At 40.4% G+C, this 72,089-nt stretch overlaps 4 protein-coding genes across 4 annotated transcripts in view; 2 read left to right on the top strand and 2 right to left on the bottom strand.

Moving 5' to 3' along the window:
• Nucleotides 1-24,104: 24,104 nt before the first annotated feature.
• LOC141760099 (myelin-associated glycoprotein-like) lies at nucleotides 24,105-27,054 on the top strand. The gene is made up of 7 exons (XM_074622750.1): nucleotides 24,105-24,177; nucleotides 24,380-24,763; nucleotides 25,737-26,042; nucleotides 26,137-26,397; nucleotides 26,663-26,750; nucleotides 26,856-26,892; nucleotides 27,001-27,054. The coding sequence occupies exons 1-7, from the start codon at nucleotides 24,105-24,107 to the stop codon at nucleotides 27,052-27,054; spliced, it is 1,203 nt and encodes a 400-aa protein (XP_074478851.1).
• Nucleotides 27,055-30,763: 3,709 nt separating this feature from the next.
• On the bottom strand, nucleotides 30,764-52,446 carry slc22a17 (solute carrier family 22 member 17). The gene is made up of 10 exons (XM_074622502.1): nucleotides 51,977-52,446; nucleotides 47,775-48,321; nucleotides 40,488-40,591; nucleotides 38,950-39,104; nucleotides 38,310-38,475; nucleotides 37,582-37,706; nucleotides 35,722-35,827; nucleotides 35,267-35,490; nucleotides 34,463-34,574; nucleotides 30,764-33,066 (listed from the first exon to the last, which is right to left on the bottom strand). Exons 2-10 carry the CDS (start codon nucleotides 48,249-48,251, stop codon nucleotides 32,790-32,792), a joined length of 1,746 nt encoding a protein of 581 aa, XP_074478603.1. The 5' UTR covers nucleotides 48,252-48,321; nucleotides 51,977-52,446; the 3' UTR covers nucleotides 30,764-32,789.
• A 6,075-nt stretch (nucleotides 52,447-58,521) lies between these two features.
• On the bottom strand, nucleotides 58,522-62,996 carry cebp1 (CCAAT/enhancer binding protein (C/EBP) 1). Its single transcript, XM_074621870.1, has 3 exons — nucleotides 62,871-62,996; nucleotides 61,749-62,027; nucleotides 58,522-61,236 (listed from the first exon to the last, which is right to left on the bottom strand). Exons 1-3 carry the CDS (start codon nucleotides 62,871-62,873, stop codon nucleotides 60,931-60,933), a joined length of 588 nt encoding a protein of 195 aa, XP_074477971.1. The 5' UTR covers nucleotides 62,874-62,996; the 3' UTR covers nucleotides 58,522-60,930.
• A 7,313-nt stretch (nucleotides 62,997-70,309) lies between these two features.
• Nucleotides 70,310-72,089, top strand: part of ngdn (neuroguidin, EIF4E binding protein) — a 5,508-nt gene continuing 3,728 nt past the window's right edge. Inside the window, exons 1-3 of the mRNA XM_074622545.1 lie at nucleotides 70,310-70,407; nucleotides 70,686-70,745; nucleotides 71,953-72,024. Coding sequence (XP_074478646.1) covers nucleotides 70,387-70,407; nucleotides 70,686-70,745; nucleotides 71,953-72,024 — 153 coding nt within the window. The 5' untranslated portion in view covers nucleotides 70,310-70,386. The remainder of the gene's footprint in view (nucleotides 70,408-70,685; nucleotides 70,746-71,952; nucleotides 72,025-72,089) is intronic.

The raw sequence follows: 72,089 nt of genomic DNA, 5'->3' as shown, positions 1-72,089 counted from the left end.
ACAAGTCAGCATAAGCTCTGTGCTACCTACATGTGTGAAATACACTTTAGAATAAGTTGAGGCATGATGTTGGTATTAATAAATATTCTGCTGATGCCAATGGCATCACGTGATGGACATGGAAGTTGTAGTAACGCCGTTTGGCCGCTACGAAAATGGATTTCAAAGACCAGAGCATTTTGGCAAATTTTTCATGGGCGCCACCCACATAATCAGCTGTGCTGCTCATCCCACAAATGCATGATCCTTACAAGTTAGACATCATTGTGAAGGTAAATAAACAGGCTTTCAAACGATGTAAAATACAATGACCATTAGCATTGTAACAACAGAGAAATAATCCACCAAACACAAGTTTCCGAACTTTGTTTTTCCAGTTTATATATATACTTTGTTTTTCCAGTTTATATATATACTTTGTTTTTCCAGTTTATATATATACTGGAAAAACAAAGTTCGGAAACTTGTGTTTGGTGGATTATTGCTCTGTTGTTACAATGCTAATGGTCATTGTATTTTACATCGTTGGAAAGCCTGTTTATTTACCTTCGCAATGATGTCCCACTTGTAAGGATCATGCATTTGTGGGATGAGCAGCACAGCTGATTATGTGGGTAGCGCCCAAGAAAAATTTGCCAAAATGCTCCGTCAATGGTAAACAGTGTATTCTCCTGTTGGTATTGACTCTTGTTTTGAGTTGTTTGGTGGATTGGATGATTGAACTCTCTATCAGTAACAAGGAACAAACAAGACATATTGGCAATTTTACACTTTATTCATTTAATACACCGTCAGGAGCCTCAGTAGCGGTGGAAGATCCATACGCAGCCACAACAGCCTGGCACCTCCTCCTCATGCTGGTCACCAACCTGGTCACACGTTGCTGTGGGATGGCGTTCCATTCCTCAACCACGATTCGTTGCAGGTCAGCCAGCATGGTTGTGTTGGTCACTCTAACACGTACAGCACGCCCAACTTGATCCCACATGTTGAATTGGGTTGAGGTGTGGATTCTTGGCAGGCCGTTCCATTCTCTCTACTCCCGCATTGTAGAGGTAGTCTGTGATAACCCTGGCTCTGTGGGGGCGAGCGTTGTCATCTTGGAGGATGAAGTTAGGTGCCAGATTGTGCAGATATGGGATCGCCACTGGCTGCAGAATCTCATCCCGATATCTCACTGCATTGAGATGGCCTTCAATGAGGACACGCCTTGTTTTGCCAGTGAGGGAGATGCCGCCCCACACCATGACACTGCCCTCACCAAAAGCTGTTACTCCATCGGTGCAACAATCAGCATGGCGTTCTCCGCGTCGTCTCCATACTTTGACCCTGCCGTCCAACTTTCGCAGACAGAACCTGGACTCATCACTGAACATGACATTCCCCCACATGTTCAGGTTCCATTGTCTGTGTTGTCGACACCAGCGCAAACGGGCCTGACGGTGAAGGGCAGTCATTGCAGGCTTCCTTGTAGCCTTATGAGAATACACTGTTTAGAGCATTTTGGCAAATTTTTCTTGGGCGCTACCCACATAATCAGCTGTGCTGCTCATCCCACAAATGCATGATCCTTACAAGTTGGACATCATTGCGAAGGTAAATAAACAGGCTTTCCAACGATGTAAAATACAATGACCATTAGCATTGTAACAACAGAGAAATAATCCACCAAACACAAGTTTCCGAACTTTGTTTTTCCAGTTTATATATATACTGTGTGATTTTTACATTGGGTTTTGGATTATTGCAGAAAATAAGCTCCTTGGCAAACAAATGTTTATGATACTTACATGTTTCGTTCAGCAAGATAATCTGCACAAATAAACACCACTTTTATGAAATAAAAAGCTGACATTAGGCTATAAATAAACTACACCACGGTCGCATGAGCGCGAGTATAAACAACGAGGCTGTAATAACGGATGTGTCGGCATGATGACGTTTAGTAGTCTTAGTAGTCTCCAAGAACTACAGGAGAAGATAATATTGACAAAAACAAGAGGGACCAGCATCATAACTGTTTGGCCCCTAATAAGGCATACAGGCTTGCTGTGAGTCATGTGATAAAAATAATCTTTGAGAATAAATATGTAATTTGCATCCTGATGAGATCAAGTTGTCTAAAAAGATGACTTCCTCATTCACAGGGTGCGAGCAGGAGGAGTGAAGACTTCTTCTTTTTCTGCAGTATTTCAGTCATTTCATATTTGCTTTTATATCACAACGGCTTAGCAGGGAAGTCGGGTAGCTACTGGGTCTGTTGCAGTTCTGCTGACATTCACAAATTGTCTGATTTTAAAACTAATTGTTTCTTCATTTTAGCTGCCGGCTCCTTTGGTAAGGTAACATGTTACTGCTTTTATGTTTAACTCAGAGAGTTTTATTTTGTTTGGCTACTTTTCATGAACTCTACTTTTACTTGTTGGGTTTTGTTTTAGCAGAAACATCATAAACTCACACTGGATCATTTTATATTTAAATTGTTTTTAACTCTGCAGAGATTATTAATCACTATTATAACACAGTAACATCTGCTTGTACACGGAGAGTTCCTGGTTTGAATGTATTAATTTGAGGTGGCTTTAAAAGAACATGAATGCTTCGTTTAAAAGATGTTTTATGAAAAGTAACTTTTTGCCAAATCCAGGTGATGAGTGTCATTTCAGTCCAGTCTGTGGAAATGGTGACAGCCATCGTGTTACTGAGCGTCTTCTTAGTTTCAGGTGAGCTGTTTGTTCAGTCACTTTTATTTGGAGACGTTACTTTTTTCAACTGTTCATGCTTTGTCTGCAAAGTCAAATGTTTCATACTGACATTGTTAAAAGGGCCAAATGTGTTGCTGCTGAATTACAGTTTGTGCATCATGAACTTTCTCTTCATGCAGATTTTGCTCCACAATTTGTTCATCACGAGTCTGTTTCACAGGTGCTTTGGCTGATTGTCAGAATTTAGCCCTGTTCATTACTGCACCAAAGAAGATGGAAGCACTGAGTGGATCTTGTCTGCAAATCCCATGTCACTTTACCGTTAAACCAGAAGAGGCATTCAACAGCGCAAAACCAACCTTCGGAGTGTGGATTAAAAGTGACAAAGCTTTTGCCCAAAATCCACATAATGTGATTTTCAACAGTAGCAGGATGGATAATATCTATCCAATGAGTCTTACTGGAGACCTGAGTCAGAATAACTGCACCACTTTTTTTTCCATTGTAATCACAAGTTACACAGACTGGTACTACTTCAGAATTGAGAACAGACCATTCATGTCAACAGCTCTTTGTGATCCTCTTCAAATAACAGTCAAAGGTGAGAGAGTTTTGTTTTTTTATCAGTCAGTCTATAATGTTATTGTTTAGAATAAAAAGTGAAAGTTGCAACTTTTTAATTTTGGAGGTTTTTCACTTTGCCATGAATTTAAATTCTGATTAAACACTGATTCTGTTGTTACAGTTTGACATTAAAATGATAAAATGTTGGGATATTAAAGGGACTGTTTGTAACTTTTTAAGTGTATAAATGTACCGGGTCGGGACACATGTGCGCTCTCATATGCGCGCTCGCGTGTGGCCGTTGTACTCTGGTCCTCTGCCTGCTTGCCTTCACTGACACAGCGCGCGCGTTCTCGTGTGCTCACTCCACCTCTAGACGTGAACGCGTGCTCACTCCACACTGCAGAAGAGTTAGTTTAGCTCTGAGAATATCTAGTGATACTAGACCTACTGACCGTAGCTTTGGTCTCCAGGGCCGGAGTCTCTGCTGTACTCTGATCCTCTGCCTGCTTGCTTTCACTCACACACTGCGCGCGTTCTCGTTCTTTCGCTCCACCTCACGTGCATGCGTGCACACTACAAACTGCAAAAGAGTTAGTAGCTCTGAGAATATCTAGTGAATGTACAGTGGACGTTTGTGCAGCAATAAATGCTGCAGCTCCTCCAGACCAACCGAGGTTTCCCGTGTCTTGTGAAGTGACGGGGCTCCGCAGAGAGAAACGTTGTCGTCTCCAACCTGGTGCTGGTATCTCCCTGTTCTCTCCGGCTGCGGGCAGAGGCGATAACGTTGCTCGCTGCGGAGCCCTGCTGCCTAAGCCTGCGCTGAGGCAGGAAAAGCCAACACTAGGATCAGCATTGATTCATGGAGAGACCTTCGTCTGGTCAGCTAACATTACTGCCAAGCAGCTGAAATATAGAGTGATATTGTGGTTTTAGCTGACGTGTGTCGCCTCACTGTTTTGAGCGATGCTCGTTCATGTCTATTTAGAGCAAGCAAACACGAGCTCGACGCTGACTTTCGTTGATTTCACGGCCACAGGTGTCGCTGTTAACAAGCATTTCTGAAAGTTACAAATAGACACTTTATGCATTTTCAAAACAAGATTGTCACCTTCTTTGTCAGCTTTCGCAAAAATGTTCTAATATTTAAATATATTTTTCAGTGTACAATCTGTGTTTGATTTTAACCTCCAGATTCTCCTCCGAGGCCCCGCATTGAGGTCTCAGGTGATCTGAAGGAGAAGGAGTCTGTCACTATAACCTGCTCAGCTTTCACCCCCTGTCCACACTCCCCTCCTGAACTCACCTGGACTCTCCAACAAGACCCTCACAACAAAATAGAGGAAAACACAGATCGAACCTTCACAACTAAAATCCAGACGACCTTCACTCTGTCAGACGAACATGATGGATTCAACATCACCTGTTCAGCCAGATATCCTGTAAATGAAGGAAAAGACATCAAAACAGCAGAGAAGAGAACGACGCTCAGTGTTTCATGTAAGATAATAAGTGTTTGTTATTAGATCCTGTCAGCACATGATGATTCATGGGATGATTTTAATGAATAAAGTGAATCTCACATTTTCCTCAGATGCTCCCAAAGACACCTCAGTGTCCATCAGTCCATCAGGTTTGGTGTCAGCAGGTAGCCTGGTGAACCTGACCTGCTCCAGCAGAGCCAATCCTCCTGTCAGCCGCTTCACCTGGATCAAGACCAGCAAAGACAGACCCGTCGGTGTATTCGAAGGGAAGTTTCACAGCTTCAAGGTGACCTCTGTGGCAGATAGAGAAGATTATTACTGTTTGGCCACAAATGATCTCGGTAGTCAGACGTCATCAGGGATGAATAATGCAGGTAAATATAGAATTGAACAGAATCTGCTTAATTTAATCTAATCTGCTCTCCTCTGTTTTCTGTTTTTCTCATTTTCTGTATTGCTTTGTTTGTTTGTTTGTTTGTTTGTTTGTTTGTTTGTTTGAGTACCCTGTAAAACACCTTTTATTGCATTTGTATGAAATGATGCTATAAACCAGTTTATGTTTGAGTTTAACAGAAGGAATTCAGGTTGACGATGTTTTAGAGCCGTAACATTTCCCATTAAGGAGAAGGTGACCATGCTGTCTTGTAACAGATAATCCAGAGTTTGGCGCTGTCGTCTACGTTACACTGAAGATCCTGGGAATCGTAGCGCTCTACAGTACAATCATCATCTTTGAGTGGTGAGACAAACTTTTCTATGTCATTTTCAGCTAAAGACTTGTTGGTCTCTTTGAAAAGTTCATTTATTACTTTTATTCCTTCGTTTCCTTTTCTTTCAGGTGGTTTAGATCAAGATGCTGCAACAAACCAGTGAAGGTGAGCAACAGGTACATTATTCTTTCAACAATAAAATGTGCTGCAGAGCCCTTAACCCCTCTCTCTCTCTCTCTCTCTCTCTCTCTCTCTCTCTCTCTCTCTCTCTCTCTCTCTCTCTCTCTCTCTGTCTCCCTCCCTCTCTCTCTCTCTCTCTCTCTCTCTCTCTCTCTCTCTCTCTCTCTCTCTCTCTCTCTCTCTCCCTCCCTCTCTCTCTCTCTCTCTCTCTCTCTCTCTCTGTTGTTTCATGTCCACAGGACGCAGTAGAAGCAGACTATGTCAACAGAGTGATTGAGATCCAAGCATCATGAAGGAGAAGAAGATGATGTCATGTTCACCATAAATGGAATATTTCTCTATTTCTAATTCAGCTAGTTCATAAATATTAAATGGCTTTACTTTGCAGACGATTGGTAAGATGAACAGAGTGCAAACAGGGCATAAGATAACATGAATATAATATATAGCAGCTTCATCATTAGTTTGTGTAAGATTGTGCTGATTTATGGCATTATTATGGTAGTTATTTTTCATTGCCTCAACAGGGTTTCTTTGCATGTGAATATATATATGTTTGACAGAAGGACAGTTAAATTCAGGTGATGAGGAAGCAGAAAGTGTTAATTTTTATCAGGTATCTTCTCATTTGTGTTTGTATATACATGTGTATGAGACTGCTGAATTAAAAGCATTTGAAGTGAACAAAGCGTTTTAATCACTGAGGTTCTCTCATCAGCACGGCAATGCAGAGCAGCAGTGATACAGACTGTGCACAAGTCAGCATAAACTCTGTGCTACCTACATGTGTGAAATACACTTTACAATAAGTTGAGGCATGATGTTGGTATTAATAAATCCTCTTTTCAGTTCTACAAGGAAACATAGACACCTCACAGCCAAAGTGAAGTGGTGGAATGTAAACTGGTGAAGTCATGAACAGAGCGCTGAGAAAAAGCTGAGAACTGAGTAAAAAGGGGAAGTTGGTTGGCTGGGTTTTATCGACAAGTCCTTCTGCAGGATCGTCATAGCGACAAAACGTCTTCACAATTTATATTAATTATTTATGTAATTAATTAATTCATGTTTATTTTTGATTTATGACCAGAACAACTTGACACACAATGATATATACCACTTCTATGTGACATCTACTGTTGGCCTGCTATCTCCCCCTAAAGACCCCCTGTACGCCCCTAAAAAAGACAAAAACGGGTCTATTGTGGGTCTCAGAGGGTTAATACTATTATGTTTAATAATAGTGTCTTTGGTGATGGTACGGTAAATACTTACTTTTATGTCATATGCTTGAAATGTATTAAATCCCTAACTGCTTCACTGTAAATGAGTTGAATTACACAACACAACTTTTTGGTAGGAAAGCCACAGGCTGATATTCTCATAGTTTCAGTGAATATATCGTAGGTCAATACCACCATCTGCTGGAGAAAAGGACAACTCTCCTATGAGTACCACTGGTGCCTAACACTGTGGTGTCTGAACATCAGATTAAAAATATATAGACCCTGGTCTTACTTTGAAAAGAAAATGTGTCTATCTGTGGAATTATGTATTAAATAATATAAACCAGAGGCTGGATTATCAGCCAAACCTCTGATAACCCGGAAGGTCTAACAAACCCGGTCTAGTCCTGTGTGAGAGTTGTTTGGTAAGTAGTGCTCATTCAGCTCTGTGAACTGTGTGTAGGATTAGGCAACAAAACCACTTACTTTAGGAAAAAACAACATGATTGGTCTCAAAATTACCACGTTTTTACAGTGCATCCACCTCCCCTCCTGCCCGTCCTGTGTGTCTCTTTCGTTTTTTAAACTACGTCACCACAGCAATTTCCCTGTGTGTTAACTGTTGCCACGGATGGGTTTACATTGTAGTTAATGGTTGTATAAAGAGAACTAGATACAGCGTTGGAAGCGGACTCCCGTTATTCCTATGAGAGTTGCTCAGTGGCTCATCCAGCGATCTTCCACATCCATTGGGCTCATAGAGCAGGCGCAATAGTGTTTCCTTTAACTCCGCCGCTGAGCCCGCGGTCCGGACCTCGGTCTGGGTCTCATTCACATGAATGGAGGAAGGGAAATAACTGTGGATTCAGCTATTAGGGCATTTTACAACTTTTGGACCTAATGAATTAATTAAGGGGTGGCACCGCAAGTTTTCATGTTCTCCCCGTGTTAGCGTGGGTTTTCTCCGGGCTCTGCGGCCTCCTCCCACAGTAGAAAGACTAGCAGGTTAGGTTAATTGTTGACTCTAAATTGCTCGTATGTGTTGAATGTGAGCATGAATGGTTGTCTGTCTCTATGTGTTAGTCTGACGACCTGTCCAGGTTGTACCCCGCCTTCGCCCAATGTCAGCTGGAATCGGCTCCAGCCCCCCCGCGACCCTGAATAGGATAAGCGGTTATCGACAATGGATGGATGGATGATTAGAAGTGTTTGTACTGTGAAGTTGATTTAACTAAAAAATACAATTTAAGAATGTCTGATTTACAAATGTCTCTTTCCCAATGTAAGTCTATGGGAAAAAGTATTTTTGGGCCCAATGGCATCACGTGACGGACATGGAAGTTGTAGTACTGCCGTTTGGCCGCTACGAAAATGTATTTCAAAGACCAGAGCATTTTGGCAAATTTTTCTTGGGCGCCACCCACATAATCAGCTGTGCTGCTCATCCCACAAATGCATGATCATTACAAGTTGGACATCATTGTGAAGGTAAATAAACAGGCTTTCAAACGATGTAAAATACAATGACCATTAGCATTGTAACAACAGAGAAATAATCCACCAAACACAAGTTTCCAAACTTTTTTTTCCCAGTTTATATATATATATATATACAGACGTAGGCAAAGTTGTTGGTAACGTTCTGTCAAAGAGAGAAAAACCCACAATGGTCACTGAAATAACTTGAAACTGACAAAAGTAATAATAAATAAAAATTCACTGAAAATTTACTAATGAAAATCAGATATTGTTTTTGAATTATGGTTCAGCAGAATCATTTAAAAAAAAAAAAAAATGAAACTGGCCTAGACAAAAATGATGGTAACATTAACTTAATATTTTGTTGCACAACCTTTTGAGGCAATCACTGCAATCAAGTGATTTCTGTAACTCTCAATGAGACTTCTGCACCTGTCGATAGGTATGTTGGCCCACTCCTCGTGAGCAAACTGCTCCAGCTGTCTCAGGTTTGAAGGGTGCCTTCTCCAGACAGCATGTTTCAGCTCCTTCCACAGATGTTCAATAGGATTTAGATCAGGGCTCATAGAAGGCCACTTCAGAATAGTCCAATGTTTTGTTCTTAGCCATTCTTGGGTGTTTTTAGATGTGTTTTGGGTCATTATCCTGTTTGAGGACCCATGACCTGCAACTGAGACCAATCTTTCTGACACTGGGCAGCACATTTCGCTCCAGAATGCCTTGATAGTCTTGAGATTTCATTGCACCCTGCACAGATTCAAGACACCCTGTGCCAGATGCAACAAAGCAGCCCCATAACATAACCGAGCCTCCTCCATGTTTCACATTAGGTACAGTGTTCTTTTCTTTGGATGCTTCATCTCTTCGTCTGTGAACATAGAGCTGATGTGACTTGCCAAAAAGCTCCAGTTTTGTCTCATCTGTCCAAAGGACATTCTCCCAGAAGCTTTGTGGCTTGTCAATATGCATTTTGGAAAATTCCAGTCTCGCTTTTTTAGGATTTGGTGTCCTCCTGGGTCGTCTTCCATTAAGTCCATTTTGGCTCAAACAGTGACGGATGGTGCGATCTGACACTGATGTACCTTGACCGTGGAGTTCACCTCTAATCTCTTTGGAAGTTGTTCTGGGCTCTTTGGTTACCATTCGTATTATCCATCTCTTCAATATGTCATCAATTTTCCTCTTGCGGCCACGTCCAGGGAGGTTGGCTACAGTCCCATGGACCTTAAACTTCTGAATAATATGTGCAGCTGTAGTCACAGGAACGTCAAGCTGCTTGGAGATGGTCTTATAGCCTTTACCTTTAACATGAAGGTCTATAATGTTCTTTCTGATCTCCTGAGACAACTCTCTCCTTAGCTTTCTGTGGTCCATGTTCAGTGTGGTACACACCATGATGCCAAACAGCACAGTGACTACTTTTCACCCTTTAAATAGGCAGACTGACTGATTACAAGTTTGAAGACACCTGTGATGCTAATTACAGGACACACCTTAGTTTAATATGTCCCTATGGTCACATTATTTTCAATCTTTTCTAGGGCTACCATCATTTTTGTCTAGGCCAGTTTCATCAGTTTGTTTTTTAAAATGATTCTGTTGAACCACAATTCAAAAGCAACAGCTGATTTTGACCATTGTGGGTTTTTCTCTCTTTAACGGAACGTTACCAACAACTTTGCCTACGTCTGTATATATATATATATATATATATATATATAGTGTGATTTTTACATTGGGTTTTGGATTATTGCAGAAAATAAGCTCCTTGGCAAACAAACGTTTATGATACTTACATGTTTTGTTCAGCAAGATAATCTGCACAAATGAACACCACTTTTATGAAGTAAAAAGTTAACATTAGGCTATAAATAAACTACACCACGGTCGCATGAGCGCGAGTATAAACAACGAGGCTATAATAACGGATGTGTCGGCATGATGACGTTTAGTAGTCTTAGTAGTCTCCAAGAACTACAGGAGAAGATAATATTGATAAAAACAAGAGGGACCAGCAGCATAACTGTTCGGCCCCTAATAAGGCATACAGGCTTGCTGTGAGTCATGTGATAAAAAATTCATCTTTGAGAATAAAAAAGTAATTCGCACCCTGATGAGATCAAGTTGTCTGAAAAGATGACTTCCTCATTCACAGGATGTGAGCAGGAGGAGTGAAGACTTCTTCTTTTTCTGCAGTATTTCAGTCATTTCATATTTGCTTTTATATCACAACGGCTTAGCAGGGAAGTCGGGTAGCTACTGGGTCTGTTGCAGTTCTGCTGACATTCACAAATTGTCTGATTTTAAAACTAATTATTTCTTCGTTTTAGCTGCCGGCTCCTTTGGTAAGGTAACATGTTACTGCTTTTATGTTTAACTCAGAGAGTTTTATTTTGTTTGGCTACTTTTCATGAACTCTACTTTTATTTGTTGGGTTTTGTTTTAGCAGAAACATCATATACTCACACTGGATCATTTTATATTTAAACTGTTTTTAACTCTGCAGAGATTATTAATCACTATTATAACACAGTAATATCTGATTGTACACGGAGAGTTCCTGGTTTGAATGTATTAATTACGGGTGGCTTTAAAAGAACATGAATGCTTTCATTTAAAAGATGTTTTATGAAAAGTAACTTTTTGCCAAATCCAGGTGATGAGTGTCATTTCAGTCCAGTCTGTGAAAATGGTGACAGCCATCGTGTTACTGAGCGTCTTCTTAGTTTCAGGTGAGCTGTTTGTTCAGTCACTTTTATTTGGAGAGATTACTTTTTCCAACTGTTCATGCTCTGTCTGCAGCGAAATGTTTCATACTGACATTGTTAAAAAAGACCAAACATGCTGCTGCTGAATTACAGTTTGTGCATCATGAACTTTCTCTTCATGCAGATTTTGCTTCACAATTTGTTCATCCTGAGTCTGTTTCACAGGTGCTTTGGCTGATTGTCGTGAAAGAACAGCCCTGTTCATTACTGCACCAAAGCAGATGGAAGCACTGAGTGGATCTTGTCTGCAAATCCCATGTCACTTTAGTGCTGAAGTAAGCGAGGAGTTCGACGGCGCAAGAACAACCTTCGGAGTGTGGATTAAAAGTGATTCCAAATTCGGCACCAGTCCAAACAATGTGATTTTCAACAGTAGCAGGATGAATAATATCTATCCAGTGAGTCTTACTGGAGACCTGAGTCAGAATAACTGCACCACTTTATTTTCCAGTTTAATCACAAGTTACACAGACAAGTACTTCTTCAGAATTGAGAACAGACCATTCGTGTCAACAGCTTCTTGTGATCCTCTTCAAATAACAGTCAAAGGTAAGAGAGTATTGTTTTTTATCAGTCAGTCTATAATGTTATTGTTTAGAATAAAAAGTGAAAGTTGCAACTTTTTAATTTTGGAGGTTTTTCACTTTGCCATGAATTTAAATTCTGATTAAACACTGAGTCTGTTGTTACAGTTTGACATTAAAATGATAAAATGTTGGGATATTAAAGGGACTGTTTGTAACTTTTTAAGTGTATAAATGTACCGGGTCGGGACACATGTGCGCTCTCATATGCGCGCTCGCGTGTGGCCGTTGTACTCTGGTCCTCTGCCTGCTTGCCTTCACTGACACAGCGCGCGCGTTCTCGCGCGCTCACTCCACCTCTAGACATGAACGTGTGCTCACTCCACACTGCAGAAGAGTTAGTTTAGCTCTGAGAATATCTAGTGATACTAGACCTACTGACCGTAGCTTTGGTCTCCAGGGCCGGAGTCTCTGCTGTACTCTGATCCTCTGCCTGCTTGCTTTCACTCACACACTGTGCGCTTTCTCGCTCTTTCGCTCCACCTCACGTGCATGCGTGCACACTACAAACTGCAAAAGAGTTAGTAGCTCTGAGAATATCTAGTGAATGTACAGTGGACGTTTGTGCAGCAATAAATGCTGCAGCTCCTCCAGACCAACAGAGGTTTTCCGTGTCTTGTGAAGTGACGGGGCTCCGCAGAGAGAAACGTTGTCGTCTCCAACCGGGTGCTGGTATCTCCCTGTTCTCTCCGGCTGCGGGCAGAGGCGATAACGTTGCTCGCTGCGGAGCCCTGCTGCCTAAGCCTGCGCTGAGGCAGGAAAAGCCAACACTAGTATCAGCAGTGATTCATGGAGAGACCTTCGTCTGGTCAGCTAACATTACTGCCAAGCAGGTGAAATATAGAGTGACATTGTGGTTTTAGCTGACGTGTGTCACCTCACTGTTTTGAGCGATGCTCGTTCATGTCTATTTAGAGCGAGCAAACACGAGCTCGACGCTGACTTTCGTTGATTTCACGGCCACAGGTGTCGCTGTTAACAAGCATTTCTGAAAGTTACAAATAGACACTTTATGCATTTTCAAAACAAGATTGTCACCTTCTTTGTCAGCTTTCGCAAAAGTGTTCTAATATTTAAATATATTTTTCAGTGTACAATCTGTGTTTGATTTTAACCTCCAGATTCTCCTCTGAGGCCCAGCATTGAGATCTCAGGTGATCTGAAGGAGAATCAGTCTGTCACTATAACCTGCTCAGCTTTCACTCCCTGTCCACACTCCCCTCCTGAACTCACCTGGACTCTCCAACAAGACCCTCACAACAAAATAGAGGAAAACACAGATCGAACCTTCACAACTAAAATCCAGACGACCTTCACTCTGTCAGACGAACATGATGGATTCATCATCACCTGTTCAGCCAGATATCCTGTAAATGAAGGAAAAGACATCAAAACAGCAGAAGAGAGAACGACGCTCAGTGTTTCATGTAAGATAATAAGTGTTTGTTATTAGATCCTGTCAGCACATGATGATTCATGGGATGATTTTAATGAATAAAGTAAATCTCACATTTTCCTCAGATGCTCCCAAAGACACCTCAGTGTCCATCAGTCCATCAGGTTTGGTGTCAGCAGGTAGCCTGGTGAACCTGACCTGCTCCAGCAGAGCTAATCCTCCTGTCAGCCGCTTCACCTGGATCAAGACCAGCAAAGACAGACCCGTCGGTGTATTCGAAGGGAAGTTTCACAGCTTCAAGGTGACCTCTGTGGCAGATAGAGAAGATTATTACTGTTTGGCCACAAATGATCTCGGTAGTCAGACGTCATCAGGGATGAATAATGCAGGTAAATATAGAACTGAACAGAATCTGCTTAATTTAATCTAATCTGCTCTCCTCTGTTTTCTGTTTTTCTCGTTTTCTGTATTGCTTTGTTTGTTTGTTTGTTTGTTTGTTTGTTTGTTTGTTTGAGTACCCTGTAAAACACCTTTTATTGCATTTGTATGAAATGATGCTATAAACCAGTTTATGTTTGAGGTTAACAGAAGGAATTCAGGTTGATGATGTTTTAGAGCCGTAACATTTCCCATTAAGGAGAAGGTGACCATGCTGTCTTGTTACAGATAATCCAGAGTTTGGGGCTGTCGTCTACGTTACACTGAAGATCCTGGGAATCGTAGCGCTCTACAGTACAATCATCATCTTTGAGTGGTGAGACAAACTTTTCTATGTCATTTGCAGCTAAAGACTTATTGGTCTCTTTGAAAAGTTCATTTATTACTTTTATTCCTTCGTTTCCTTTTCTTTCAGGTGGTTTAGATCAAGATGCTGCAACAAACCAGTGAAGGTGAGCAACAGGTACATTATTCTTTCAACAATAAAATGTACTGCAGAGCCCTTAACACCTCTCTCTCTCTCTCTCTCTCTCTCTCTCTCTCTCTCTCTCTCTCTCTCTCTGTGTTGTTTCATGTCCACAGGACGCAGTAGAAGCAGACTATGTCAACAGAGTGATTGAGATCCAAGCATCATGAAGGAGAAGAAGATGATGTCATGTTCACCATAGATGGAATATTTCTCTATTTCTTATTCAGCTAATTCTTAAATATTAAATGGCTTTACTTTGCAGACGATTGGTAAGATGAACAGAGTGCAAACAGGGCATTAGATAACATGAGTATAATATATAGCAGCTTCATCATTAGTTTGTGTAAGATTGTGCTGATTTATGGCATTATTATGGTAGTTATTTTTCATTGCCTCAATTGTTTTTCTTTGCATGTGAATATATAAATGTTTGACTAAAGGACAGTTAAATTCAGGTGATGAGGAAGCAGAAAGTGTTAATTTTGATCAGATATTTTCTCATTTGTGTTTGTATATACATGTGTATGAGACTGCTGAATAAAAAGCCTTTGAAGTGAACAAAGCGTTTTAATCATTGAGGTTCTCTCATCAGCACGGCAATGCAGAGCAGCAGTGATACAGACTGTGCACAAGTCAGCATAAGCTCTGTGCTACATACATGTGTGAAATACACTTTAGAATAAGTTGAGGCATGATGTTGGTATTAATAAATATTCTGCTGATGCCAATGGCATCACGTGATGGACATGGAAGTTGTAGTAACGCCGTTTGGCCGCTACGAAAATGGATTTCAAAGACCAGAGCATTTTGGCAAATTTTTCATGGGCGCCACCCACATAATCAGCTGTGCTGCTCATCCCACAAAGGCATGATCCTTACAAGTTAGACATCATTGTGAAGGTAAATAAACAGGCTTTCAAACGATGTAAAATACAATGACCATTAGCATTGTAACAACAGAGAAATAATCCACCAAACACAAGTTTCCGAACTTTGTTTTTCCAGTTTATATATATACTTTGTTTTTCCAGTTTATATATATACTTTGTTTTTCCAGTTTATATATATACTGGAAAAACAAAGTTCGGAAACTTGTGTTTGGTGGATTATTTCTCTGTTGTTACAATGCTAATGGTCATTGTATTTTACATCGTTGGAAAGCCTGTTTATTTACCTTCGCAATGATGTCCCACTTGTAAGGATCATGCATTTGTGGGATGAGCAGCACAGCTGATTATGTGGGTAGCGCCCAAGAAAAATTTGCCAAAATGCTCCGTCAATGGTAAACAGTGTATTCTCCTGTTGGTGTTGACTCTTGTTTTGAGTTGTTTGGTGGATTGGATGATTGAACTCTCTATCAGTAACAAGGAACAAACAAGACATATTGGCAATTTTACACTTTATTCATTTAATACACCGTCAGGAGCCTCAGTAGCGGTGGAAGATCCATACGCAGCCACAACAGCCTGGCACCTCCTCCTCATGCTGGTCACCAACCTGGTCACACGTTGCTGTGGGATGGCGTTCCATTCCTCAACCACGATTCGTTGCAGGTCAGCCAGCATGGTTGTGTTGGTCACTCTAACACGTACAGCACGCCCAACTTGATCCCACATGTTGAATTGGGTTGAGGTGTGGATTCTTGGCAGGCCGTTCCATTCTCTCTACTCCCGCATTGTAGAGGTAGTCTGTGATGACCCTCGCTCTGTGGGGGCGAGCGTTGTCATCTTGGAGGATGAAGTTAGGTGCCAGATTGTGCAGATATGGGATCGCCACTGGCTGCAGAATCTCATCCCGATATCTCACTGCATTGAGATGGCCTTCAATGATGACAAGCCTTGTTTTGCCAGTGAGGGAGATGCCGCCCCACACCATGACACTGCCCTCACCAAAAGCTGTTACTCCATCGGTGCAACAATCAGCATGGCGTTCTCCGCGTCGTCTCCATACTTTGACCCTGCCGTCCAACTTTCGCAGACAGAACCTGGACTCATCACTGAACATGACATTCCCCCACATGTTCAGGTTCCATTGTCTGTGTTGTCGACACCAGCGCAAACGGGCCTGACGGTGAAGGGCAGTCATTGCAGGCTTCCTTGTAGCCTTATGAGAATACACTGTTTAGAGCATTTTGGCGAATTTTTCTTGGGCGCTACCCACATAATCAGCTGTGCTGCTCATCCCACAAATGCATGATCCTTACAAGTTGGACATCATTGCGAAGGTAAATAAACAGGCTTTCCAACGATGTAAAATACAATGACCATTAGCATTGTAACAACAGAGAAATAATCCACCAAACACAAGTTTCCGAACTTTGTTTTTCCAGTTTATATATATACTGTGTGATTTTTACATTCGGTTTTGGATTATTGCAGAAAATAAGCTCCTTGGCAAACAAATGTTTATGATACTTACATGTTTCGTTCAGCAAGATAATCTGCACAAATAAACACCACTTTTATGAAATAAAAAGCTAACATTAGGCTATAAATAAACTACACCACGGTCGCATGAGCGCGAGTATAAACAACGAGGCTGTAATAACGGATGTGTCGGCATGATGACGTTTAGTAGTCTTGGTAGTCTCCAAGAACTACAGGAGAAGATAATATTGACAAAAACAAGAGGGACCAGCATCATAACTGTTTGGCCCCTAATAAGGCATACAGGCTTGCTGTGAGTCATGTGATAAAAATAATCTTTGAGAATAAATATGTAATTTGCATCCTGATGAGATCAAGTTTTCTAAAAAGATGACTTCCTCACTCACAGGATGCGAGCAGGAGGAGTGAAGACTTCTTCTTTTTCTGCAGTATTTCAGTCATTTCATATTTGCTTTTATATCACAACGGCTTAGCAGGGAAGTCGGGTAGCTACTGGGTCTGTTGCAGTTCTGCTGACATTCACAAATTGTCTGATTTTAAAACTAATTGTTTCTTCGTTTTAGCTGCCGGCTCCTTTGGTAAGGTAACATGTTGCTGCTTTTATGTTTAACTCAGAGAGTTTTATTTTGTTTGGCTACTTTTCATGAACTCTACTTTTACTTGTTGGGTTTTGTTTTAGCAGAAACATCATAAACTCACACTGGATCATTTTATATTTAAACTGTTTTTAACTCTGCAGAGATTATTGATCACTATTATAACACAGTAACATCTGGTTGTACACGGAGAGTTCCTGGTTTGAATGTATTAATTTGAGGTGGCTTTAAAAGAACATGAATGCTTCGTTTAAAAGATGTTTTATGAAAAGTAACTTTTTGCCAAATCCAGGTGATGAGTGTCATTTCAGTCCAGTCTGTGAAAATGGTGACAGCCATCGTGTTACTGAGCGTCTTCTTAGTTTCAGGTGAGCTGTTTGTTCAGTCACTTTTATTTGGAGACGTTACTTTTTTCAACTGTTCATGCTTTGTCTGCAAAGTCAAATGTTTCATACTGACATTGTTAAAAGGGCCAAATGTGTTGCTGCTGAATTACAGTTTGTGCATCATGAACTTTCTCTTCATGCAGATTTTGCTCCACAATTTGTTCATCACGAGTCTGTTTCACAGGTGCTTTGGCTGATTGTCAGAATTTAGCCCTGTTCATTACTGCACCAAAGAAGATGGAAGCACTGAGTGGATCTTGTCTGCAAATCTCATGTCACTTTACCGTTAAACCAGAAGAGGCATTCAACAGCGCAAAACCAACCTTCGGAGTGTGGATTAAAAGTGACAAAGCTTTTGCCCAAAATCCACATAATGTGATTTTCAACAGTAGCAGGATGGATAATATCTATCCAATGAGTCTTACTGGAGACCTGAGTCAGAATAACTGCACCACTTTTTTTTCCATTGTAATCACAAGTTACACAGACTGGTACTACTTCAGAATTGAGAACAGACCATTCGTGTCAACAGCTTCTTGTGATCCTCTTCAAATAACAGTCAAAGGTAAGAGAGTATTGTTTTTTATCAGTCAGTCTATAATGTTATTGTTTAGAATAAAAAGTGAAAGTTGCAACTTTTTAATTTTGGAGGTTTTTCACTTTGCCATGAATTTAAATTCTGATTAAATACTGATTCTGTTGTTACAGTTTGACATTAAAATGATAAAATGTTGGGATATTAAAGGGACTGTTTGTAACTTTTTAAGTGTATAAATGTACCGGGTCGGGACACATGTGCGCTCTCATATGCGCGCTCGCGTGTGGCCGTTGTACTCTGGTCCTCTGCCTGCTTGCCTTCACTGACACAGCGCGCGCGTTCTCGTGTGCTCACTCCACCTCTAGACGTGAACGCGTGCTCACTCCACACTGCAGAAGAGTTAGTTTAGCTCTGAGAATATCTAGTGATACTAGACCTACTGACCGTAGCTTTGGTCTCCAGGGCCGGAGTCTCTGCTGTACTCTGATCCTCTGCCTGCTTGCTTTCACTCACACACTGCGCGCGTTCTCGTTCTTTCGCTCCACCTCACGTGCATGCGTGCACACTACAAACTGCAAAAGAGTTAGTAGCTCTGAGAATATCTAGTGAATGTACAGTGGACGTTTGTGCAGCAATAAATGCTGCAGCTCCTCCAGACCAACCGAGGTTTCCCGTGTCTTGTGAAGTGACGGGGCTCCGCAGAGAGAAACGTTGTCGTCTCCAACCTGGTGCTGGTATCTCCCTGTTCTCTCCGGCTGCGGGCAGAGGCGATAACGTTGCTCGCTGCGGAGCCCTGCTGCCTAAGCCTGCGCTGAGGCAGGAAAAGCCAACACTAGGATCAGCATTGATTCATGGAGAGACCTTCGTCTGGTCAGCTAACATTACTGCCAAGCAGCTGAAATATAGAGTGATATTGTGGTTTTAGCTGACGTGTGTCGCCTCACTGTTTTGAGCGATGCTCGTTCATGTCTATTTAGAGCAAGCAAACACGAGCTCGACGCTGACTTTCGTTGATTTCACGGCCACAGGTGTCGCTGTTAACAAGCATTTCTGAAAGTTACAAATAGACACTTTATGCATTTTCAAAACAAGATTGTCACCTTCTTTGTCAGCTTTCGCAAAAGTGTTCTAATATTTAAATATATTTTTCAGTGTACAATCTGTGTTTGATTTTAACCTCCAGATTCTCCTCCGAGGCCCAGCATTGAGATCTCAGGTGATCTGAAGGAGAAGGAGTCGGTCACTATAACCTGCTCAGCTTTCACTTCCTGTCCACACTCCCCTCCTGAACTCACCTGGACTCTCCAACAAGACCCTCACAACAAAATAGAGGAAAACACAGATCGAACCTTCACAACTAAAATCCAGACGACCTTCACTCTGTCAGACGAACATGATGGATTCAACATCACCTGTTCAGCCAGATATCCTGTAAATGAAGGAAAAGACATCAAAACAGCAGAGAAGAGAACGACGCTCAGTGTTTCATGTAAGATAATAAGTGTTTGTTATTAGATCCTGTCAGCACATGATGATTCATGGGATGATTTTAATGAATAAAGTGAATCTCACATTTTCCTCAGATGCTCCCAAAGACACCTCAGTGTCCATCAGTCCATCAGGTTTGGTGTCAGCAGGTAGCCTGGTGAACCTGACCTGCTCCAGCAGAGCCAATCCTCCTGTCAGCCGCTTCACCTGGATCAAGACCAGCAAAGACAGACCCGTCGGTGTATTCGAAGGGAAGTTTCACAGCTTCAAGGTGACCTCTGTGGCAGATAGAGAAGATTATTACTGTTTGGCCACAAATGATCTCGGTAGTCAGACGTCATCAGGGATGAATAATGCAGGTAAATATAGAATTGAACAGAATCTGCTTAATTTAATCTAATCTGCTCTCCTCTGTTTTCTGTTTTTCTCATTTTCTGTATTGCTTTGTTTGTTTGTTTGTTTGTTTGTTTGTTTGTTTGTTTGTTTGAGTACCCTGTAAAACACCTTTTATTGCATTTGCAAATGATGCTATAAACCAGTTTATGTTTGAGTTTAACAGAAGGAATTCAGGTTGATGATGTTTTAGAGCCGTAACATTTCCCATTAAGGAGAAGGTGACCATGCTGTCTTGTAACAGATAATCCAGAGTTTGGGGCTGTCGTCTACGTTACACTGAAGATCCTGGGAATCGTAGCGCTCTACAGTACAATCATCATCTTTGAGTGGTGAGACAAACTTTTCTATGTCATTTGCAGCTAAAGACTTATTGGTCTCTTTGAAAAGTTCATTTATTACTTTTATTCCTTCGTTTCCTTTTCTTTCAGGTGGTTTAGATCAAGATGCTGCAACAAACCAGTGAAGGTGAGCAACAGGTACATTATTCTTTCATCAATAAAATGTGCTGGAGAGCACTTAACCCTCTCTCTCTCTCTCTCTCTCTCTCTCTCTCTCTCTCTCTCTCTCTCTCTCTCTCTCTCCTCCCTCTCTCTCTCTCTCTCTCTCTCTCTCTCTCTCTCTCTCTCTCTCTCTCTCTCTCTCTCTCTCTCTCTCTCTCTCTCTCTCTCTCTCTCTCTCTGTTGTTTCATGTCCACAGGACACAGTAGAAGCAGACTATGTCAACAGAGTGATTGAGATCCAAGCATCATGAAGGAGAAGAAGATGATGTCATGTTCACCATAAATGGAATATTTCTCTATTTCTCATTCAGCTAATTCTTAAATATTAAATGGCTTTACTTTGCAGACGATTGGTAAGATGAACAAAGTGCAAACAGGGCATTAGATAACATGAATATAATACATAGCAGCTTCATCATTAGTTTGTGTAAGATTGTGCTGATTTATGGCATTCTTATGGTAATTATTTTTCATTGCCTCAACAGGGTTTCTTTGCATGTGAATATATATATGTTTGACAGAAGGACAGTTAAATTCAGGTGATGAGGAAGCAGAAAGTGTTAATTTTTATCAGGTATTTTCTCATTTGTTTTTGTATATACATGTGTATGAGACTGCTGAATTAAAAGCATTTGAAGTGAACAAAGCGTTTTCATCATTGAGGTTCTCTCATCAGCACGGCAATGCAGAGCAGCAGTGATACAGACTGTGCACAAGTCAGCATAAACTCTGTGCTACCTACATGTGTGAAATACACTTTACAATCAGTTGAGGCATGATGTTGGTATTAATAAATCCTCTTTTCAGTTCTACAAGGAAACATAGACACCTCACAGCCAAAGAGAAGTGGTGGAATGTAAACTGGTGAAGTCATGAACAGAGCGCTGAGAAAAAGCTGAGAACTGAGTAAAATGGGGAAGTTGGTTGGCTGGGTTTTATCGACAAGTCCTTCTGCAGGATCGTCATAGCGACATCAGTCTTCACAATTTATATTAATTATTTATGTAATTAATTAATTCATGTTTATTTTTGATTTATGACCAGAACAACTTGACACACAATGATATATACCACTTCTATGTGACATCTACTGTTGGCCTGCTATCTCCCCCTAAAGACCCCCTGTACGCCCCTAAAAAAGACAAAAACGGGTCTATTGTGGGTCTCAGAGGGTTAATACTATTATGTTTAATAATAGTGTCTTTGGTGATGGTACGGTAAATACTTACTTTTATGTCATATGCTTGAAATGTATTAAATCCCTTACTGCTTCACTGTAAATGAGTTGAATTACACAACACAACTTTTTGGTAGGAAAGCCACAGGCTGATATTCTCATAGTTTCAGTGAATATATCGTAGGTCAATACCACCATCTGCTGGAGAAAAGGACAACTCTCCTATGAGTACCACTGGTGCCTAACACTGTGGTGTCTGAACATCAGATTAAGACCCTGGTCTTCCTTTGAAAAGAAAATGTGTCTATCTGTGGAATTATGTATTAAATAATATAAACCAGAGGCTGGATTATCAACCAAACCTCTGATAACCCAGAAGGTCTAACAAACCCGGTCTAGTCCTGTGTGAGAGTTGTTTGGTAAGTAGTGCTCATTCAGCTCTGTGAACTGTGTTTAGGATTAGGCAACAAAACCACTTACTTTAGAAAAAAACAACATGATTGGTCTCAAAATTACCACGTTTTTACAGTGCAAAGTGAAGCGTAAAGCACGGGACACAAACAGCGGTGTACTGGATGAAAGCCCTGTGTTTGTTGGACCCATCCACCTCCCCTCCTGCCCGTCCTGTGTGTCTCTTTTGCTTTTTAAATTACGTCAACACAGCAATTTCCCTGTGCGTTAACTGTTGCCACGGATGGGTTTACATTGTAGTTAATGGAAAACCCATGGTTGTATAAAGAGAACTAGATACAGCGTTGGAAGCGGACTCCCGTTATTCCTATGAGAGATGCTCAGTGGCTCATCCAGCGATCTTCCACATCCATTGGGCTCATAGAGCAGGCGCAATAGTGTTTCCTTTAACTCCGCCGCTGAGCCCGCGGTCCGGACCTCGGTCTAGGTCTCATTCACATGAATGGAGGAAGGGAAATAACTCTGGATTCAGCTATTAGGGCATTTTACAACTTTGGGACCTAATGAATTAAATAAGGGGTGGCGCGGCAAGTTTTTATGTTCTCCCCGTGTTAGCGTGGGTTTTCTCCGGGCTCTGCGGCCTCCTCCCACAGTAGAAAGACTAGCAGGTTGGGTTCATTGTTGACTCTAAATTGCCCGTATGTGTTGAATGTGAGCATGAATGGTTGTCTGTCTCTATGTGTTAGTCTGACGACCTGTCCAGGTTGTACCCCGCCTTCGCCCAATGTCAGCTGGGATCGGCTCCAGCCCCCCCGCGACCCTGAATAGGATAAGAGGTTACCGACAATGGCTGGATGGATGATTATAAGTGTTTGTACTGGGGGAAGTTGATTTAACTAAAAAAAAAAATGTATGAATGTCTGATTTACAAACGTCTCTTTCCCAATGTAAGTCTATGGGAAAAAGTATTTTTGGGCTCAATGGCATCACGTGACAGACATGGAAGTTGTAGTACCGCCGTTTGGCCGCTACGAAAATGGATTTCAAAGACCAGAGCATTTTGGCAAATTTTTCATGGGCGCCACCCACATAATCAGCTGTGCTGCTCATCCCACAAATGCATGATCCTTACAAGTTGGACATCATTGTGAAGGTAAATAAACAGGCTTTCAAACGATGTAAAATACAATGACCATTAGCATTGTAACAACAGAGAAATAATCCACCAAACACAAGTTTCCGAACTTTGTTTTTCCAGTTTATATATATATTTATATATATATATATATACTGTGTGATTTTTACATTGGGTTTTGGATTATTGCAGAAAATAAGCTCCTTGGCAAACAAATGTTTATGATACTTATGTTTTGTTCAGCAAGATAATCTTCACAAATGAACACCACTTTTATGAAGTAAAAAGTTAACATTAGGCTATAAATAAACTACACCACGGTCGCATGAGCGCGAGTATAAACAATGAGGCTGTAATAACGGATGTGTCGGCATGATGACGTTTAGTAGTCTTGGTAGTCTCCAAGAACTACAGGAGAAGATAATATTGATAAAAACAAGAGGGACCAGCAGCATAACTGTTCGGCCCCTAATAAGGCATACAGGCTTGCTGTGAGTCATGTGATAAAAAATTAATCTTTGAGAATAAAAAAGTAATTTGCATCCTGATAAGATCAAGTTGTCTGAAAAGATGACTTCCTCATTCACAGGATGTGAGCAGGAGGAATGAAGACTTCTTCTTTTTCTGCAGTATTTCAGTCATTTCATATTTGCTTTTATATCACAACGGCTTAGCAGGGAAGTCGGGTAGCTACTGGGTCTGTTGCAGTTCTGCTGACATTCACAAATTGTCTGATTTTAAAACTAATTGTTTCTTCGTTTTAGCTGCCAGCTCCTTTGGTAAGGTAACATGTTACTGCTTTTATGTTTAACTCAGAGGTTTCTTTAATTTTGCTGCTTTTCATGAACTCTACTTTTATTTGTTGGGTTTTGTTTTAGCAGAAACATCATCAACTCACACTGGATCATTTTATATTTAAACTGTTTTTAACTCTGCAGAGATTATTAATCACTATTATAACACAGTAATATCTGATTGTACATGGAGAGTTCCTGGTTTGAATGTATTAATTTGAGGTGGCTTTAAAAGAACATGAATGCTTCGTTAGAAAGATGTTTTATGAAAAGTAACTTTTTGCCAAATCCAGGTGATGAGTGTCATTTCAGTCCAGTCTGTGAAAATGGTGACAGCCATCGTGTTGCTGAGCGTCTTCTTTGTTTCAGGTGAGCTGTTTGTTCATTCACTTTTATTTGGAGACGTTACTTTTTCCAACTGTTCATGCTCTGTCTGCAGCGAAATGTTTCATACTGACATTGTTAAAAAAAGACCAAACATGTTGCTGCTGAATTACAGTTTGTGCATCATGAACTTTCTCTTCATGCAGATTTTGCTTCACAATTTGTTCATCACGAGTCTGTTTCACAGGTGCTTTGGCTTTTTGTCCTGAAAGAACAGCCCTATTCATTACTGCACCAAATAAGATGGAAGCACTGAGTGGATCTTGCCTGCAAATCCCATGTAACTTTACAGTTAAATCTGGAGAGAAATTCAACAGCACAAGACCAACCTTCGGAGTGTGGCTGAAAAGTAGCAAATATTTTTCCAAATATGCACAAAATGTGATTTTCAGCAGTAGCAGGATGGATAATCTCTATCCAATGAGTGTTACTGGAGACCTGAGTCAGAAAAACTGCACCACTTTATTTTCCAGTTTAATCACAAGTTACACAGACTGGTACTTCTTCAGAATTGAGAACGGACCATTCAGGTCAATAGCTTCTTGTGATCCTCTTCGAATAACAGTCAAAGGTAAGAGAGTTTTTTTTTTATCAGTCAGTCTATAATGTTATTGTTTAGAATAAAAAGTGAAAGTTGCAACTTTTTAATTTTGGAGGTTTTTCACTTTGCCATGAATTTAAATTCTGATTAAACACTGATTCTATTGTTACAGTTTGACATTAAAATGATCAAATTTGGGGATATTAAAGGGACTGTTTGTAACTTTTTAAGTGTATAAATGTACCGGGTCGGGACACATGCGCGCTCTCATATGCGCGCTCACGTGTGGCCGTTGTACTCTGGTCCTCTACCTGCTTGCCTTCACTGACACAGCGCGCGCGTTCTCGTGTGCTCACTCCACCTCTGGACGAGAACGCGCGCTCACTACACACTGCAAAAGAGTTAGTAGCTCTGAGAATATCTAGTGAATGTACAGTGGACGTTTGTGCAGCAATAAATGCTGCAGCTCCTCCAGACCAACAGAAGTTTCCCGTGTCTTGTGAAGTGACGGGGCTCCGCAGAGAGAAACGTTGTCGTCTCCAACCGGGTGCTGGTATCTCCCTGTTCTCTCCGGCTGCGGGCAGAGGCAATAACGTTGCTCGCTGCGGAGCCATGCTGCCTAAGCCTGCGCTGAGCAGGAAAAGCCAACACTAGGATCAGCATTGATTCATGGAGAGACCTTCGTCTGGTCAGCTAACATTACTGCCAAGCAGGTGAAATATAGAGTGATATTGTGGTTTTAGCTGACGTGTGTCGCCTCACTGTTTTGAGCGATGCTCGTTCATGTCTATTTAGAGCGAGCACAAGCACGAGCTCGACGCTGACTTTCGTTGATTTTACGGCCACAGGTGTCGCTGTTAACAAGCATTTCTGAAAGTTACAAATAGACACTTTATGCATTTTCAAAACAAGATTGTCACCTTCTTTGTCAGCTTTCGCAAAAGTGTTCTAATATTTAAATATATTTTTCAGTGTACAATCTGTGTTTGATTTTAACCTCCAGATTCTCCTCCGAGGCCCAGCATTGAGATCTCAGGTGATCTGAAGGAGAAGCAGTCTGTCACTATAACCTGCTCAGCTTTCACTCCCTGTCCACACTCCCCTCCTGAACTCACCTGGACTCTCCAACAAGACCCTCACAACAAAATAGAGGAAAACACAGATCGAACCTTCACAACTAAAATCCAGACGACCTTCACTCTGTCAGACGAACATGATGGATTCAACATCACCTGTTCAGCCAGATATCCTGTAAATGAAGGAAAAGACGTCAAGACAGCAGAGGAGAGAACGACGCTCAGTGTTTCATGTAAGATAATAAGTGTTTGTTATTAGATCCTGTCAGCACATGATGATTCATGGGATGATTTTAATGAATAAAGTGAATCTCACATTTTCCTCAGATGCTCCCAAAGACACCTCAGTGTCCATCAGTCCATCAGGTTTGGTGTCAGCAGGTAGCCTGGTGAACCTGACCTGCTCCAGCAGAGCCAATCCTCCCGTCAGCTTCACCTGGTTCAAGACCAGCAAAGACGGACCTGTCAGTGTATCTGAAGGAGACTTTTACAGCTTCAAGGTGACCTCTGTGGCAGATATAGAAGATTATTACTGTGTGGCCACAAATGATCTCGGTAGTCAGACGTCATCACGGATGAATAATGCAGGTAAATGTAGAACTGAACTGAATCTTTTTAATTTAATCTAATCTGCTCTCCTCTCTTTTCCGTTTTTCTCGTTTTCTGTATTGCTTTGTTTGTTTGTTTGTTTGTTTGTTTGAGTACCCTGTAAAACACCTTTTATTGCATTTGCATGAAATGATGCTATAAACCAGTTTATGTTTGAGTTTAACAGAAGGAATTCAGGTTGATGATGTTTTAGAGCCGTAACATTTCCCATTAAGGAGAAGGTGACCATGCTGTCTTGTTACAGATAATCCAGAGTTTGGGGCTGTCGTCTACGTTACACTGAAGATCCTGGGAATCGTAGCGCTCTACAGTACAATCATCATCTTTGAGTGGTGAGACAAACTTTTCTATGATATGGTCATTTGCAGCTAAAGACTTGTTGGTCTCTTTGAAAAGTTCATTTATTACTTTTATTCCTTCGTTTCCTTTTCTTTCAGGTGGTTTAGATCAAGATGCTGCAACAAACCAGTGAAGGTGAGCAACAGGTACATTATTATTTCAACAATGAAATGTACTGCAGATCCCTTAACACCTCTCTCTCTCTCTCTCTCTCTCTCTCTCTCTGTTGTTTCATGTCCACAGGACGCAGTAGAAGCAGACTATGTCAACAGAGTGATTGAGATCCAAGCATCATGAACGAAAAGAAGATGATGTCATGTTCACCATGAATGGAATATTTCTCTATTTCTTATTCAGCTTATTGTTAAATATTAAATGGCTTTACTTTGCAGAAGATTGGAAAGATGAACAGAGTGCAAACAGGGCATTAGATAACATGAATATAATATATAGCAGCTTCATCATTAGTTTGTGTAAGATTGTGCTGATTTATGGCATTATTATGGTAGTTATTTTTCATTGCCTCAACGGGGTTTCTTTGCATGTGAATATATATATATGTTTGACAAAAGGACAGTTAAATTCAGGTGATGAGGAAGCAGAAAGTGTTCATTTTGATCAGGTATTTTCTCATTTGTGCTTGTATATACATGTGTATGAGATTGCTGAATTAAAAGCATTTGAAGTGAACAAAGCGTTTTAATCATTGAGGTTCTCTCATCAGCACGGCAATGCAGAGCAGCAGTGATACAGACTGTGCACAAGTCAGCATAAACTCTGTGCTACCTACATGTGTGAAACACACTTTAGAATAAGTTGAGGCATGATGTTGGTTTAATAAACACCTCACAGCCAAAGAGAAGTGGTGGGATGTAAACTGATGAAGTCATGAACAGAGCGCTGAGAAAAAGCTGAGAACTGAGTAAAAAGGGGAAGTTGGTTGGCTGGGTTTTATCGACAAGTCCTTCTGCAGGATCGTCATAGCGACAAAACGTCTTCATCAGTCCAGAATTGTGTTAATTATTCACTTATTGACTATTTACTCTTTGACGTGGAACACTTTCTGAGGAACTTGACTTGTCGTTTGCTCCTCTGGATTTAAGCTGAGTGTAGGCCTGCAGGATACGAATAAAATCTGAGATGTGCGATAACACTGTTCAGTATTGTGATGACAATATGTAATAAATAAACAAATATTGAAGTGTGCATATTAGCTCTACATTTCCCACGTCAGCCTGGTAGATGGAGGAGTGGCTGCTTTGTCTCAGCCAGCTGCTTAGTTTACAACCATTTTAAGATACGTGGCAAACTAAGCTAAACAGTTAGACTACATATAGACTGCTTTTGTTTTAGTTTGTGTAGCTGAGGGTTACGTGGCAGCTATACTTTATGAAGGTAATAAAATAATAGCACGGAGGCTCTGTATAGTCTGCAACAAGACGGCAACAACTTCTTTAACCTTGTCAACAACAGCACTTCACCACTTCTGTATTTGCTAACATTACTGAGAAGTTGCATGTTTAAAAATAAGAAACTCAGCATGAGTACATCTAGATCTTTATCTAAACTAACTGGACAGAGTTGACAGTGAACGACACGCAGATCTACATTATAAATCTCTGTCGGCTAACAGTCAAGGTTATAGCAATAACACACAAAAAGTTCGGAAACTTGTTTTTGGTAGATTATTTCTCTGTTGTTACAATGCTAATTGGCATTGTATTTTACATCGTTGGAAAGCCTGTTTATTTACCTTCACAATGATGTCCAACTTGTAATGATCATGCATTTGTGGGATGAGCAGCACAGCTGATTATGTAGGTAGTGCCCACGAAAGATTTGCCAAAATGCTCTGCCAATGGTAAACAGTGTATTCTCCTGTTGGTGTTGACTCTTGTTTTGAGATGTTTGGTGGATTGGATGATTGAACTCTCTATCAGTAACAAGGAACAAACAAGACATATTGGCAATTTTACACTTTATTCATTTAATACAATATGTCAGGAGCCTCAGTAGCGGTGGAAGATCCATACGCAGCCACAACAGCCTGGCACCTCCTCCTCATACTGGTCACCAACCTGGTCACACGTTGCTGTGGGATGGCGTTCCCACATGGGATGTTGGTCACTAACACATACAGCACGCCCAAGCTGATCCCACAAGTGTTGAATCGGTTTGAGGTCTGGACTCTTGGCAGGCCGTTCCATTCTCTCTACTCCCACATTGTGGAGGTAGTCTGTGATAACCCTGGCTCTGTGGGGGCGAGCGTTGTTTCTTGGAGGATGAAGTTAGGTCCCAGATTGTGGAGATATGGGATCGCCACTGGCTGCAGAATCTCATCCCGATATCTCCCTGCATTGAGTTTGCCTTCAATGATGACAAACCTTGTTTTGCCAGTGAGGGAAATGCCTCCCCACACCATGACACTGCCCCCACCAAAAGCTGTTACTCCATCGGTGCAACAATCAGCATAGCATTCTCCGCGTCGTCTCCATACTTTGACCCTGCCATCCAACTTTGGCAGACAGAACCTGGACTCATCACTGAACGTGACATTCCCCCACATATTCAGGTTCCATTGTCTGTGTTGTCGACACCAGCGCAAACGGGCCTAACGGTGAAGGGCAGTCATTGCAGGCTTCCTGGTAGCCTTATGAGAACACACTGTTTACCATTGGCAGAGCATTTTGGCAAATTTTTCTTGGGCACTACCCACATAATCAGCTGTGCTGCTCATCCCACAAATGCATGATCCTTACAAGTTGGACATCATTGCGAAGGTAAATAAACAGGCTGTAAAAAAAGATGTAGCCTAAATAACATGATTGGGCATTACAGTGTTGAGGTTATGCATTATGACAAAAGGAGACCAGGCAAACGAAAAAAAAAGAGAAATAGCTTCGGCTTCGAGGGTTTTAAAACCAACATGAAGTGTCTCAGTATGGAGTCAGTCTTGCCTGAGATATAAATAAAGGTATGGAAGTTGAATGGTGTTTGTATATACAATTTTGTTTAATTTTTTTTTATTTATGTCTTATACTTATCTTATTTTATTTAAGTTGTAGGCAATTACAGTACATAGAGAGTGAATAGAGAGTATGGAAATGAGAATTTAAAAAGAATCTGCATAAAATCATTAAGTAGTAGCAGTAGGGGAGAGCGCACTGTAATCACTGTAATCTGAGGTGAGAACAATTTTCAAATTTTTCAACCATAAAAGTAAAAAAAAAAACTAAACTGCATTATTTATGTAATACAACTTTGATATCTTATTAATTTTTTTGTTTGTAAAAGCAGCCAGTGGTTGTATGTTGTATCCAGCTACAAACTTAAAGACTTGCCCTCATTCTCAGCCGTTCAATCGTCTTCAGCCGCTCATCTTGTTGGCACATTTTGGTCTCTCTCTCTCCTTCTTGTCGAAACACCCGGACCAGTCTGAAGGTAAGAGGTAAAGCATTCTATTTGCCTTCTGTTTCACTGCTACGCTCTCTCTACTTAATTTACAGCAAAGCTTTATTAGACGTTTCCTCATGTGTTGCCTTTTAAATTCCTCCGTTCACTTCATTTTATCATCAAGTGCAACAGTTTGTGCATGCAAAAAGCACAAACATCGAATGTCTCAGTTATGTGCATTTGCTACCAATTTCTATTTTTCTCAGCTTCAGCTCCAGGACAGCTGGAGGATCAGATTTTCACTTAGCGCCAGATCGGGATTTCCAAAACAGATTAGAGAGATTTAACAGCAGTTCACACTGAGATACGCTCAGGCTACAGCTTCAGTGTTACGCAATCATCACGTTCAAAATATCAGCAGAAATAGTGATACAGACAGAAACTGCTGTATGTATTTGAAGTAATTTGCTAAAAATGTATGGTGTTTAGGTGTCAGAAGTCATTACTGAATGTTACTTCTGGTCACTGAGGGATATTATGCACTGTTTAAAGATCATTACGTGCTAAGATATGTAAAGTAATTACTTCCCTTTTTCAATTGTATCATCGTCTCTGTATTTACTGTGTATTTATTTAACATGACAGACAGTAGTTCACATGATTCATACTCTTAACTCTTTTAAAAAAATGCCCATGTCTTGTTTATTTAACCAGTTTTATTTTACATTAAATCAGGCTATATAGTTAACTGCATCACACTCATCATTGAACAGATCATCAGTGTTGTCAGACGTAATACTACTCGAGCCAAGTTAATCATAGTGATAATAATTATCAGTGTATAAGTGTTGGGACTTCTTGAGTGCAACATACAGAGGGGGAAAAAAAAAAAAAAACTACCGACGGCTGACGGAGGAAGAAGCCGTCGGCAAAAGTGAGTGTCCTTCATAGTTTCTTTAGTGAATCCTCGACGTCAGAGTCCAAATTAAACACCTCCTGCTTCCTCTTAATATCACGCACCCCCGCGGATACTTGAGTAAAAAGAATTACCCGAGCTCACAAACATACACTTGGGATTTTTTTGAAGCACTGAAACCGACATGCTTTGGTAATTCTCTGATTTAATCATATGCATCATGGCATCAGCCAGCACACTCAAAATAAAGAAGAAAGATATATATCCTTGGTGTGCGGTTAAGGAGTCGGGGGTTAATTTGGAGCTCTGAGGGCCCTCTTCAGCTCCTCATTCAAACCTCATGGAGCATCATCACCGGGCCCTTTTTCTCCAGCATCAATAAACATTCAGGCAAAAAATAACAGATGACCGCTTTCAAAACTTCCACATCAAAGTGCTGACAAAAAATATATGTGCCTGGTTATACGAGTCACCGTTTAAATTTCTACTGTAGTTTGTTCGTACCCGTCTATTCTCTTACAGCTGAGACTGGTCATCTAGAGAGGTATTGAGTAACTAGAAGCTTCCGAGGAAACACAGAAAAAACAAGCCCTTTCAAACATGCAGAGAGGAATGTTGTGACAGTTTGGATCAGAGAGTCAGATTCATCTCAACAACAAGTTTTAGCTTAATACTTAAAAATGCTAGGTCTCTGGATAATTTACCGATTATGCTTCATAACAACATAAATAAGACATAAATATAGCTGGCTCCAGGCCAGACTCAGAAACTGGATTTACACATTTTTGAACATGAACACCTTTACTGTTTGAAGGCCTTTTTTTATGTTTCGTTTTTAGCTTCTGATCCTAATATTGATAATAGTTCATTCACGCTCATACATCTGTCCCTTTAAATTTGAACATCTGGGTCAAATTATAACCACCATTATCTTTAAAAAATAATGTTTCAAAGTGCACAGCTTCTCCACTGCATAGCGTACTCTACTGTACAGTTTCCAGCCACAGGGACGCCCACAAGAAGTTAAAGAAACTAAGTCTAGAGTATTTACAAGGCACCCACACGCCATCGAGTCTTACAACATACAGTACGTTCGAGAACTGTGGTCCATCCCTGTTTGAGAACGTTTACCACGAGTGTCACAGAAAAAGTATACAAAGCCGACTTTGCACACCTCCGAGCACTTCTAGCGTTGTCGTACACAGCAAAACACGACGAGAGACGTTCTATGCAGGTTAAGACAAATGCTAGGAATAATTTGCGACTACTCTCTGAGCCACGTCTGGTCTGGAGTGTCAGTAGCAAGCAGCTAACATCTCTACGACAGACGCATTGGGAGGACGGCGTGCAGCAGGGTATGCTGGTGTGTCACATGGTGTGAGGGATCACCTGCCGTCTGGTCAGGAGGAGATGAAGATGAAGACTTCCCTACATGAACATCGTGTGTCAGATCTACACACATCTGAATGGCAGGAAATAGAGAATGGTGAAGACATAATGGCAGCTCGACCCAACCACCTGCGTTTTGGAATGACTGGAGGATGATATGTTAGGAAGCTTAGGCTGTTCCATCACCGTCCCTTCACGGCCTGTCCATCATCTGTGCAGCCCTCGTCTCTATATTACTCCGTCTGACTCCTCCTCTGCGTGATGAATGTGAATGTTCTGGCTGCTAAGTGGGTGATTTGAGCACAGTCCATGCCACTGTGTCAGGTGTCTGTGTTTAGGTCTCTGGGTTGGGCGTGGCTAGCAGCGGCACATTGTCCCTCCTCCTCCTGCCCAGCGGGGGGCGCCTGTACTGCTCCCCGTCGGCCAGCGTCTGGGGCAGCGGCTTCCTCTTGCTCTCGGGCAGCAGCAGGATGGACAGCACGGCCAGCAGGGCCAGGGAGGAGTAGACCACGTGGTGCAGGAAGTAACCGTAGTGGTTCCTCAGGTCCATGAGCGGGGAGCTGAGGCGGCCCACGCAGCCGAGAGCCATCACGGCGCCCACACCGCTGCCCCTGTAGACACCAAGGTTAGAATAGTGTTGAATTTTCAATTAGTTTTTATTCTATTTTTGTTTTAGTTTTTAGTTTTTAGATTTTGTTTTAGTTTAGTTTGAGTTAGGTTTCAGAGTGTTTGTGCTAGTTTTAGTTTAGTTTCAGTTTTTCAGAAAGTTTTAGTTTTTACATAATTAGTTTTAGTTTGTTTTTATAAATTTAGTTTTAGTTTAACAATAGTTTTAGTTTGTTAGGGCCAGGTATAATGTCTCAGAAGTATGTAGCTATATATATGAATACAAAATACATGGAATGGCCATAATGTTTAATCTTTGCACTACTTTAGTGTCCGATGTGAAGCACTTGTGACGTAGCGGCATCTCCTGGAAGGTGAAGTTCGTTCAGTTTCTGTGGTTATACGTCACAAAGGTTGACGGAAATTCATGCCGTCTCCTTTTTTTCAGTAGTGATATATTATAGCTAAAAAACTAAAACTGAAATGAATTTACGTTCATTTTTATTTAATTTCATTTGTGCAATATTGCTTCAGTATAGTTTTAGTTTTTCTTAAAAGGATATCATTCTTATTTAGTTTCACTTTGCTAAAAATATTTTTCCCTGCTTATTTTCGTTTTAGTTTCAGTGTTTAGTTTACTATAATTACCATGGTACACACACACAACTTCCAATTTGACACATATACATACATTTAAGGAATAAACTGTATGCTAGGTTTGATTTTTCAGGTTCAGTCCCCCCTTTCTCAAAGACAAAACTCACATTCATTTCTGTATGGATGCTGTTCTGTGTTTTGCTTTGTTTTGTTTTTATTTCAAGTAAAATAGCATCCATGAAGTTTCTTATTTTATGGTAACATTTGTATAAAAAGTGTAAAAATGCCTATTGTTGCCCTGTTGTCTATGTATTAAAGTGTGTACTTATTCAAAGGAATAGTTAAACATTTTGGGAATTGCACTTTTTTAATCAAGAGTTAGATGAGAAAATAGACACCACTTTCAAAAGTGTTGAACTATTCATTTTTTCAGTATAAATTAATAACATTTATTAGAGAAATATCAGTTCTTACACGGTACTGTAAATTACCCCCCAACCGCATTTTATTCCTTAGTTTCCAAAAGACTGTTATGTAATTTTAAGAGTGATTCTAGTTAATCAGGATGTCTGAAAACTTCTCTTCATTACTAATAGATATTGATGGAAACGTCCTCTCTCTCCTCCCTCACGATTTACTGCATTTTTCATGTCCTGATTCATTTTGGCAGCACTAATGGGCTGAGCAGGCTCTTTTTGACAGAAACAAATATTCACACATTCCACACCTCAATATATTCACACAAAACTAAAATAAAGAAAGACTGCTTTAACTTTTAAATCAGTGTTGCTGAGCTGGTGTTACCTGAAGATGGTGGGCATGATCTCTGCAGTGAAGAGGATGCAGAGGAAGGCGGTGGCCTGGGAGGAGAAGAGACCCATCACTGAGAAAACTGTGATGGCCGTCTCACTGAGATCTGAAGGGGAGGAGGAAGGACAAGCATCAGGAACTATGGACTTCCTTGATGAAGTCAAGCATTTTCTGATGATATACCATGCATGCCCTGTTGATTTGAACTGATTTCCAACTGTGAATAATCTTTTCTCTAAAACTTCTATTCTCCTGTCATTAACAGTTAGACTGGGAGAGCAGGTCACCTGAAACACCGTCACCGCCCCGGTGCGACTGCCCCCTCAGCCTTTGATGCATGATTAAAGCACAGCACCTGACACAGCTTTGACTTTGCTGCCACTGCAGTGTCCTACATAAACTGAATGTCATACTAATTTTCAGCCACAAGGGGGAGACTGAGACTGAGGTGTGTTTCAACAACCACGCCGTGGAAAGACAAAGGCACCTGGAATGTATTTTTCCATTAACAGAGCTGACCTGTTTGCTTTTAATCTCACTCATAATGCATGAAGCACGACAGGAAGTCAGTGGTGTATAGACGCTCTAATATGGCCACAGAGCTAAGCCTAACATCAAATAAACTAACTTTTACCTTCAAACCTCATACAAGCCTCACATAATGTCTCTACAACAATAGAGGGTGACTTCTGGGGAGATGAAGGAGGACTGTGTCCACCTTGTTGGTAAAGACTACTAATAGCTTTCTTCATCTGACTCTAGATTTAAAACAATGTCCTGCAACTAAAGCCTGCTTACACTCCATGAGTCCCAGGAGGATCAAAGAGGCCAGCCCCGTCATCGTCATGGCGAGGAGCAGGATGCCACGGCGACCGCACCTGTCTACGGTCGCCCAGAGCAACAGCCAGGCACCGCCCCCGGCACACACAGACAGCAGGTACGTCCAGTAGAAGCTCGGGGCCGTGCCTCTGACGTCACCTCGGAAAGAGCTGTAACAGTGACTAATGCCGTGAGAGATGAATCTGAAAGAGGGAGGGACAGAAAACAAAGAGTAAGCAGTTGTGTATTTATAAGAGTTTTTTAAATAGAAAAGTGGTTCAGAACATTTAAGAATCAGTCAAAACACTTTGAGGATGAAATATGAAACTGCAGCAGCAACCGGTTCCTGTTCATAAAGTGCTACGTAAACGGAAAGGGGCTGACTCAAAACTGCAGCGTTGCTAAATTGATGTCAAGAGTGTGGGATGACTTACGAGGTGAAGCCGAGCACACACATGTTCTTCCAGATGTTCCTGCTGTGGATGAGCTCAGGGTAGGACAGGTGGGGGCGTGAGGAGGGGGCCGGGTCTGAATCCAGCTCTGCAGCAGGCAAACGGGACAAAGCAGGTTTTTTAAATTCCCGGCTCAACAACACAGAGGAAGATGACCTGACCTGGATTCTCTTTTAGATCAATAGCTCACTGTCAGTTTTATTTATCTGAGAAGAGACATGCACAGGGGGACGCGAGTTAAATCAATGTCGTCGCATTTACTTTTGGTCAAATAGAGGTTGTTTAACAGCCACTAATAGAATACTGCAGCTGCACCAGGCTTAATACAAATAGATAACACTTTATATTAACCTCCCCAATTAGCATTTATTAGCAGTATATAAACAATTAATACATGATTTATAACACTATGATGTAGTTGTAAGCAAATATATATTTTAGCCATTTAGTTGTTTATTAATGTATATGTTAATGTATATGTCAACAATATATAACACCCCCTGAGAGTAACAGATAATAAAATCAGAAAAAAAGCAGGAAAGAATGGTTCATTTTGCAATTATTATCATTATTTTTACTAGGCTGCCTCCTCTTTGTCGATTCATCGTCTAATCGGTCGTTTTCATCTTAGTCATCTAAGGGCGCTTTCACAAGCCGTAGTCCGTTTGGCTAGACCGAATCAGAGTGAAATTGATACTTTTGGTTCGTTTGCCATTTAGTCTGGTTCGGTTTCACAGTGCACAAATTAAAGCGGACAAAGTTTATAAAATAATTTGCTGAAGGGCGTGTACGAAGGAGCAAATTTTTTTTTTTCGTCTCGAGAGCTGCCACTTCTATACAGGGAATCACAGACTTTGATATAGTGCTGTCGAAGTTTTTTTCACTTTGACTCGGCACTGATCTTGAATGACTTGATAAACGTCACTATTTTGTGGACTTTATTTAGCATATTCTGTATGTTCTCTTCAACCCAGATGTCACTCAAACATGGGACTTCTGCAGAAGTCCAGGTCCGTCCTTTCCCACTCATGTTAACCTGTCGTTTACCTGTGTCCATGTCAACAAATGCCCACACAGGCAGCCTGCATTTTGGTTTACTTGGAAGCCACCTCTCGCAAGCGGTCTCGGAACAGTTGTTTTGGTCCGCACCACAGTACGACTACTACATTCACAACCACCCAAACGAACCGCACCAGAGTTCGATTAAAACTGACTAAATGTTGGCTTGTGAAAGCATCTTATGTCTTATGTCCAAGAAACTTATGAGCATATCTCTGGTAAACACAAGATTCAAAGTGGTGCTTTTGTGTGATTCTTTGTGGAGAAACTCAGTTTTACAGATCTGTCGATTAAATCAACTAATCTTAGTCTACAAAGAAGTTCTTTGATTGAGGACAGCCGTAATTCTTACACGTATAGCAGTGAGAGCTATGAGACCCCCCAAAAAACAAGGAAGTTAAGCCAGTATCAACAAATTTAACTTATGGTAGCAATGATGACACTCAACAAGAGCAAGCGCCTCACTACCTGGTAAACATGTTGACATTAGAAACATGTTGCAGAGCCCAGTGAATATCCAGCTCAGTTTATTTAGTAGCTGCAGGCCATTATGCTTTATTATAATTCCATGTGTCTTTAATAAATCATGAATTATAATTGAGCATCATTACCTGCTCTTGGTAGTGGTGTGTGATAGGTACTCATGTTTCGAAAGGCACTGCAATGAGTAACCCATAAATAATGCAGGCTTCATAAACTGAACATCCAATCAACCCGGCTGTGGTGTAGAAAAATGTGAGCTGCTCGCATTTTGAAGGAGAGAATAAGAATCTAAACTCCCACCTGTGAAGCTCTCGTCGTCCCTTATATCTCTGTTGGAGTTTCTTCTCTCAGTGAAGGAGTTCATGTCTGCAGATCTCTCTGACAGAAGGAGCCAGCGAGGAGACTCTGGAAACACCCCGGGAATGCTGCAGAAGAGACAAAACATAAGTCTGACTGGCTCACTCTTTGACATTTGCTGACATTTACCCAGCACCAAAAATAGGTAGCCAATATTTGATCGTTCGGCATGGAAAATAACCCATGGGGGTCACAAAGTAGCAGGATTCTTTATTTCTTAATCCAGCTTTTCTTCCAAACCTGCAATTCATTGCTACTAATCATACTTTAATCTCTGTTAATTTGGTTTTGAACCTGCAATGGAGGCTTATCTTGTAACAGAGGCCTTAGAGGGACTGGGGACCTTAAACAAAGTACTCCTAATGCATTCTGACATGAACTAAAAGGCTCAATGTGACGAGGGGATTGGAATCAATACGATCCAACAAAGCTTTCAGCCTTCAGCATTTTATCAAAAGACTATCAGGTTCCTTCACTCTCTTGTCCCTGCAGTTTCACACGACAATAAACACGTGCATACTTGTGACCATATAGGTACACAGACCACAAGAAGATCTAAATACAAAAATAAAAGCTAAAACTGAAAATTTAATAAAAGAAAAACAGAAACACCAGAAGCTTAGAAACAAATAATCGGACACGTGGACGAACAAATATTCACACACTCGTACCCGAAACTGAGGAAGAGTGTTAGCGGTGCGGCGCCGGCTCCCAGCAGGCCCCTCCAGGATTGGCAGCCCAGGGCGACGGCGAGCAACAGTAGCTGTCCGGCTACAGTCATCAGCCCGGCCAGCATGGTCACCGCCAGCCTCAGAGACGGTTCACACAGCTCTAGACCTGACAGTCGCACACAAACATCGACCCTTACAATTCTGGTTTCATCAGCTTCAGCTGCACCTTGTGTTTAGGGTCGTGTCTAGAAGGTAACACGTTATTTGGGAAAGTCTCGCAAGATGGTTAAGGATAGGCATTGACCTTGAATAGTTTAGGGTAGGATAAGTTGCCGACAGCAAGTCTCACAAGAGTTTTTTCAAGTTTTTGAAATTTGAGAGTAACCTTCTAGACACAAGTTTAGTGCTCATTAGCAAATATTAGCATGCTAACACACTAAACTAAGAAGGTGATGGTAAACAAGTATGTCAGCGTTGTTATTGTGAACATGTTCACATGCTGACATTAACATTTAGCTCAAAGCATTGCTGTGTCTAATTACGGTCTCTCAGATCCGCTAATATGGCTGTAGACTCTTAAGCTTGTTTGATGAATCATTCTACTAAAAACTAAACATCCTTCAACTGTTGAAATACTCACGAGTGATGTACATAGTGAGGTAGACTCCCGCACTAGCTGCCGCCAAACAGAAACGCATGACGATGAAGATGGAGGGGTACGGAGAGACACACACCAGCACCCCAAACACCACCGACAGGGTCAGAGAGGTCAGCAGAGTCTTGGATCTGCCCAGCCTGCAGTGGAAACAGAGATATGGACTGAAAACCACCTGACCGACACATTGACACATGTTTTTAAAACAACTACTGCAACTTATTAATAAATAAAAATGGGATTATTGTTGATCTACCATTCTAAAAGTCTCTTTGGTCATTTTAATCATCAAAAAGAAACCGGGAAATTTTAATCCAAATCAAGATAAAAAACATAAAACCAAGATGTACAACAGCAGGAAATGATAATGTAAGTGCTGATTATGCAAGAGCAAAAACACTAGTTTCACATGTTTAAATATTAACAGCAAGAGAGTTGGGAACAGAAAATAGGACAACGGTCTACTGTGTATAGAAACGATAAGCTACAGTGGAAAACCAGTGGGAACACTACTCTCTACAACACTTTTACAGCATCATGAACATTAATGTCTCTACCACATTCCTAGTTTCATGTAATTTGTAAATAATTCAGACAAAATGAAAAATTAAATCAGACAAATGTTATTAACAATATTAAGAGCCCATAATTCCAAAATTAACAGAGTTTTGAGGCCTGATTTTTGTCAAATTGAATTCACATTTTAAGATGAGTTCTAAGGAGCTGCAGAAAACCTGTTCATATATCACATAAACATGAAAACCTTCCAGTAGAAATGTTGCAACCGCAAAGAAAAAAATATAAATAGAAAATATAAATGCATCTTCAAAGCAGCTCAAGTGTGAAGAATAACTGATCTCTAAATGTGATTTTCAGCTGCATGCGGGTGCAGCACTTTCCGAGCGGCAGATTAGCACTGTTCCCTTTTCTTCTTTGAACGTTCGTTCCCAGGAGGCAGCATTAATTCACTTGTCTTCACAAACAGATGCTATGCTCAATTGGTCAGCAAATTAATGAAGGCTGTTAGCTGATTAAACTGGCATCGTCTCCCTCACAATTCCGCCCCAAACTACTGCTTTTCCCCCCGTGTGATTTTCAATCCGACAACACAGCAGACACAGGCTGGATCTATTACGTCAATTATCGGAGGTGCTTGGGTTGTTGAGCCTAATGCAGACTGCAGAGCGTGACGTCCTAAAATGTGGCAGAATAAAGCATGCACATGCAAAAAGGCTTACACTCTCTAAGTGTTCGTGTCATGTCGTGTGTTGTATGTGAGGTTTTGAGGTAGTGAATCTTGCAACGTAAGGACAAGAGGCTGAAGATTGAGGAACAAAGTGATTTAACATCACAGATGTTATGCAGATGGATGGACGGATTGTGTCATAGTCTTAGATTATTTGTGGCATGCTATGAAAAACCCCAGACAAGCTTTCCAAATTGACACAGTAACCTATTAACAGAACTACTTGGGTTGCATGTCTGGACCACTTCAGCCTGCAACACGTGCATGCGTGTATTACCTGTCAGCGGCGTAGCCCAGGCCGAGACAGCCAGTCAGGATGCCCAGGATGAAACACACCTCCTCCACCGGGACCAGCCAGTACTGACCGCACACCAGATCCCACTGGACAGCACAGACACAAGAGGGAAGAGGACAGAGCAGTTAGTTATTATCTGTTCAGGTTAGCACAACAACATTCACGTTAGAGAACAGCAAGTCATCAGGTAGACGATCATCACCACACATGTGGCGCAACAGGAGAATAGAAGCGACAAGAGAGGCTGGTGGATACAAAAGGAAGACCTAACCAATAAAATCCAGATGTGCACACACTGGAATAATGTTTCATTACTATTAAAACCAACCAAAACTTATACAACGGCTTTTCTACTCCAGTGCCTACCCAAATTATTTATAATATGAATTATTCTGACTATTATTTTTTGATTAATCGATTTATCAATTAAAGGTGAGAAAAGGGTGAAAAGAAGAGAGTGCAAGGTGAGGTCTAAAACCCAAATATATCCAATGTTTTGTCTATTACAACGATAGAAACAGGAGATCATTACGTTTGAGAAAGTATAACCACAAACTGTTTGACTTTCTTTCTTGATGAATAACTTAAAAGGGATAGTTTGGGTGATTTGAAGTGAGGTACTTATCCATAGTCAGTGTATTACCTACAGTAGATGACAGTCGGCACGCCCCCAGTTTGGAGAAGCAGACAGGAGTTACCGCACTGAACCAAACTAATGTGGACGGGGCCGGCAGCAAAACCTATTTTAGCCATCTAAAAGAAAGGCCCACCTAAATAAGTCAATATCAGTTTAAGTGTACACTATATATAGAATATTTCTGCTGGTTTACTTTGCCGTGAGATAGCTATACAGTTTATTTTTCCAACGGGTAACTGAAGCGGTTATCTATGCTCTCATCAAAGCAACCAGACTCCATTGAAAAAAAACCTGTAATTTCACCTCGCTGAACACGGAAGTTCCTGGTTTACTGTCACACGATGACACAAACAAACTAACCAATCGAGGCAGCGGTAGACCAGCAATTTTCCCCACTAAAATTGCTGTTTTTTTTCAATGGAGTCTGGTGAGTACATAGATGGATACAACGGCTTCAGTTCCCTGTCGGAAAGGGCTGACTGACGGCAGGGTAAACAAGCGAAAATATTCTAAATATAGCGTGCCCTTAAACTGATATTGATTTTTTTAGGTGGAACTTTCCTTTATGCGGCAAAAATATGTTTTGATGCTAGATCCGTCCACAGCAGTACATTGCTTTGGTTCTGTGCGGTAACTCCTGTCTGCTTCTCCAAACAGGGGGCGTACCGACCATCATCTACTGTAGGTAATACACTGACTATGGATAAGTACCTCATATTACCCCACTTCAAAACATCCGAACAATCCCTTTAAATTCATTAACCGATAACCAAAATAGTCTGCGATTAGTTTTCTGTGATTCGGCCTGCTATGTTTACCCAAAATCACTATCAGTATTAACAGTTTCTAAACTGTAAATAAAAGTATTTTGTAGATAAAATTCATATTATTTGTTTACCCTCAAATGATGACTGAATAGCAGACTATATGGTAAACTGGTTAATTGTCAGTAAACTCATTAAGGAAGTTGGCGTACACAGAAGAAAGAGGACAGCTCACACCTAATTTACACCTTTTTTTACACAAAAAGACAAGTATCTTACAAAGAGAGCTTCAGAGAGAGAGAGTTTGAAATGTGTTGCCTTCCTATCTGCATCTTTTAAAGCCCCAAGCCAAAATTTATAACATCACTGAGCATTCACATTGACTATTAGCTTGACTTACTCTTGAAGAAATGTGCCTCTGGCAAATTAAACTGCTAACTTAATTAATTAATTCAACGGTGCAAAACAGTCGGCCCCATTTCATTTATTCACAGAGCAAATTATTATCATTATTCAATTACTTCACAGAGATGATGCAAGAAAATGAGTTTCTGGTCCTTTTTTGGATATAATAACTCTTTTACTGTTTGTGTTTTGATAAATAATGATGATTAAAACGGAGATCACAGGCTGAGAGAATGACGCAGTATAAAGCCTTCAGGATCCTCTAGACTCATAATACAAACACAGGAAGATGTAACCTCATAATATGACTGTGGATGTGGTGATAACAATGTATTAATGTAATTATTAGTAGTACTAGAAGCAGTAGAAGTAATAGTAGTAAATAGTAGTAACAGCAGTGTGACAGTTGAATGCATTTACTGCGGGACTGTACGTAATAGTGCATCCACATGGAAAGTCAGCACGTGTTAAAAACACAGATATCTGCTCTCAGATCTGCGTTTTAATCACATTAAGCCGACCCACTGATTTGCATTATCAGCTGAGCTCTGCTAATGTCGCTGTCTGCTGGCTGCTGAAAGCAAAATGATTTTAATGATGTAGAGCGGGAGAGGGAGAGCAGAGGGCCGGTGATGAAAAAAGGCCTTACATAATTGGAGCCCGTGCACAGACACATAAAAGCCTGTCACATAATATCAGCTGTCCTGTTGCTGAGGCTCAGAGCCACACCAGCCGGGGTAAAGGACAGCATAGCAACCCAAGGTGCTCATACGGGAGGAATGCTTGGGACAACAGAGAGGAGGGTAAAATGCAAACAAATGACGTTGTAAACTCCCCGAACTGGTTTTAGGAATGAGGCTGAGGCACCAATCAGGTATGTCCATTTCGTAAGGACTGAGACCTGCAACCATTTCCTCCTTTTACATTTCTGACTGAAACAGAGCCTCGCTGCTAATGTGTGATGAACTCAGGTGACACTTTATTCATATTTCGTAGTAATGTCTGCCGTTGGTTAGATCCAGGACTAGAGAGGTTTTAGAACAGAGAGGGGTTATAGATGTGGGTTTTTTCAGCTTGAAAGCAACAAAAATCTTATTATGATATATATAATTTTACATAACAATCACTATATGGTGATATAGTAAATTGAATGGAAAAATATCTTCAGAAACTATTTCTTATGTTTAATCTGACAAATCAATAGTATTCCAATAAATGGAAAACTGCCCTAAAGCAGTCAGCTTATTGAGTTTCAATATTGCCCCCAAATGCCTAATATACCCAGATATATCAAAGATATAGCTACTACCAGAGGTGGCACCAAGTCATTGTTTTGCAAGTCATAAGTCTTAAGTCTTTGTATTGAGTACAAAGTCAAGACAGACAAGTCCAAAGTCGAGTCCCAAGTCAAGACAGACAAGTCCAAAGTCAAGTCCCAAGTCAAGACAGACAAGTCCTAAGTCAAGTCCCAAGTCATGACAGGCAAGTCCAAAGTCAAGTCCCAAGTCATGACAGGCAAGTCCAAAGTCAAGTCCCAAGTCATGACAGGCAAGTCCAAAGTCTTAAACTTTGAGTTTTGAGTCCTAAACAAGTCATAATGCGCTCTTCACCAAATGTAATGTCGTTTTAACAACAGAGTAACTGCCGCTCAGTGACGTAACGCTCCTTCTTCATGGTTTTCTCCTGCAACTTGATTGGATGCTGTCGGATTGGTTCAAACTTAGTGGATCTGGGGAATTAAGTGTACGATAATCAAATGCAAATCCCAATAATATTCACCAAAATCAAAGAGTCCAGAGTTCAACAAAAAAAGCAACCAGAGATAGAAATTTAGTTTGTTCAGTTACATTTTTTCCCCCACGAGTAAATCCTCCTCCCAAACAAATCAATAAAGAATTGCTCAAAAAGTAGATAAACCAACATCTCCAATGCTGTCAGAGTTACCTCCAGTACCAGGCAGTTGATTGTCTTCGTGCACACGTTTTAAAATAACATGCATTTTAATCTTTGGGCTTGGGAGGCAAGGTAGGCATCAAGTATTTTCAAATCAAAAGGCTCAAGTCCACGTGAAGTCACGAGTCGTTTGGTGTTAAAGTCCAAGTAGACTTGCAAGTATTTATTTATTTGGCTAAGTCAAGACTAAAGTCATCAGATTTGAGACACTTGAGTCCAAGTCATGCAACAAGTCCACACCTCTAGTTACTACCAGCGGCTGTGGCTCAGAGGGTAGAGCAGGTCGTCCACCAATCTGAAAGTCGGTGGTTCGATCCCCGGCTGCACGGTCACATGTCGATGTGTCCTTGAGTAAGACACCGAAGACAACCGAAGTCATCGGTGTGTGAATGAGTATTTAGATTAGATCCTGATGGGCAGGTTGGCACCATCAGTGTGTGAATGGGTGAATGCTGACATGTACTGTAAAGCGCTTTGAGTGGTCGGAAGACTAGAAAAGCTCTATATACAGTAAATGTAAGTCCATCCATTTACTATGTAAATGCTATGTAAACATCTCATGATCATCAACTCTAATGATGGCAGGAAGTGTCTGTGCATTAGCCCGTAGATCCACACAGGATAGAGATGTTAAGTGGAGTTTGCCTCTAGTGAAGCGACACAGTATTTATTGATCGGTGGCCTAGGCGAAACTGATCAGAGGCCCTCCTGCTTCCTGCTCACCAGACTGCCAGCTCAGCAAAGCGAAGCAGCACTGGAGGAACAGATCATCATGACAGCAAAAAATACTGTCTGAGCTAAATGTGACTTTGAGAGCCAAAATATGTCTGTCTCCATGTCACTCTCAGTATATAAAATGAGAGGTGGACCAGACTGTATGCATGCTCTTACTGTATGTCCATAAGAAAGCATTTGCTGCTATATGCTTCCTTTGGCAGCGGTTATGTCCCCTCAGCTTGCTGCAGTGATGTGGGTGGATTACCAGCAAACTGCCCTAATAGTAATACCATGGCCTGGAGCGCTGGGTGTGGCTCCCACATCCAGTAGGCACCAGAAATAAAAACAGACACACAGGCCACAGAGTGACCAGCCTGAGTGGAAAACTGTGAGCAGCTGGCTGAGGCTCTGTTAAAGACATTAACAAGAGCTATTCAATGTTTTCACTATGAAATCCAGCTCTGAGAGGAAATGCAGGTTGCAAGTCAAACAAGCAGTGTACACAGTGACACATTAATGCAGCGACACAGCATTTACCTGCTGTATTTATCACATTGGCTACCTGATATCACAATTCAAATACATGTATAACACAGGATGCTGGTTGCTTTCATGAATATGAACAGCAGGAGTAGCTTTTTACAACAGCTAGTCATTTGAGAATCAGACAAAAATCTATCATTTCATTGAGAAGCATGAAGCATGAGCTCCACTGGCAACCTGAATAGATTGTTTTTCTCTCATTTGGTACAACCCTCTAAGAGCATTGCTTGTGTGGTTATGAGCATAAGAGGAAAAGAAACCACCTGAAATTGTTGATATGGGGTTATTTTTCGAACCTGTCAATACTCCTGGTGCTTTTTTTAGGGCATATAATGAGATTCAAAATATTCCCTCTTAGTTCCACTGTAGCTTATCTTCAACCTGTGTGCTGTTTAAATAAGAAAAGAAGTGTTGCAGTTAAAAAGGTTAAAAGATACAGTTGTGGCCAGGAGGTTCATATCCTCAGAGCAGGGAGGCAAATTATTTAAATTCCCCGATCCCTGCTTTGTGAACAGAGGTGCCGACAAGCAAGACAATCTAATGGACCAGTCCTATGTACAAATTGCTGCCATTCATATTCCAAAGCATAACCTTTAAAATCAAGATATTTCCTTAACCTTTGTGTTATTTAAGTATACTATCTCTCTTTCTACGTCAGTGGTAATCTGGTTGTGAGCAGGGATCGTTCTTTCTTAGTGACGTATTTAAGATCTCTTCATAAATCTCTCTCTCTCGTGGCCCTTTCAATTCAACGCAGTGACGTATGTAAAAACACACATTTCTGTAGAAAATCCCTCTTAGTGGATTAGTTGACTGATCAATTGTTTTGGTCTTAGTTGACTAAGATTTCTATAGTCGATAGCTAATTTTTTATGCTTTTTCATGCTGAATGACTTATTTCTAAGAAACTTATGAGCACATCCAGGGTTCATTGTTAATGTTTTTTCCCCATTTGTCCGGTCAGTCAGAAATCTACTTGCCCAAAGTCAGCTTTTACTAGCATGTTTAATCTTTATTAAGTAAATAAATCTGGAGTTTTGCCCAAATCATCTAATGCAAACAAAATACAGGATAATGCTCGCTTGCACTTCAGCTCATAAACTTTGTTTCACCCACTGCCATTTTCTCGCAAGTGCCCAATCGGTACTGCGCATGTACAACTCTCAACAGAGATGAAAAGGACGCAAAATGGTTCACTCCTTAGCTACTTCCATCATGAGCTCCAGAAAAAAAAATTTTTATTTCTTTTTACCGCTTGCCTGATCAGGCAAGTGAATTGCTAAATTTACTAGCCCACTGTTATATTTGACTTGCCCTGAGCAAGCGGGCAATCCTTGTTGTTGAACCCTGATATCTCTGGTAAACACAAGATTTAAGGTGGTGCTTTTGTGTGATTCTTTTTGGAGAAACTCAGTTTCACAGATCTGTCGATTAAATCGATTAGTCGACAAAATCGTACGAGTGTCAGTCGACTAAGAATTTCTTTGGTCGAGGACAGCACAAGACTGAACGTTAAACTGGCTCCACAACCCTCCTGTCATGGCTGAATGGAAGTCTGATGAACAACTTATGATTGTGATTCAGCATATTGTGTTCTTCCTTGTCAAAACCTGGTGCCCTACATTACAAACAATGCCATTAACCGGGGAAAGTTCAGTTGGAGATTCGGGTGCTAGTAGCGACGAATGTTGCTTCGTGCCTCTATTCTGAAGCAGAGATGAGGAACTTGGCGCACTACAGAGGTCTGGTATCACTTCTCGCTAATGCCACATGAAGACACAGAGAGTGAGAGGGTGAGTGTATGAGAGACACTATATCTTATCTATATCTGATCTCCAAAATCTCCGAGGAATGCACCAACAAGGAAGAGCTTTCACAACAACTCCTGTCCCCACACAAGCATAACAAAATGTCACTTAAAAAGTTAGTAAATTAAATGCTATGATGTATTATAAACTAGCAAGATCCAAAGCTCTACAAACCACCAGTAGAAGACTTTTTCCGACTCACAGTTACAAATATGTGCAGCTAAAGTTTAGCAGGGTGTTGCAAAAAAGGAAGGCTGCATGCTCAGCAAGACCCTCCTGTGGATGAATACAGGATTAAAAAAGAAACAACCGTTTCAGCATTTTAAGGCCCTAAATCCATACATAAACAAAAAAAGGTAGCCCTCCCGCAGAAAGCCAAAACATTGAACTAAGACAGGACCGTAATTAGAGAGTTCAGGGGGATGCCAGGCCGGAGCTTTACCTCAGTAACGATGTTTCTCCTCAGCCCTTCTGTGACGTTGTAGTCCCAGCCGGCCTCGCAGTCCACCACTGCTGACTGGCTGCCGTTGACGTACTGCTTACACTGGGACCGGCCCCCGCTGTCCCCGGGCCTCTCCCCCTTCTCCCAGGGCAAGGAGGCGTTCAGCACCTCAGGGGACGGCAAGGGCCCCGGCAGGTGGCAGTGGTGGGGCGGCGAGAGGGTGATGAGGGGGTCGGAAGAGAGCAGGAAGGCCAGGAAGAGGTTGGGCAGGATGGAGAGAGCGATCAGAACCCTCTGCTTCTTCCTGCCCAGAGCCAGCACCATCACCTCCCCCGTGGGAGGCAGCGAGGGCGGGGCGGGGAGGGAGGAGGAAGAAGGGGCCGGAGAGGAGGGAACCGGGGAGGAGGGGAGGGACGGAGGGGGAGCGGGGCACGGGGATGGGGAGACCAGAGGGGGAGAGTCCGGGGATGTCATCATTGGGGGGGGGGGTTAAAGGTAGAGGTGGGGGGAGGTTGTGATGGCAGAGGGGGAGAGAAGTGGGAGAGCTCTGCGGAAGAAAAAGAAATACACAGCGTTATTCTATAGTTTAATAAGTACATTTAAATGAATAACCTTTTTCACTGAAGCACGGGTGAAATTAATGACGACTGAATTCCATTTAGCTGCTTCAGTTTCAGGGTCCTGGTGTTTATTCACAGTATCGACATCTGAATATAGTTAGATATTAGACATAATGGCATTACTTCGATGCTCGTGTGTACATGTACCAGCCATGTGGTATATATAGCCTGCCTGCCGCACCACACGTTGCACGTAATTTGGTGGAGTAACACTCATGTGAAAGTTCACAGTAACGTTGTCCAACGGTTCCAGAGTCAGAGGGGAGGGGACACACTGGGTCCTTTCACACTGAGACTACACTATTTTAAATACTGAGCAAATATCTGACCACACATTCCTACTGAACAGAAGAATACTGTATACATACAGGAGCACATTATTGACATACTCCAATTCTGTCCACCCACAGAGTAAAAATGAGTATTATGAGATCATACCTGTACTCTAAGAAAATGCGACCCAGTTCTAGAGCTGCAACGATTAATCGATTAGTTGTGCACTATTAAATTAATCGCCAACTATTTTTGATAATCGAATAATCGGTTTGTGTAATTTTTTTAAGAAAAAAAAAGGTATAAATTCGTTGATTCCAGTTTCTTAAAAGTGAATATTTTCTGGTTTCTTTCTTCAATAGCGATACCTGGGCTGGGTTGGGTATCTGTCAATACAAAGTAGTGATCCGATACCAGTGTTTTATTAATAGGCTGTATGCCTCACTGTGTGGAAGTGACTGGGATCCTTTTTCAAATCAATCAAATTTACTGAAATGTTATTTATTATTAAAATAATTAATCGTATACCAACTACTTGGCAAAAAAAATCTTCAAAATTAACAGGAATTATAATTCAGGTGTAAACCTTTTTAATGCAGCAACAAACTGGTCAAATCTTACACAGGAATCAAAATCCCAGTATATAATATACATAGTATATAAACAGAAGTGAATTGAATAGATCGGACCCATTGTCACCGATACCCAATCCAGTTATTTGAGTCAGTTTCGGTCCGATATCCAATCCGGTATCGGTGCATCCCCACTATTTTGATAATCCGTTAAACAGTTTGAGTAACTTTTTTAAGAAAAATAAAGCAAATTCTCTGACTCCAGCTTCTTAAATGTGAATATGTTCTGGTTTCTTTACTCCTCTGTGACAGTAAACTGAATATCTTTGAGTTGTGGACAAAACAAGTAATTTAAAGACGACATCTTGGGCTTTGATTGACATTTTTTCAACATTTTATAGACCAAAACAACTAATCGATTAATTGAGAAAATAATCAACAATGAAAATAATCGTTAGTAATTAATAGATAAAGAAGATTATTGTTAGTTATAGCCCTATTCTCATTTTCATTTTATTGTGCCTTTTTTATCCTGATATTTCAGTGGTTTATTGTATTGTTCTTGTGTCCTTCTTTTTGCTGGGTCCTGATCCCAGTAGGCCTTTGGGTACTCTTTGTCATGTTTTTGGTATGTCTGTCTCTTGTCTGCGCTCTACCTTATTGTCAATACGGATGCCATCCTCTATTTTTGCTGCAAACAAATCTACCTACGGCTACAAATAAGGTCACCTGAACCTGAACCTGCCATTCAGACCCACTGATCTGCTTTCAATATGGTTTATAAATACACTAGCTATACAGGTTATAGGCCTAACACAAAGCTTTGTCATATCAAGACGCCCAAGTTGTAACACACAAAGACTCCAGTCAAAAGAGGTTTTTCAAGTGCTGTCATGGATACATGGGGGAGACAGAAACAAAATGTATAAATAACAGTGAATGTTTCAAATAAGGGTTGTGGGTTAAACCCCAAACCAATGGGTATATAAAAGCCCTGAAATGATGTGGTGTTTTGAGAGCAAAAGGGAGCCCTTCCCTCTCTCAGTATTACAGGCTGCTCTCTGTGTGCTCCCAGACAAAACAAGACATTTGAAGACGTCATCTCGGGCTTTGATTGACATTTTTTCCCCATTTTATAGACAAAAACAACTAATCGATTAATCGAGAAAATAATCAACAATGAAAATAATCGTTAGTTGAGTTCAGACTAGGGAAAGAGAGCTGGAATTATTAGTCAATCACCATTTTCTGACATTCATATAGCCCAAACAATTAATCGATAAAGAAGATTATTGTTAGTTGTAGCCCTAATTCAGACCCACTGATCTGCTTTCAATATGGTTTATAAATACACTAGCTATAGGTTAGAGGCCTAAAATCACAAAAAGGAGGATTATTTTGTTGTCAAGTGCTGTCATGGGTACATGGGGGGGAGACAGAAACAAATGTATAAATAACAGTGAAAGTTTGTTGTTGTTTTTTACATTTATCCTTTGATATTGCAATATATTGTTATTAATTGTTTTTTAATTGTTTTTTTGTTTTATTGACACAAATTAATTACTTCTTTATTGTTTTCTTCCATTTACATGCATGTTCTTTTTAAATATCTATATATATTGTAATTTGCTTAATGAATTGTATACATGTATATATATGTTTTTATTTTGTTCTTTTTTTATTAGTATTTATTATTGAATTGACGCTTTGGCAATATTGTTCACCTGACAGTCATGCCAACCTTATTCCAAACATCACCCAAACCAAATAGGTTAATTCTGTATACATTTCTTTATTTTTTGTTTATGTGTAATATTTATTATGCCTGCTATGTTTTATATATAAGATATTGTTTATATTGTTTGCTTCCACGATTTGTAAATTTTTTTGTTGTTGTCGTAGTCTTCATTTTAGTCTTAATCGTTGTTGAATTGAATTTAATTGGTGTGTTTTCTTTTTTTTTTTTGGTGTAAATTCCCTGCTTCCTTTATTCAATTATTTATTGACTCTTTACCAATAGGCCTGCATTTACCAATTTCATTAACATTATTGTATAAAATGATTATTGAATTTGAAGCATGACATGGGATTAAAAACACTGGGTTGTGGGTTAAACCCTGAAATGATGTGGTGTTTTGAGGAGCAAAAAGGTTGGTGTGTCACTCAGCAATAAATTCCTGCTTCCTTTATTCATTATTTATTGACTCTTTACCAATAGGCCTGCATTTACCAATTTCATTTACATTATTGTATAAAATGATTATTAATTTTGAAGCATGACATGGGATTAAAAACACTGGGTTGTGGGTTAAACCCTGAAATGATGTGGTGTTTTGAGGAGCAAAAGGGAGCACTTCCCTCTCAGTATTACACAGCCTGCTCTCTCTCTCTCTGTGTGTTTGCTCTCCCAGTTGAGGAGCAGGAATGTGAACAGCCTGTTCAGCTCCTCAGACCTCAGCAGCCTCCTCTGTCTGGTGCACATGGTGCTCCTCTAGTGTTTTCCTTTTGCAGGAACACACAGGGCCAGGAAGTCTTGCAAAAAAACAGGAATTACATAAGAGCTTTTTACACAGGGGGGGCTGTTCTGGCCCTCTGTGGAAGAAGTATTACCACAATAATAGAGAGTGTGTGAGGAGAATAACATTATAATGTAGGAGGGTGAAGCAGCAGCAGCAGCTGGGCCAAGACTCACCTGCTCTCTGCACACACAGCTGCTGCTATGGATACTGTTACTCACCCTTTAATGTGTTGTCAAGGTGTTGTCAAGGTGTTGTCAAGGCGTCCAGAGTAGTTTCACCGTGTCTCCTCCGTGTCTGCTTTGTCTGTTATATGAAAAGACATGTCTGTCCTGGAGAAGTGTTGAGACAAGCAGAGGACACTGGACTCTCCTGTTAGCCTCACTGAGAGGAGCTGCTGATGCTAGACTCGTCTCATACTGTGTAGTCCTCGTTTCTGCTTGCAGACAGCATACAAGATGATTAAATGAGGCATAATTGTGTCCGACAGCAACCTTTAAAGGGGAAACGCGTCGTCAGTCAGTCGGTGGCGGACAAAGAGCGGCTGGAAAGCTGCATTGAGGAGAAGAAGCCTGTTTGGTTAGAGACGAACGAGCAGGTCTGCCGGGCGACTCGGAACACTTCGGCACAGCTCGGGTATATCCGTCAAAGGCGACGTCACCTCGGCTCACTGCTGTCAAAGATCGTCTATGATAAAATAGGTGTGTCACTCAGCAATAAATTCCCTGCTTCCTTTATACAATTATTTATTGACTCTTTACCCATAGACCTGCATTGATCATTTTCCATTTATATTATTGTATAAAATGATTATTGATTTTGAAGCATGATATATGATGAAAACACTTAAAGAAACACTTTTGTGTCAATTTAATTCATTTCAATTTATTTTTGTATAGCGTCAAATCATAACAGAAGTTATCTCGAGACGCTTAATATATAATGCATTTTATACATTATTAATATTTCATATGATGAAACGTGACATTTCAGGTCATTTCTCAAAACCCCAAAAATAAATCAACATTGTCCTGCTGAGCTAACATACAAATACAAATTTCAAGAAGCAATTTGGGGAAACTGAATTTTTTATTACATAACATGTTCGGCTGGTGGTTGTGTCAGTTTCTCATCATTTGTTAGTAACTTGTCCAGCAGACTGGGTCAGTTGAATCCTTTTCTTTTAAAATAATATTAGAATTACACAGAAAACAAAGTTCCTTCACTTTTGTGTCACTTTTGTGTCACTTTTGTGTCACTTTTGTGCAATGTAAATATTGTAAATCTACTGTTACAGATATGTGCAATAACATATGCTGATCACTCTGTGCAATAATTATATAATTATCTGACAGACACTTTGTGCAATAATCTTGCAAAACTGTCATCTCATCAATATACATATTGTATTTTTATATTTTATATTGTATTATATTTTATATTTTTTATATCTATATTGCACTATCTCTTTTTTTATTGTATTATCTTTTCATTAGCAACTATGGGATTGTCACAATCTAATTTTGTTGTACAACACAATGACAAAAAAAGACTTGAATCTTGAATCTAAAAGTTACTTTTAGGATCCCCAAATTATTATGAAAACAACAAAGACTCCTCTGACTCTGGGGACTGGTACAATGAATTATTTTAAGTATTAGTACTCATTATACAAATAGGCTAGTACATTTTAAATAAAGCACTATGTAGCCTACACTCAGCTATTTATTTCCATAAATAAAAAGTTATCACGTGTGTTTTTATTGGATTGCAAGTACCTCACATTATCTTCCAAAATTCTGCACACATTGTTGTATTACTGACTGTTGTCTAGCTGTAAATTGCTGGATATAACGATTATTATTGGATTAGTAATATAAATCTATTCCAAATTATTATATCCAAATGATATAAATTGCATTTCTCTAGACAAGAAAAGCAGGAAGAGGAAAGTAGAAGAGCCCACCAGACACACATTGTTTAGGACTCTTGCTATAATGTGATTTGCAGAAAGCTTCTTATTGCTTACATTATGACCTACTAATTATGCCTTGTTGATATATTAATTCTTCATATGTTGTTTTAAGTTGTACACCCTTCTGATGTTGGTAGAGCATATGCTTTTTACTCCAAAGACTTCAGTAACCTTTAGTTATTTTTTGTTGTTGTTGTTGTTGTTGTTTTTTGCGAGAGTTTTTGTTAAGAAACCTAGAGTTACAGATATTTTAACTTGTGTATTTCATTTTTATTTTGGTCAAAAGTAATGGTGGCATGGAGGAGGTTTACAAAGAAATGTTTATTTAAGCGTATACTTGGTCAGTGTGGCTTTTGTATGACTTGAAAAAAATATATATACGTATGATGAAGGAAAATTTGATGTTTTCCTAATGCTTTAAACAATTTCTTTAATTTATTATCCTGTTATTGAGTGAATACAGTACATAGCCCAAAACAGTCTTGAGGAAAGTAAAATATGCTCAGAAAGACAAACTATTTGCAGTAATAGTTTTGTGCACACCTGTATTTGCTAAAGACACAAAACTGTAATTTTGCTCTTACCCATGAATATTCAGCAAACACAGTGATGGTATTTCGACAGCAGAAGAAGTACACAGATTCAAGGACAGAGTGATATTTCTGTTCTTGACAAATATCTCTGCAGAAGGCCTGTGTGTAGTCCTCTGCCGCATGGTGGAGCCATAAATCACAGGCCACCACAAGAGACAGGTCTACTACAGTACACTGTCGCATGCTCCAGGCTGATATGTGGCTGCTTGTTCATGAATATGCAATGATTAAAATGTCATTATCATAGATGACAAATGTCACATATTGTCTGCTTGGAAAACTTCTTCTATAAGACTCAACAGGGCCATCACTACTAATTCTCCAATATAGGTTTTTTGATATACATTTCCTCTTCCAATACATTAGTCCAGAGCATAACAAACATTTCCACCTTGTTTAAATAATGAGATATTTGATGGAAAGTACAGTAATAACATCCTATTACATGGACAAAGACTTGGTTTCAGCCAACCATTTGGTAATGACTGCTGAGCTACACTTGATGGCACTAACGCAGTCTGTTCCACTGGTGTCGCTGCAGCCAATAATAGTGGAAGGCAACACAGATATTGCTGTAAATTTGAATGTTGTTAGTCATCGTGCATCTAAACCTCAAGATTCCTAAGAAAATGCATTCTTTTTAACAGAAAATCACCATTACAACATGTATTTAAAGCTGAAGGAGGCGAGATTGGAGCAAATATAATTAAGAAAAGTTATTTTTATAAAAAGGTCGTTATATCCTGATAGGTAACCTGAAAAAAATCATGTGCCTCCGTGTCCTCCGATGATCCTAATGGCATCTGCAAGATTTTACAGACTGGAGGAAAACAAGCAGTAAGAGCTGATCTGAGGTCTACTGTCTATGAGAGCCGGCTGTCAATCATTCGCGAACTCCGACCAAACGGTCAAACTAGGTAGCGCTGATCAAATATGAATCAATATTATGTTACTGTAATGCCTATTTCTTCCTCTAATGTTTTCAGAATCATATTGTCGTGCACGGTTTAGCTGTAAAATGAGAAGTTAGTGACGCCGCCGCCATTGTGAAATCTCTTGAAGGAACACCAAGTACCGGTCACTTGACTGGAGCACAGCCAATAGGAACGCTCTCTCAATGAATTTGATTTTTTAAAGCCTGAAAACAGAGCCATGAGGAGGTGCAGAAGTCTAGTTTTCTCTCAGAACACTTGAATTACAATATGCTGAAAGGTTATTATGACATTTTTGCCCGATGATGCCAAGAATATACTGCCTACTGCTACTTTAATGTTATTGTCCACTGTCATGACAGTGTGTTTGTGTTTCCCACACAGCATGACCATGATGGCTGTCACTTCCCCTCTAAATACCAAGATAACATCTATATATCACAGCTTATGCTCATTTGTGGTAATTCATCTGTTGTAGGCTATCAGAAAGTTGGAGCCATAAAATGGCTACGTACCTGCAAAAAAAGAAAATTCACACACTTTTAAGCAGATGAATCCTCCTGAGTTAGTCAAACAAGACATGAAAAGCACTTTACACCACCGCAGACCCTCTATCACTGCAGGGATCTTTGTTATTGATAATGTTGGTACCATCACTGGAAAGTTTTTTAAAAAGTGTGGTGGGAACTTTAAGATTAGAAAACCAGGCGCCTGACCGCAGAGTTGTACTGGGCTGCATCTAGTTGTGAACATACTGCATGTGGAGTGCGGAAGTGCTGAAATAGAGGTAAAAAGTTGATGTTGCCCATATTTGGACTAAATGTTGTGCTGTTTGTATGTTGATATATTCAATCATTCTCTGCTCTGGAGATAAAAGTCCAATTGGCTTCTCAACTAAAAATACATTTAATGAACATGATGTATAAGATTGGAGCTGCTTCACTGGGGCTGCGGTGGGGTTCATATAGTCTGCTGCTGTTGAGTAACTTGGTAGGGATTAGGTGAAATACAGTCTTTCTTCACTCTGGTGAGATGTTGCAGTCCTGGGACCACAGATTGCTCCACACGACGCTGCGGGACATTTCAACAGACACGGTCACACAGGGACTTCTTGTGTGCCGCTCAACACATCACAAGGCTGTAAGAAGCCTGTGTCACACTTTCACTCTCCTTCGTAAATGAGGAGTTCATTACTTAATGCAAATTATATTACATCATGTAGATTTGGAGGACAAAGTCAGTGTTTATATCTAATAATCATGAGAACAGTTGATTAACATGTTAGCATTTAGCTTCTCAGTATTAGTCTTTTAGAAGGAACCTTGGTTTGACTACTACTTTATTGATTTTGCCCAAACAAGAGAGTAAAAACATTCAAAAAACTTATACAGTATACATGTAAATACATACATACATACATACATACTTATGTACGCACGTACGTACGTACGTACATACATACATACACACGTACACACATACGTTCGTACATACATACACACATACATAGGTACAAACGTACACACGTACACAAGCACAGACGTACATACATACATACACACATACACACATACACATGTACATACATACACACGTACACACGTACATACATACATACGTACACATGTAGACACGTACATACATACACATGTACGTACGTACATACGTACACGTACACACGAAAACACGTACGTACGTACATACACACATACATACATACATATCTACATACGTACATACGTACATGTGTATATATATACATACATACCTTATATAAGTACATATGTACATACAAACATACATATATACGTACATACATACATCAAAATCTACAATCTACAAACTCTAAATCAAAGTATTGCCCAGTCCCATGCATGTATTTATACAATACACAAACTCACAATACCATACATCAACAGCAGATATGTATTTTCTGCTAGCATTTGTCAAATAATCGTCCAACATCTCACTATGAAGTGTCTTACTAGCATAACACTGGTATGAATCAAATTTGATGCAGTCCCCTAATATTGAATTTAAGGCCAATCTTCCTGTCTTTTGTAGAGTTTGGTGTGTTCTGATGCTTTTGAGCAGTCAGGTTTGTAACTTGCAACATTACAGATACTGATTATCTGTGCAGAGCTGCACTGTGTAACACAATCTGATGAAACACTCAGTGACTGGATGTGATTAGTTTTAGTTTCTGTTGGATTAATCAAACAGCACAGTTAACAGTGTGTGTGCTGATTGAAACAGTGCTGTAATTATTATCAGTTCAGTTTAGTGAGTTGGAAAATTGACTCTTTTTTCTTTCTCTTTTAACATAAACGGCTGCTCAAAGATTCACTCAGCCACTCAAGGTGAAGCCATCCCAGACAAATCCAGGAAGTGTTGGGTTTTGGTCAGAAAACTATAATGATGACAAATGACAATGTTTTCGTTGTTTAAAAAGGGTGTATAAAAGAGAGGTGAACATCTGCATCCATGTTGCCTCACTTGGCCTTTTTTACCAAACCAGCCATACAATAAAGCTAGGATTAGGTGTTAGTATAATTATTAATATTTAACATTATAGTCAATAAAGAAACTAGACATGGAAAGGGAACTGCATGGGTGCTTTCTTTATTTTTAGATATCACACAATAATAAGTCATATGATCCTTGATCTTGGGAACCAGATGCAAAGGAACCCACACTGTTTGGGGTTATCTAATAGTGTTGAAATTTGAAAACTTTTGTTTTAGGCAAAGTAAAAAAAGAAAAAAAAAAAAGAGAGAAAAATGTCTGGCTTGTTGCCCCTACCCCCTCCTGTCTGTCTCCTATCTCTATGTCCCTTCACTACCATCACAGCCACAGGAAGGCCCTGGCAGCCCGAAACACTGATACTATCTCTACGCTCCTCATCTCCGTCCTCCGCTGTGTCGAAATCTTGCCCATCCCACAAAGGGAAACCGCTGGTGTACAACGGTCCATGGCATGACGTCCGTTTATGTGGGTAGACAACTTATGGTAAATAAAGTGGCAGGTGCATGCCATGTTCCCTAACGGGGTTACATCACACCATGTTCTATGAGACAGATGAAAGGTGCAGTGCACTGTAATCAAAGCTTGTAAAGGCTATTTGATGAAGCACATATTTAAATAAAGGCTATTTAAATATCCTTTGAAGATACTATTACTAAACTATATATTTTTTTACGTTAAATCAGCTTTTTCAGGATTTTTATATATCAGGGACTGGCAGATAAAAGATGTTTCATCCAAGCTCAAGCAATCATTTGTTTATTTGAAGGAATATTTGACAAAGTATCATCAAATCATAAAACACATTCGACAACACGACAAAATTACATATTATTTAAGACTGCGTCAACATTATTTCAAGTAATCCCACGCTCATTTTGTAACAAAAGATAGAGAATATATACAGAGAGAGAGACACTTAGATTTCATTGAATCCCTCTACAAACCACAGGTGGTTGTGTAACCTTGTTAGGCAACAACACTTACAATCATCCCTGACAATGACAAGAAATGTGTCAGGTAGATGATTAGGCAATGTTTGTTAAATGAAAATATAACACAAGTATGTCCAATGCACTGAGTGGTCTTCTTTTTGGAGGATCTGTGAAGATATTGTCTTCAGGACCTTTCAGGAAAGTTCATTTGGAATTTGCTAAATAGAAGTATATATACAGTATGTAGCTTTAGATCTCCAGGACCTTTTTTTCTGGGGCCCTTTCGTGCAGTATTTATTTATTTATTTCTAGATCTATGGCACATCGAGTTCTCCTTAAAATCTTTTTCCCATCTCATAGCTGTTTTTACAAATCTTGATATGCACAGACTCGCTTAAGGTTTCTGTCTGCTCTCCAGTCTCTTCACTCACAGCTTAGAATATACAATGACATCTACATTGAAACCCACTACACGTCTTCCTACTTTATATTCAGGTGCTTAATTCATTTATTCAAAGGTCCAGTGAGCTAACACGAGCAGGGCCGTAGCCTCAATTTAAGAGATACTGAGGTCATGAGAAAGTTCGCTCTCACCCAGAAAATGCTGACCAGATACCAAAAATTCAAACTATATTACTGCATAATGTCTGTTATTTCTCACCATTAAATGCTGTTTTTAAGCCTAATCCAAAATCAGCTGCAAGCAGTGTTTTCAACTAACTTATGGGGGTCTTGGGTTTTAGTGGTAGCATTAGTTTACCCTAGGTAGCAGTGTTGTAGTACTCGACACCGGTCTTAAGACCACTTAATGAACGTCTCTGTTTCGTCTCGCAATCGACCGCAAATTCACTCGGTCTTGTCTCGGTCTCAGTCAAAGTGGACTCGAGATTTTATTTTAAGACCTGTCAAGACCACGACTATCTATATCACTATATATCACTATATATATATATATATATATATATCACTATATTGACTGTGCATTGTCTGATTTATTTATCGCTCTTAGAAAATGTGTGTAAATTCCCACTGCAAAGCTTTTTGATCATGTTATCAAGACATTACTCATGGTACATTACATACACAGGAAGAGGAATCTGCATTTGTATTCTGTGAGTGTTTTTATGGGAATGTGGATCTTTCAGATCAGTTTGAGGAGCGCTATGGTTTGCAGATTCCATATTTGATCGTATGTGCGTCATGTAGTGTGGGACTTTGGTCCCACTGTTCTAGTCTTGGTCTTGACTTAATCTCGCCCTGCCTTTGTCTCAGTCTTGTCTTGGTCTCGATTCACTCTAGTCTTGGTCGTGACTTGTGACGCCTTCAAATGAAACTCGTGAGCTTGTGAGAACACCGGGGCAATATTAACGTTACTGTCGGTGTCTAGAAGCCACATGCTTACAATTTAGCAAGCTAGCAAGTAGGTAACATAATGCAGGAAATGCAAAGGCATAACGATGAAGCTGTTGGGAATATCAACATTTTCCTCTGACATATTAAAAAATTACGAAGAAAAGCAATATACCACTAAAATTACATTATATTAACTTATTATGCACCAAAAGTGACCTTCCAAGGCCTCCGCCATTTCTGACAACGTTAACAAACACGTCATGAGCTCTGAGCTTTTAGAAACTTTCCACTTACGAGGTCATGAATACCACACGAGAGGGGGAGGGGGGGTCTTCATATGGACTCTTCTCGTGAACACGGTAAACACAACCCCATTTGAATGGTCTCGGTTTTGGTGGTCTTGACTACAACACTGCTAGCTAGCTACAGTTGATACAATCTGCTAACTACAGTTGTCATTTCAGCCCAGTAAAGACCACGGTTGTCTGCAACCTTTATCAATGTAAGCTGAATATGTAGCCTACTGTAAAAGCACAGAGAGAGAGCGTGGCAACAGTTTAAACATCAATTGTAGAATTTAAATATGCTATAAACCCCAGAAAAAAGACGGCGGACATGACCTCAGTGACCCCAATGGTAGCTATAGCCCTGCCGTTGTGTTATGCTATCCCTCTTTATAATTTTACAATATGAAACTATAACTAACCCGTTTTACTCATGGCATTACATCCCCTCTTCATCTATTTGTGACCTTTTAACAAATAGTTGCCTTTCGGTGAAAGTTTTAATAATCAACTGGTGGAGGCATGCCTAGACACTAATAAGGAATCTGAGGCCTTCGTAATACCAGGTACAAATGTGGCTCTAGATGCTGGACTCCCCTGCTGCTCCCTCCTCGGCTACCTGCGGGTGCCGCTGTGACAGGATGTGTTTGAGAGAGTCCAGCTCCTGTGTCAGCTGACCTATCCTTATCTGCAGCTTCTGGTTCTCCTCCTGCAGCTGCAGGGCCCTCTGCTGGGTCAGCAGGATCCTCCTGCGGGCCTTGTCCCGGCTCTTCCTCACAGCCACGTTGTTCCTCTCGCGTCTCTGGCGGTACTCGTTACTGTCCTTGCTGATGCACCGCTTGTTCACCGGGGCCCGCATAGTCGGCAGGAGGAAGGAGGAGAAGTCCTGGAGGTCAGAAATACAAGTTTGAGAAGCAGGATGAGAGTGGTGTTTGATGAATATATCTATATAGATATATACATATACTTATTTAACCAGGTAAAAGTCTCATTGAGATTAAAATCCCTTTTTCAAGAGTGACCTAGCCAAGAGGGCAGCATAAACATTGTTACAACAATAAACACAAACAATACAAGCAGACATATACAACTGTCACACACTACGAGTGATTGAGCACAATATCTAGTTAATATGCAATACAAAAAAGCTGTTATAATGCGTAAAACTGGTCAATTTTAAAAAGATTTGAGTGAAAAATTGAATATCACATTGACCATTCCTTAAAAAATGGACTTAAATTCCCAATCAGCTCTGGCAATGTCAGTTCCTTCTGTACATTATTCCAGGAAGAAGGGGCAGCGTATTTAAAATCTTTTTTGCCTAGTTCTGTTCTAACCTTGGGGACCATCATCTGTATAATATTGTGAGAGCACAAATGAAAAATATTTCTCACACACCTGCTGAGTGTTGCCATGGCTCTGGTGGTGGTTTGTGTTCCCTGCGCCCGACGTGTTGCTGAGACAGGAGGACGTGTACGGCAGGTAAGACAGTCCCATCATCTGCTCGGCCACCCTGTCGTCATTGCCCCCCCTCACCAGTCCCTGAGACTGGCCGTACGGTATCATGTCCATCTGAGCCAGCTGATTGGACGGTGTGCCGGGGTTCAGGGTGTGGACCTGACCCGGGTACGAGGTCGCCCACTCCTGGATGACAGAGGACACCCTTGAATCAGACATCTGGAGGGGGTCGGAAGCAGAAAAAGATAAGGGTTTTGTCTCTTTAAGCTTAAATTTGATTTTTTTTTTTTTTATTAAATTAAAACAAACACACAAAGAATCACATGTGCAACATACAAACAGACAGAAACAACTGACGGCTACAAAAGTAACATACAGGGAAAAGAAATACAACAAACAAGACATGAAACTATCTGCCAACATAAAATATGGTTTAATTATCCCTAATTCAACCCACTACAACAGTAAAAGGCTGCTTACATGTTATTGTCATGGTAATGATAATCAAAAATAATGTATTCAACTCCCTGAAAGGCCTCATTCTGCTGTATATCGTGTACTTTAACCTTTGATACTTAAAGTACATTTAGCTGATAGTACCTTTGCACTTTTACTCAAGTAAGAATGCAGGATTTTAACTCATAATGGATTATTGTTAATTAAAATAACGATTCAAAATCAAACGTAACAAATGACGGATACAGCATTGGAGCAAATTACTACTGACAATTTAAAAGTTAAGAATACAGTAACAACAGCAAGTTAGAAAGTAAACTTTGGGTCTTTAGGTTATGGACTGTTGGTCAGGCAAAACCAGCTACATTAAATATATGTAAACTTAAGTTGAGATGTACATTTTTCTTTACTCTCTGACAGTTTACAGACTAAAACATTAATCAATTCGTTGAGGAAAATAATCAGCAGATTAGTCGACTATGAAAGTAATTGTTACATGCAACCCAGCATTAACGTTAAACATATCATGTACAGCAAAGTGTAACATGTATATATTTGTACGTGTACAGTTTATTTTTACATTAGAAATGTTATGATGTGACTTACCATGACTTAGCTGTACACAAACTCTCTGTCTTCAGGTTCCTCTGAAAGTTTGAGTGAAAATGACAGGAGACAGACAGGTACCTCTGTCTGATCTCACCATCACTTCTTCTTCCTCCTCCTCTTTCTCTCTCTCTCTCTCTCTCTCTCACACACACACACACACACAGAAATGACAGAAAGAAACAAAGAGAGAGCACAAAGACAAAAAGGGAGGCAGGGGGATTGTCTTGACTCCCATCATATCTAGGCTTACAGATTATGTAAGGTTTCACGGCTGATAATATTGACAATTTGTAGTTATTTTTATTTGACTTTAAAACAAATTATGGGACAAGGAAATTCAGTAACTTTTAGTAGCAGGTCACATTAAATAATGAACTACCTAATTATTTAATACTTTCCCTTTATTTTCAACTCTTTGTTGCCACTCATTTGCTTTATTGTAACACTGTAACAACAGGCTACAGTGTGCACTAACATTCTATCACACTAACATTCTATCACATTCTATCCCACTAACATTCTATCACATTCTATCCCACTAACATTCTATCACATTCTATCCCACTAACATTCTATCACACTAACAATCTATCATATTCTATCCCACTAACATCCTATCACATTCTATCCCACTAACATTCTATCACATTCTATCCCACTAACATTCTATCACATTCTATCCCACTAACATTCTATCACATTCTATCACACTAACATTCTATCACATTCTATCCCACTAACATTCTATCACACTAACATTCTATCACATTCTATCACACTAACATTCTATCACAATAACATTCTATTACACTAACAATCTATCACACTAACATTCTATCACAATAACATTCTATCCCACTAACATTCTATTACACTAACAATCTATCACACTAACATTCTATCACAATAACATTCTATCATACTAACATTCTATCACACTAACAAACTATCACACTAACATTCTATCACACTAACAATCTATCCCACTAACATTCTATCACAATAACATTCTATCACACTAACATTCTATCACACTAACAATCTATCATATTCTATCACACTAACATTCTATCACATTCTATCCCACTAACATTCTATCACACTAACAATCTATCATATTCTATCACACTAACATTCTATCACATTCTATCCCACTAACATTCTATCACATTCTATCACACTAACATTCTATCACATTCTATCACACTAACATTCTATCACATTCTATCCCACTAACATTCTATCACACTAACATTCTATCACATTCTATCACACTAACATTCTATCACATTCTATCACACTAACATTCTATCACACTAACATTCTATCACACTAACAATCTATCACACTAACATTCTATCACACTAACATTCTATCACACTAACATTCTATCACACTAACAATCTATCCCACTAACATTTTATCACAATAACATTCTATCACACTAACATTCTATCACACTAACAATCTATCACACTAACATTTTATCACAATAACATTCTATCACACTAACATTCTATCACACTAACAATCTATCACACTAACATTTTATCACACTAACATTCTATCACACTAACATTCTATCACACTAACATTCTATCACAATAACATTCTATCACACTAACAATCTATCACACTAACATTTTATCACACTAACATTCTATCACACTAACAATCTATCACACTAACATTCTATCACAATAACATTCTATCACACTAACATTTTATCACACTAACATTCTATCACACTAACATTCTATCACAATAACATTCTATCACACTAACAATCTATCACACTAACATTTTATCACACTAACATTCTATCACACTAACATTCTATCACAATAACATTCTATCACACTAACAATCTATCACACTAACATTCTATCAAAATAACATTCTATTACACTAACAATCTATCACACTAACATTCTATCACACTAACATTCTATCACAATAACATTCTATCACACTAACATTCTATTACACTAACAATCTATCACACTAACATTCTATCACACTTACGTTCTATCCCACTAACATTCTATCCCACTAACATTCTATCACACTAACATTCTATTAAACTAACAATCTATCACACTAACATTCTATCACACTAACATTCTATCACAATAACATTCTATCACACTAACATTCTATCACACTATTCTATCACACTAACATTCTATCACACTAACATTCTATAACACTAACATTCTATAACACTAACATTCTATCAAACTAACATTCTATCACACTAACATTCTATCAAACTAACATTCTATCACAGTAACATATCACACTAACATTCTATCACACTAACATTCTATCACACTAACATTCTATCGCTCTAACATTCTATCACAGTAACATATCACACTAACATTCTATCACACTAACATTCTATCACACTAACATTCTATCACACTAACATTCCATCACACTAACATTCTATTACACTAACATTCTATCACACTAACATTCCATCACACTAACATTCTATCACACTACCATTCTATCACAATAAAATTCTATCACACTAACATTCTATTACACTAACATTCTATCACAATAACATTCTATCACACTAACATTCTATCACACTAACATATTCTATCACACTAACGTGAAATAAACATCAGAGATGCTTTGCTACAAGCAGAAACTGCAGGAGCAACTTAGGACTTGCACGTCCTCCTCTAAATAACATTCATTGGTGGCAAGGTGGTCAGAGCATTCACATTGATGGGAACCCTTCTGCATCTTCAGCAGGTATCTCAGGGTCATAAGCGTTTCGCCCCTTAGCCTGTACGCTTCACCAGAGTGGGGCAGTGGAGACTACATTAGCCTTCACCTGCAGAAGGGTTCCAACTGCGGGCTCTTGTCAACCAGAGCCACCTTGAGCTACTCTCGGCTACCGTGGCTATTTCTCCAGTGGCTTTCTTCAGTTGTTTGGGTTCTAAACCAATCTTCTGTAAGAAGTAGCGCACTGATGTTGCTGGGAAACCGCGGCAGCCAACTTCGATGGGGAATAAGGCTGCATACCAACCTTTGACTAGGGCCTCATCAATCAAATCCTGGTACTTGGCCTTTTTCAGTTGGTGAGAAATGGGTAGCCTGTCCTCCCAGGGCACTGTGAGTTCGGCTACCAAGATGGTTTTTGTGCTCCTTGATAAAAGAATCATGTCCGGTCGGAGTGAGGTTACCGCCACCTCTTCTGGAAAGACGAGCCTCTTCTTGAGATCCACTTGTATCTCCCAGTCAGAAGCTCGATGCAAAATGGATGGCGGGTTCTTGGCAGTTGTTCTTGTCTTAGTAACCTTATCTCCTTCTCTTTGGAAACCGATGACTCCGGGTGGTGGTGGTGCCTGGTGTGTGTTGGCTTTAACCCTCTGTAGGTCTGCCCATTTTGCAATTTCTGTAAGGACCTTATCATGCCTCCACCTGTAACGGCCTTCACCCAGAGCTTTAGGACATCCAGTCAAGATGTGATTCAGGGTACAGAGGGTTGCTCCACACTGTTTGCAGGATGGGTCCTCTTCTTTGCCCCAGATCTTTAGGTTGTTTGGGGTTGGCAGGAGATCGGCCACAGCCCGCAGGAGGAAGGACAACTTGCCCTGGTCGGTACCCCAGAGTTCCTTCCAGGACAGCGAACGCTCGAGTGCCTGGTCCCACTGCGTCCACCGTCCTTGGGAGGCGAGCCCTACCGCTTTTACGCGGCGGTCTTCTTCTGCTGCCTCTCGGACTCTTTGCACCACAAGACCTCTCCTGCCTTTGGCATTGGCCTTACTCCACGTCTTGGCGTTGTAGTTTCCAAGTCCTAACCTTCCTTGACAAACCACCCCAACGATTTCCTGATGTTTCCAGTATTCTTCAGCTTCCTTTACCGCTTCCTGAGGTTTCCACTTCCTGCCACACTTGACGGTCTTGTTGGCGTGTCTGACTTTCTCATCCTCAGACAGTAGCAGTGTGCTGACTGCTCTTGCCTTGGTGGCTTTGAATTCTTCCACCACTGATGAGACTGGTAAGCGGAGCTTGGAGGTCTTGCTGTACAGGTTGACCGAGCTGAAAGTCGGGGGAACACCCAACCATTTACGCACAAATTTACTGCACAGTCTCTCCATTGCCTCCACTTGAGTCATGGGGAAGTCGTATAACAAGAATGGCCACTGTAGTCTGGGTATGATGCCATACTGGAAGCACCATACCTTAAACCTTCCAAGCAGCTGGTTGTTGTCAATTGCCTTGAGCCAGATGTTTAGTTGGGCTATGGTGTCTTTAAGGTTGCCGCTGTCCTTCAGGGTGCTGTCATAGTTCTTTCCAAGGCATCGTATTCCTTGTTCTTGAATTGTTGGAATCACAGACCCTTGAATACTGAAGATGTTTTTTGTCAGCTTCCCTTTCAGGATACTAAGGCTCCTAGATTTTTCTGGTTTGAAATGCATACGTGCCCATGTAGCCATCTTCTCCAGCGAACTTAGGATCCACCGTGTTCCCTGAATCGATGGAGTCATCACTGTAATATCGTCCATAAAGGCTCTGCAGGCCGGATGTCTTGTACCGTCGTCCGCCTTAGGTCCTCTACACTGCATTCCTCCTGCTTTGAGTAGTAGGTTCATGGCAGCCACAAACAGGACCACCGATATTGTGCATCCTGCCATGATGCCTTTCTCGAGCCTCTGCCATTTGGTGGTGAAATTTCCCACGGTGAACCTCATCTTCAGCGATTCCATGTGTGACATCACAAGCTTGGTAACTTCCGATGGTACATGGTAGTGCTCCAATGCAATTCGGATCAGCTGGTGAGGTACACTTGGGTAGGCTTTGGCGAGGTCTAGCCATACAACTGAAAGTGTGTTGTTGTTCCTTTTTGCTTCCTTGATGACCTGGCTGATCACAGATGTATGCTCCAAACATCCGGAGTACCCCGGGACTCCTCCTTTTTGGACACTTGTGTCAACATACTCATTAGTGAGTAGATAAGATGTTAGTCTTTTAGCGATGATTGACCAGAATATTTTCCCTTCGACATCTAGTAGGGAGATCTCTCGAAACTGGTCTAGTCCTGATGAGTTCAGCTCTTTAGGGACAAAGCAGCCCTCAGCGAGTGACCATAGCCATGGTTCTTGCTTCTTCTTCCAGAGTGTCCGTAACAGCTTTGATAGCCTCTTCAGTAGCTGCGGGCAGTTTTTGTAGATCTTGTAAGTCGTGCCTGACGGACCTGGAGCCGCTCCCGCCCGAGCTTTTTCCACTACTGCCCTTACTTCGTCAAGAGTGAAATCTGCCATGTTGAAAGGGGTGTGTGGCCCAAGTGTTGGCAGCTGGGAAGGACATTCCCCCAGTGGAATGTCTCTGTTGGGATCACCATGTGCTGCTGCCACACTATCCTCCACTTCTTCCTGAGAACATAACAGTCTTCCACTTTTAGGCTTTCCAAGGAGGTCAGCTGTGAACCGGAAGGGGTTGTTAAAAAAGGCTTTCCTCTGTCGGCGCTTCTCATTCTGCTTTTTTCGGATTGTCTCTGTCCTGCGAAGCTGAAGTAAATTTTTCCGCAGCTCTGAGCTTAGTTCGTTCAGGGCCTCTTTTTCCCTTTCGTCTGCTTTCCGCCACCTTTTCTTGAGCGTCCTTAGTTCTTTCCGCAATTCTGTGATCTGGCGCTGCCTCCTACTGGGACCTGCTGGAGGCTTGGGAGTTTTGCCTTCCTTCACCCCAAAGGTATCTTGGCATGCCTGATACACAACTTGCACCATGGTCTTTATCTTCTTAGTTGCATCTCCTTTCAGGATGTTATCCAGGGACATGCATAGATCGTTGTCCAGTTGTGCCCATCTGCGATCTGCTGCTGGTGGTAAATTCAGACGTGGCTTCTTCCCGAAGCCCTTGAGGCTTTCGGATTCACCCCTTCTTCTTGTGCTCTGAGCAGGTTGAGCAGAGAGGCCCGGGGCACTGTGGTTTGCCTCCTGGCCCTGGTCCTCCACCGACTGACAAGCTGTGCTAATAAACTCAGAGATAGCTCTCTGGGTAGTATTACTTGCTTTGCGTTGCTCTAGTTGCTCTTTACACTTGGACTTGCCTTGGTGAATTTTCACGCCACGCTCGTTCTTGAATAGTCCACCGCAGACGGTGCATCTTCTTTTGTCTTCACCATCCTGTCTTGCCGTATCCAATCTCGTAGTCCTTATATCGTTGTCCGGGTCTGTGGCCGTGTGATCCGTCCTTAATGGCAGATTATCCTCCCCCCCTCCTCGGTCTGCCTGGGGGTATTCTCTCTGTTTAGTACTTGTAGCTTGATTGTGCAGTGCTTCAGGGTGCTAGCCTTGACACTATTGCGTGCCGTCTTTCCGAGCTGTCGTCCATTCTTTCATGGATGTCCGTGGGTCTTCCCCCACCGCCAATGGGCCTTTCCCCATGGTCACGACAGTTAAGGTGAAATAAACATCAGAGATGCTTTGCTACAAGCAGAAACTGCAGGAGCAACTTAGGACTTGCACGTCCTCCTCTAAATAACATTCATTGGTGGCAAGGTGGTCAGAGCATTCACATTGATGGGAACCCTTCTGCATCTTCAGCAGGTATCTCAGGGTCATAAGCGTTTCGCCCCTTAGCCTGTACGCTTCACCAGAGTGGGGCAGTGGAGACTACATTAGCCTTCACCTGCAGAAGGGTTCCAACTGCGGGCTCTTGTCAACCAGAGCCACCTTGAGCTACTCTCGGCTACCGTGGCTATTTCTCCAGTGGCTTTCTTCAGTTGTTTGGGTTCTAAACCAATCTTCTGTAAGAAGTAGCGCACTGATGTTGCTGGGAAACCGCGGCAGCCAACTTCGATGGGGAATAAGGCTGCATACCAACCTTTGACTAGGGCCTCATCAATCAAATCCTGGTACTTGGCCTTTTTCAGTTGGTGAGAAATGGGTAGCCTGTCCTCCCAGGGCACTGTGAGTTCGGCTACCAAGATGGTTTTTGTGCTCCTTGATAAAAGAATCATGTCCGGTCGGAGTGAACATTCTATCACAATAACATTCCATCACAATAACATTCTATCACACTAACATTCTATCACAATAACATTCCATCACAATAACATTCTATCACACTAACATTCTATTACAATAACATTCCATCACAATAACATTCTATCACACTAACATTCCATCACACTAACATTCTATTACAATAACAATCTATCACAATAACATTCTATTACAATAACATTCCATCATACTAACATTCTATCACAATAACATTCTATCACAATAACATTCCATCACACTAACATTCTATCACACTAACATTCTATTACAATAACATTCTATTACAATAACATTCTATTACAATAACATTCCATCACACTAACATTCTATCACACTAACATTCTATTACAATAACATTCTATCACAATAACATTCTATTACAATAACATTCCATCACACTAACATTCTATCACAATAACATTCTATCACCGCGAACATGACTGTTGTCCCTCTGCAGCTTCCGTAGACCACATTGACACAAAATGGCGGCCTCTGTTGACAACGTGAGTGGAGCTTAGCTAGCTAGCAAGTTAATAAACACATGTATTTATCTTTCTACAATGCATGTTACCATTACAGACAATGCCAACGATTTATCGTGTACCTCTGAAACTATCTTTTATACGTGACATTGATAAAAGCGAGTGATAATAGTGTTTTTAATGACTTCAGCTAGCTACTACATGGCTTACTTTTTAGTAGCATTTATACTACATTAGCCTCATTTCACTGTAACTGAATGGCTTTACATTGTATTTCTGACATGTTTTCTTTCTGGCAGGATTTAATTGAAAGTGATTTGTCTACAGCTGTACAGCTGCTGAGTAGTCTCACAGAACAGGTAAGAACTGGGTGTCTGTAATAGTATTGTTAAAATGAATGTTTACTAGTAGAGATATTACTATTACAAACACATTGCATCTACCATGCCACCATGGCAGACAGGGTTTCCTTATATTAAGAAATATTATTTAAAAAAAAAAGCAATTCTAAAGCCTAAATTAAATATATTATAACACTTCATTTTACAGGTCCACAAATTCCATGGTATTCAGGTGATAATTAGCAAGTTACCTGTTTGAAATTTATTTAGAATTACTGCCAAATTACCCCAATAATTACCTATAGATTTATTAAAAATTACTTTACTATAAACATTATTTAATAATTACATTCTGCTATTTCCCAATAGCTTGTAATTTATTTAATACATTTCCAGGAAAAGAATACAAAGTTAATTGATAAGTTTTATTTCCATGTCTGCTGATAAATAGATAATAATTAGCAAATTACTTCTTTGAAATTTCTTTAAAAAACTCCCTGAATCATGACATTAGCTACCAGATTACATCTGTGTAGACAAAAAGTCACACAATGGTGAGATTAGTGCCTGATCAGAAGTGTCTTCTATTAGTTTTGGTTTTGGAGGTAAATATTGGGGTAATTTGGCAGAAATTTCAAATGGGTTACTTGCTAATTATCACCTAATTACCATGAAATTTGCGGACCTGTAAAATGAAGTGTTACCAAATATAGTCATACATTAAGGTTACATGATATATTCCATAATTCTACGGTCTGGTACCACTGACTCAGTGTTTACAATTTCAAAGCGTTCCACATAGATTTCAGAAGTGGCAGACAAAAAAGACGAGTGGCCGGTAGGAATGTTCAGTGACCTGCCACAGTGGCAGGTGAGGAAAAAGGTTAATTTCAGACCCTGCTTAGATCTCATGGTGACATATTACACAATAATATACTTAGGATACTCCTGTTGTATTATGTATTTTAGTTGACTGATCATCAATCACAATCAAAATAAGGTTTGTTGTCAAGTAGGTTATTCACTTACAAGCAGTTTACTTTGGTGTTTGGTAAATAAAATAAACATATTAAGATGAATTAAAAAATACAGGCAGAGTGCTGTAAAAGTCATAAATATTAGAATAGAAAAATATACTATAAAAAATACCATATACCAATACCACCTTTCACAGTGGTGATTTTATGAGTTTTCACAGCTGGAACACTGTCACTTTTCTCTTTAGGTGGCCTCAGTTACAAGTCATGTCCGTGAACTGATAACAAAAGTCAAAGATGGGGCATTTAAGACATCAAAGGTGAGTAACTGACAACTTTTAAATGAAGAGAAATGTCTCTTTCAGGGTTGAAACAAACTAAGGAA

The sequence above is a fragment of the Sebastes fasciatus genome, chromosome 21 (assembly GCF_043250625.1).
Source record: "Sebastes fasciatus isolate fSebFas1 chromosome 21, fSebFas1.pri, whole genome shotgun sequence".
Classification (NCBI taxonomy): Eukaryota; Metazoa; Chordata; class Actinopteri; order Perciformes; family Sebastidae; genus Sebastes; species Sebastes fasciatus.
The sequence above is the reverse complement of the archived record's forward strand: the minus strand, read 5'-3'. Positions and strand labels throughout refer to the sequence as shown.

What these genes read in the sequence shown, in the direction of transcription:
- LOC141760099 (XM_074622750.1), top strand. Translation starts at nt 24,105, where the DNA reads ATGAGTGTCATTTCAGTCCAGTCTGTGAAAATGGTGACAGCCATCGTG. An exon ending in GAGCGTCTTCTTTGTTTCAG is followed by an intron (nt 24,178 to 24,379) that starts GTGAGCTGTTTG and finishes TCTGTTTCACAG; the next exon opens with GTGCTTTGGCTTTTTGTCCT. An exon ending in GCTGCAACAAACCAGTGAAG is followed by an intron (nt 26,893 to 27,000) that starts GTGAGCAACAGG and finishes TCATGTCCACAG; the next exon opens with GACGCAGTAGAAGCAGACTA.
- slc22a17 (XM_074622502.1), bottom strand. Translation starts at nt 48,251, where the DNA reads ATGATGACATCCCCGGACTCTCCCCCTCTGGTCTCCCCATCCCCGTGC. An exon ending in TGTGTGCTCGGCTTCACCTC is followed by an intron (nt 35,491 to 35,721) that starts GTAAGTCATCCC and finishes TCCCTCTTTCAG; the next exon opens with ATTCATCTCTCACGGCATTA. An exon ending in CCTCCTGGGACTCATGGAGT is followed by an intron (nt 34,575 to 35,266) that starts GTAAGCAGGCTT and finishes CCTCCCCTTCAG; the next exon opens with ATCTCAGTGAGACGGCCATC.
- cebp1 (XM_074621870.1), bottom strand. An exon ending in GCCATGGCAACACTCAGCAG is followed by an intron (nt 61,237 to 61,748) that starts GTGTGTGAGAAA and finishes TCTGACCTCCAG; the next exon opens with GACTTCTCCTCCTTCCTCCT.